Below are 72,089 nucleotides of genomic sequence, written 5' to 3' on the forward strand. Positions count from 1 at the left end.
GTCTTTATATCATGAAGTTACATGTCATTCCTACTGCCATTTTTTAAAAACTCTTTCATTTGTTTTCTTTATTATCAGTTTCCCTAAAAAAGCAAGTAAAGCAATCTAGCTGCCTCTCTAAACACAGAGATATAATAATGTTATAATAATGATATATTTGCTCTTTTTTTTTTTTTAAATAGGAAGAAACCAGAATCGACTGATCCAACAGTAGAGGCCTAAAGGATGAAGTTCAACAGAAGACGGTCTGAATTCATTGATGAATCTTCACACAAACCTCTGAGCTTGAGCCATGTCCACATGTTCACGGTATTTTTATAAACTTAATTGTCCCTGCCTTCATTAAAAAAAACTAAATCTCTGAGCACATTAAAACCTAAAAGGCACTGTGATGCATGTTAAGGAACCAACAGGTGGCGATAAAAGTGTTTAATGCTAGGTTTACACCAAACGCGGAATTAAATATTTGCAGAATTGCATTGCATACACTGTAAAAAATGCTGGGTTCTACACAATTCCTTCATGTTGTTCCAAATCAAATCGATTAAGTTAACTTAATCTTTTTTTTGCGCAAATTGGATCAGGGATGGGCCAAGCTGGAGTCTCTCTACGATCCCCTGGGCTCTTTGGATGTGGAAATTCCAAATTGAACCAAAACAAACCATTTCGATCGGAATTATACGTCTGCGCTGAGTGATCGCCGCACCTCAGGGCACATGCCTTGCACATAGCCTTGCTTTTATACTTCTGCGTTCTGTTTGTGTTGCTCTGCAGTAACACTCCCGAAACGCTAACTGGCACTGGGGTTTCTATGTTCCTCTGTGTCGAGTTTTTTTGTGGGTGTTTTGTTTATACCAGAGATACCTGTAATGCTAATTTACAGTACAAGTACACTCATTCAGAAGGCGGAACTGGCAGACATGCAACAACTTTAACCATATAATAACAAAATAAAAGTCTCCATCTGGAGCTCCTCCACGGGACTTGCTCTAATGGGCTTGCTGCTCTCCCGTGGCTCTCAGCCCCACCCACACTAATCAATGCTACCAAGTCACACAGAACGCGATGTGTAGTTACATTGAGAAGTGTGCATCAGGATCAGAGAAGATTCTGCAACTGTGCGAAGGCTGCACCGGGTGCACTAAACACAGAAGTATAAATCAGCAGTTAATTCACCTTTGTTCTCACACTTCCTTTGAAGCAATTTACGTGCGCAAATATTTAATAAAACACTTTTATTGCCACCTGTTCTGTGTTGTGAATAACGCAGAATGCGTGATGCATTCGCCATGAATGGACAGAATTCACCTCAATCCTGTCTTCCATGTTTGGCGCAAACCCAGTTGTGTTGGCCAATCAGAATGGTTGATGAATGTTGGAAATTTGAGAACCCAGGCCAGGACACTCAAGCTAAAATATTTATTGAGAACACGTGGGTTGTTCTGCAAGAAGTCCACATGAGTCTGGAAGAGTCTACAGGAGTCTCCTACAGTCGACAAGAGTCTAATTTGAGTAGTTGTCTTGTTCATTATATGTTTTAGGAGGGGGTAGTGTTAGGGTGGAGACAAAGAGCATATAAATGAGGAATAGGGAAAGAACCTGTCCAGCCACTTACCAGACAAGTTTCAACCCCCAAATCTAATTAGACTTTCTTCGGCCTGAATGGATCCACAAAGGCACAAAACTTATAATATAGAATAAGAATATAACTTTAAAGTTATATATATTACTGTTAATTTGAAACTAGATTATAAATGTATGTATGTATATATATATATATATATATATATATATATATATATATATATATATATATATATATATTTTTTTTTTTTTTTTTTTTTTTTTTTTTTCACAACATTATAAGGCAAAAACTCTGGAACTTTTGTAAAGTCTTCATCCTGGCCAGAGTTTTCATAAAGTTTCAGTTTTTGTGTGGACAAATGGCCTAACCACATAGTAAAAACTGATTTTTCAAAATACCCATGTTCGTGAGGACGAAAAGTGCGTCATTTTGATTTGGTGATTTAACAAAATTAAACGAAAATGAAATGCAAGTTATTTACAGCCCAAAAATGTTGTTTGAGCATCTCGGCTGGCCCGATATCGTAAAACTGGCTCAGCCAATGGAGGGAGTTTGGGGGCAGGGCAACCTGTTTGTCCAGCCAATGGCAGATGGGCGCATGTTTGAAATGAACCCCTTCAGCTGTAAGCGACGCAGTCTGCATACGAAACATCACTAAGACGACTGTTATTAGCAGGATTATGTTAACATAGATCAACGGTGCCCAAACTCGCTCCTGGAGGCCCAGTGTCCTGCATAGTTTTGCTCCAACTTCCTTCAGCAAACCTGTCTGGATGTTTCTAGTACAGCTAGAAAAAGCTTGATTAGCTGGTTCAGGTGTGTTTAATTGGGGTTGGAAATCAAATATGCAGGACACCGGCCCTCCAGAACCGAGTTTGGGCACCCCTGCCATAGATAGAATATGGGTGTTATTAAATTTCGATGTAGAAGAGCACTGGAGTGGAATCGAGTACTGTAAATACTGTACATGTCAAATGCTGAATGTGTGTTCAGTAGTGAGCAGATTGATGCAGCTAATGTTACATTTTAAAATAGAATTACTACTGTCATAATGGGAGTGTTATATTTATCCAGCACATCTTTAGTGTTAATTTATTGCACATTTAGCATATGCTTGTTGCATGTATAAAACAAAGAGCCGCTTGACTTCGTATTGATATTACTTTGCATTTTATTGAATAGTTTAACATCATATATTGTTACATAAATAACACACATGTATGAATTTCTTTAGTCAAGTGATGATGTGAAATGTGGTTGTAAATACAGATGCATGCATACATTTGTACATAGATGTATTCATTTTTTGGATCCTCCTTGTATATTGTATATATTATTTCTTCAGTGCTTTTTTACTCATTATAATGTGTGACTTCTTTAACTATGTAAATGTATTCACCATCAAATTGAGTCTTTTGAATAAAAGAGAAATATATATACTATACTGTTTTTGTTAATGCTCATCGTGTTTTATTATGGAGATTTATTCAGTCGTTGTTATAATAAGGCTGTAGATGACCGAGTCGCACTCTTGACTGTCGCAGCGTGGTCTAAAAAATAAAAGATTTGACATGACATAACAAGAAATAACAATAGACTTCTCAGTATTTGTTTACAAATAATCCAAATCCAAACTTGTTTTGTCAACCCAACTAATTCAAGGAGTTATACATTAATTCCACATACACTACCTGACAAAAGTCTTATCGCTTATCCAAGTTTTAGGAACAACAAATAATAACTTGACTTCTAGTTGATCATTTGGTATCAGAAGTGGCTTATGTGAAAGGCCTCTAGATTACTCTTATATTACCAAAATAAAATATGATCATGCCTTGATTTTTAATTATTTAATTAGGACAGGAAGGTCTGACTTTGCTTAGACAAAAGTCTTGTCACTTAACAGAAATAATGTACCTTATAGAATATAAAGTCATGGTGCAGTGGAAAAAGAATTAATATAGTGTATGACTCCCATGAGCTTAGAGGACTGCATCCATACATCTCTGCAATGACTCAAATCACTTATTAATAAAGTCATCTGGAATGGCAAAGAAAGCGTTCTTGCAGGACTCCCAGAGTTCATTGAGATTCTTTGGATTCATTTTTAATGCCTCCTCCTTCATATTACCCCAGACATGCTCAATAATGTTAATAACTGGTGACTGGGCTGGCCAATCCTTGAGCACCTTGACCTTCTTTGCTTTTAGGAACTTTGATGTGGAGGCTGAAGTATGAGAAGGTGCGCTATCTTGATGAAGATTTTGCCCTGTCCTGTGGTATATAATGTAATAGGCAGCACAAATGTCTTCTGATCTTCTGCAGATCTCCCCCATACTGAATGTAACCCCAAACCATGATTTTTCCTTCACCAAACTTGACTGATTTCTGTGAGAATCTTGGGCCCATGTGGGGTCCAGTAGGTCTTCTGCAGTATTTGTGATGATTGGGATGCAGTTCAACAGATGATTCATCAGAAAAATCGACCTTCTGCCACTTTTCCAAATGATCAACTAGAAGTCAAGTAATTATTTATTGCCTTTACAATTGGGATTAAAGACGAGACTTTTGTCAGGTAGTGTATTTGCTCACAAAATCAGTGTAGTGATGTGAGGTTTTCTTCATTACCTGTCTGAGTTTGATGGAGGAAGCTTCAGATCTGCATAAATCACAGCTGAAGAGTTTGTTTCAGATGATTTTCTCAGGTTTTCGTAAATCACGTCAGTGACTGCAGGCGTCTGATCAGAGGTATAAAATAAAACAGTGGTCAAACTTTACAATAACGTTGCATTACTTGATGTTAGTTACTAATGCTTTGTCTCAATCAGCTCTCTAGGTCATTCATAAGTAGGTTGTGTACACGAATTTAGGCCAATGATGAGCTTTACTCACTACACATTGGGATGAAGCTTTAAAACAAACGCAGATGTTATGTTAAGTAATAATCGGAGCATCCAAGGCATGTGCTGTAAAGGCTTCGCCCTCTTCTGGAAAGAGAGCAGCTCATTTGCATTTAAAGAGACAGATGTAAGCAGTGCAGTTTAGCTTTTGCTCAAAAGGGGGCATTGTAGCATGTTAAAATAAACAGTATTTAATGTGATTGAATACCTGTTCCGCAGTCTGCTTTTGTGATGTATGCTGTTTCTTCCTGTAAAAAAATTGAACGTTTATAATGCAACTTTTAATAAGAGGTTAAAGACAGCAGTGAATAAACTATATCTGAACCTAAAATGGAGGGTTTACCAGGTTGATAAATTGCAGTAAAACACAACCACAAAACTAAAACCTGAAATTAAATATATAATAAAATCTAAAAGAAAAATACAGTAAAACAAAAAGACTATATAGAGTATAAAATGACTATCCAGTACTATATAGACATAAATATTATAACTGTATAGACTATATAGGGTACAAAATGACTATATAGAGTATAAAATGACTATCCAGTACTATATAGACATAAACAATATAACTGTATAGACCATATAGGATATAAAATGACTATATAAAGTATAAAATGACTATCCAGTACTATATAGACATAAAATAACTATAAAGACTATGTAGGGTATAAAATGACCATCCAGTTCTAGACAAAAGCAAAATGACTATATAAAGTATAAAATGACTATATAGACAAACAAAATGATTGTATAGACTATATAGAGTATAAAATGACTATCTAGTATATATAGACATAAAATATAGACATAAAATACTATATAGATATAAAAATGACTATTTAGAGTATAAAATGACTATCCAGTACTATATAGAGATAAACAATATAACTAAAGACTATATAGGGTATAAAATGACTATATAAAATATAAAATGAATATCCAGTACTATATAGACATAAAATAACTATTTAGACTATATAGGGTATAAAATGACTATCCAGTACTAGAAAAAAGCAAAATGACTATATAGAGTATAAAATGACTATCTAGTATATATAGACATAAAATATAGACATAAAATACTATATAGATATAAAAATGACTATTTAGAGTATAAAATGACTATCCAGTACTATATAGAGATAAACAATATAACTGTAAAGACTATATAGGGTATAAAATGACTATAAAATATAAAATGAATATCCAGTACTATATAGACATAAAATAACTATTTAGACTATATAGGGTATAAAATGACTATCCAGTACTAGAAAAAAGCAAAATGACTATATAGAGTATAAAATGACTATCCAGTACTATATAGACAAACAAAATGACTGTATAGACTATATAGAGTATAAAATGACTATATAAAGTATAAAATTGCTATTCAGTACTATATAGACATAAAATGACTATATAGACTATAGAGATTTTAAAATATCCAGTACTATATAGACTTAAAAATTACTATATAGATTATATAGAGTATAAAATGACTATTCAGAACTATATAGACATAAACAAAATAACTATATAGAGTATAAAATGACTACCCCGTACTATATAGGCATAAAATGACTATATGAAGTATAAAATGACTATCCAGTACTATATAGACAAACAAAATGTCTATATAGGGTATAAAATGAATATATAGAACTGGGGTGCTCAACCCTATTCCTGGAGATCTACCTTTCTGCAGATTTCATTTGTAACCCATATCAAACACACCTGCCTGTAATTATCAACTGCTGTTCAGGTCCCATTTAATTGGTTCAGGTGTGTTTGATCAGGGTTGTAGCTGAACTTTGCAGGAAGGTAGAATTCCAGGAACAGGGTTGAGCAGCCCTGATATACAGTATAAAATGACTATCCAGTACTAGAAAAAAAAGCAAAATGACTATATAGAGTATAAAATGACTATCCAGTACTATATAGACATAAACAATATAACTGTATAGACCATATAGGGTATAAAATGACTATCCAGTACTATATAGACACAAAATTACTATATAGAGCATAAAATGACTACAGCATAACATGACTATCCAGTACTATATAAATACGAACAAAATGACTATAGAGTATAAAATGACTATCCAATACTATATAGACATAAAATGACTATATAGAGCATAACATGACTATCCAGTACTATATAGATGTAAACAAAATGACTACAGGGACTATATAGAGTATAAAATGACGATCCAGTGCTTTATAGACATGAACAAAATGGCTATCAAATATTACACAGACATAAACAAAATGACTATGTAGAGTATGAAATGACTATCCTGTACTATATAGACAAACAAAATGACCAAAACAACAGCAAAATTGCTAATAATGAACTAAAATTTAACATTTAAATAAATCCACCAATTAAAAAAATAATAATAAAACTATCTCGGTGACACTAAAGTAACACTGATGGTTTGAAGCACATTACAAACTCATTACAGAAGTAATTAACCATATACATCAACTGGTTCTCATAATTGATGACATATACTTTTCAAGTCTTTGCTTAAAAAATGTAAAAATTAAGATTCAGTTAACTATATATATTATAATGTGTTAATATCTAGTAAATTACAGTTGTAGTCATGAGATTAAGAAACACTAACAGGTAGAATTTGGTTAAAAAGGCCTGCTGGTGTAAGACGTTGCAAAAAAAAAGATTGCATGTTTGTTTGAAGAATAGATTAATGTAATCAGAGAAGCTGAAACCTGAACGCAGCGAGTGACAATGAAGAAATCGAAAGCTTGCGCAATGGAAGATTTGTCATTTTTATAAAGAACAAAATGCAATCAATGCATCACGTTCAGAACTGTATGTGTTTTATTGTGTGTTGTCCACCCACTCACCTTACAAAGAGCACAAACAGGACCAACAGCAAAGCCATTACAAACAAAAACACCGCTGATGCGCTCAGCAAGAAATGATCACTTGCCACTAAAAAAAAACAGAAAAATAGGAATTCAATTCAGTTCAATTCATGTTTATTTCTATAGTGCTTTAACAATGTAGATTGTGTCAGATCAGCTTAACATAGACACTCTAAATTGAAACTCTGTCAGTCTAGTTTTTAGAGTTAAAGTTCAGTTTAGTTCAGTTCAGTGTGGTTTAAATTTCACTGCTGAAAGTTCAAACATTGAAGAGCAAATCCATCGATGTGCAGCTATGAATTTGAGAGAACTGTGAGATAAAATTATTACTATATTTGTAGTAGCTTATATAAGCAGTTTTTAAAACAATACACAATAGGTAGTTACCAAACAATGTTTTTAAAATTATGAATAATATATATTTAATTTCTTTATTTTATCATTTCATTTTAAAATACCAAAAATCTTTTTATTTTCCACTTATTAATATTTTATTTATATATTATTAAATGAATTACTTCTAAATTGTGTGTTGTCTAATGTTCATGATTGTTGTGGTTATAAATTGTTGTAACATAAATGATGTAAAAAAGAGATTTTATTTCGGTAATTCATTTTTGTGTACAGTTTAATGAATGAACCAGGATACGATGTTTATTATTATGATTATTTAGTAAAAATCTGATTAAAATTACTATGTTGGTACTGTGCAAAATATTTTATTTTATTTTATTTCATTTCAGTCCAGTCGCACCAAAACTGCAGTTTAATATTAGGTTAATTTGTTAGGTTTTTATTAGGTTTAATATTAACTTTAATATTAGGTTTATTTAGATATTTTTAAATTGAAATTTCTATCTGTATAGTACAAATGTTTGTTTTATTTTATTTTACTTTCAGAAAATTCACAATTACCAAAACTGCAATTTAATATTAGGTTTATTTATATAAAAAATGTATTAAAATTACTTTCTGTATTTTACATTTTTTTATTTTTTATTTATGTATTTTATTTTATTTTATTTTATTTTATTTTATTTCCGGTCCAGTTCGCACCAAAACTGCAATTTAATATTAGGTTTATTTATATAAAAAATGTATTAAAATTACTGTCTGTATTTTACATTTTTTTATTTTTTATTTATGTATTTTATTTTATTTTATTTTATTTTATTTCCGGTCCAATTCGCACCAAAACTGCAATTTAATATTAGGTTTATTTATTTTTAAAAATGTATTAAAATTACTGTCTGTATTTAAAAAAAAAAAAAAAAAAAATTATTTTATTTTATTTTATTTCCGGTCCAGTTCGCACCAAAACTGCAGTGTTTAATATTAGGTTTGTTTAGATTTTGTAAAAATTAAAATTACTGACTGTATTGTACAGATATTTATTTAATTTTAGTTCCAGGCAATGCCGGACCAAAACTGCAGTGTTTAATATTAAGTTTATTATTATTTTTTTAATTATTAAAATGACTGTCTGTATATTACAATATTATATACATTATATTACATTATATATATATATATATATATATATATATATATATATATATATATATATATATATATATATTTCTTTTTTCTTTTTTTTATTCAGTCCAGTCTGCATCAAAACTGCAGTGTTTAATATTAGATTTTTTTTAGTAAAGATTGTATTCAAATTACTGTCTGTATTGTACAAATATTTATTTTATTTTCTTTTTCTTTTTTTATTTTCAGTCCAGTCTGAGCCAAAACTACAGTGTTTAATATTAAGTTTATTTAGTAAAAATTTTATTAAAATTACTGACTGTATTGTACAAAATATTTTTGTTTTATTTGTTTGTTTGTTTATTTTATTTTATTTTATTTTATTTTATTTTATTTTATTTTATTTTATTTTATTTTATTTTATTTTATTTTATGTCCAATCCTGACCAAAACTGTAGTATTTAATACTAAATTTATTTAGATTTTTTAATAATTAAAATTACTGTATTGTAAATATTTTTATTATTATTTATTTTTTAATTATTCTTTTAAGTTTTATGTCCAGTCCAGTCCAGCTAATTTTTGTGCCATTTTTTTACCCCAAAATTCATTTCTGTTTTTTTTATATTGTTTATTTTATTTTTATCAGTATCGAATTAATAAATTTAGCTGTTTTTAAAATAATATCTTAACTATACTCTGCACAGTAAGAAAAAGATCAATTTGCTATATAAATAAATGTAATATAGATAAACTAGCACATAAATTAAAAAATAATTTCCATTTCTAATCATTATTTAATATTCTTATTTCATTTCCTTTAAAGCAGTCCCTGTTACCTTTGACTTTGAGTGCTATGACAGTAGATTTCTGCGTGCCAATGGGATTGGTGGCGGTGCAGAAGTAAAGTCCAGCATCCTGCAGACTGGTAGATCTGAAGGTTAATTCACTGCCAGATCCTACAGAAGACACGTCTGCGTCTCTGATCCTGAACCAGCTGTAGTTTGTCACTGCAGGATTGGCTTTGCTCTTGCAGATCAGAGTCAGCGGGTTTCCTTCTCGTATTTCCTCAGATGATGAAACGCTGATTTCGACATCTTTTGGCCGATCTGTGTGGAGAAACCACAGGATCTACGTTTGCAAGAATACTGAAACATTTGCATGTAAGGCCGCAGTTGCGTTGAGACGTTGCATACAATTGTGGGATCGCAGTTATTGCGAAATCTGTACGGAAGAGGATTAGGGCCAAGAAATAACAATAATTTAAAAAACATCTCAAGGTTAAAGTCATTATAATGTGAGATTAAACTAATTTAAGACTAAAAATGTTGAGAATTAACTCATTAAATTTTGAGAATGAAGTCATCTAGAAAAATGTTTCTCTAGAAAAATGTGAGAATAAACTCATATGTTGAGTGTAAACTTATACAATTTCTAAGAATAAAGTCGTGTTTTGATTAAAAAAGGTTACATTTTAAAGCAATGTTTTTAGAGTAAAACGTTAAAGATGAACTTAAATTTCGAGAATGAAGTCATAGTGTTTTAAGAAAAAAACTAAATATATTTCTAGAAAAAGTTTAAATGTAATGATGAGAATGAACTCATATTTTGAGAATAAAATTGTTTTGTTTTTGAGAAAACACGTCCATTTTAAAGAAAAAAGGTGTAAATAAAATGTTGAGAGTAAACTCATTAGATTTTGAGAATAAAGTCGTGTTTAAAAAAAACATGTTACATTTTAAAGACATGTATTTAAAATAAAATATTGAGAATGAACTCATTCGAGAATAAAGTCATTATGTTTTGAGAAAAAAACAATATACTTCTAGAAAAAAAGTTAAAACAATGAGAATAAACTCGTATTTTGAGAATAAAATTGTTTTATTTTTGAGAAAACACGTTTATTTTAAAGAAAAAAATTTATAAAATGTTGAGAGTAAATTCATTAAATTTTAAGAATGACGTCTCTGTGTTTTGAGAAAAAACATATTTCAAATTTCAAATAAAATGTTGAGAAAAAACTCATATTTTGAGAATTAAGTTGTTTTGTTTTTGAGAACAGAACTTCTTAAATTTAAAGAATTTTTAAAAATATAATGTTGAGAGTAAACTCATTAAAGTTAGAGAATTATGTCGTTTTTTAGGAATTTAATGTTGACACAAAAAACATATTTAAAAAAACTATATGTATTCCTAGAAAAAAATAAAATAAAATGTTGAGAATAAACTCAAAGTTTGAGAGGAAATTTGTTTTGTTTTTGAGAAAAAAACATGCTGAATTTAAAAGAAAATTTTAAATAATAAATTTTTGAGAATAAAGTTTTGTTTTGAGAATTATATTTATTGAGATTGACCATAGACTTCACATAAATTAGCAAAATATGATACTGTTGTTGAGTATTGTGATAACATTGATTGGTACTATAGTTGATTGATTGATTGATTGATTGATTGATACTATAGTTGATTGATTGCTTGATTGATTGATTGATTTATACTATAGTTGATTGATTGATTGATTGATTGATACTATAGTTGATTGATTGATTGATTGATTGATTTATACTATAGTTGATTGATTGATTAACTGATGTATTGATACTATAGTTGATTGATTAATTGATTGATTGATTGATTGATTGATACTATAGTTGATGGATTGATTGATTGATTGTTTGAGTGATTGATACTATAGTTGATTGATTGATTGATTGATTGATTGATTGATTGATACTGTCGTTGATTGATTGATTGATTGATTTATACTATATTGATTGATTGATTGATTGATACTATAGTTGATTGATTGATTGATTGATTGATTGATTGATTTATACTATAGTTGATTGATTGATTGATTGATTGATTGATTGATTGATACTATAGTTGATTGATTGATTGATTGATTGATTGATTGATTGATTGATTGATACTATAGTTGATTAATTGATTGATTGATTGATACTATAGTTGATTGATTGATTGATACTATAGTTGGTTGATTGATTGATTGATTGATTGATTGATTGATTGATTGATTGATACTGTAGTTGATTGATTGATTGATTGATTGATTGATTGATTGATTGATTTATAAAAACAAATTTTGATTGTGCATAGAGTATACTTTTAGAAAACTACATACATCTGATGTCCAGCAGTGTTTGAGCAGATGAAGTTGTGTTGCTGTTCTTCAGGCCGCAGGAATAGTTTCCAGCATCGCTGTGCGAGACAGAAGAGATCCTAAGCTCACTCTCAGTGGCTTGCGGAAGCAGAAGGTGGTTTTTAAACCAGATAAACGGCTCTTCTGTTGGTGTGCAGTTTTCTGCGCTGCAGGTCAGTGTCACAGAGTCTCCTTCATCAATCTGTTCTCTTGCCTTCTGTGTTTTCACGGTTACTCTGAGAGGTAAAACTGTTAAAAAAGTTGGCGATTAATGGAGTTCAATCATACAAAAATATTCAACCCAGGCTTATTGGAATTATCCGCCCAGGGATACACTTTTGAGAACTAAGAAATATGTACTGGGGACTACATCTTCTTGCAGTTTTTGATTCACAAATGCACTAGAGGGCGCCGCATACATTTTTGACAATCTCAAAAACAATACTGGGGCACATTTTCTCATTCATAATGTGAGCCTGTGCCCTTTCTTGTAAGTTCACCAGAGGTCGCTGTGTATGTTTCTGCATATATTAACGTATCTTATCATGCATGCCCATGAGAAAAGTCAGGTGATTTGTCGTCATGTATAATATATCAACCTGATATCGACTGACGACATACCCCCTTGCTTAAATCCAACTGAAAGGGATTTTAAAAGCAAACTAGAAGAAAAAAAGGCAGCTGAATAGAGGTAAGTATCTCCACACAGCATTCATTTCACACACAAAATGCAACCATTTGTACCCACAAGCCACATATTTCTCGGTTCTCAAAAATGTATCCCTGCACTGTAAAAAAATCCTGGTTGCCTTAAATTTTTAAGTTGAATCAAATTAACCTTATGAGTCCATTGAACTTATACTATGTTAAACTGACTTAAAACAGCTTGCGTAACTTATTAAACTAAGTTAATCATGTTCTAACTTAATTTTCTAAGTTACAATGAATTAAAAACACATGTTGTCAGGACTAATTGATCATACAATTTTTACAGTGTGGGCACATCTTCCCATAGAGCCTGTGCTGAAAATATTATGCATGTTAAACATTGTTAGGGGAAAAAGTTTTATATTACAAATATAATACAAACAAATCACTTTTTAAAAAAAGAAACAGTAATTAAATGTGTTGTTTTTTAGCAAAGTAAAGCGAAAGTATGTTTTTTAAAAGAGAAAGATTACAATTACAAGGCTTAGAATTGTAATACTTTTTTTTTTTTACCACTATTGCTAAAAAACTAAAGGTTAAACAGCATCAAAATCAACAGAAGATGGACATTCAGTTTAGCAGATGAAAAGCATCCAAAACACAATGTTTACTTTAAAATCATAAGGTTTTAACATTCATGGAACCTTTCTTTTGCATTTGCACAATAAAAATGCCAATTGATATCCATATGGAAATGCGTGTGTGTGTATATATATATATATATATATAATGTTATTAAACCCCCTTTGAATCTTTTTAAAATATTTCCCAAATGATGTTTAACAGAGCAAGGAAATTGTCACAGTATGTCTGATATTTTATATATATATATGAGCCATTGTAAGGTCAAAATTATTTGCCCATTTAAGCAAATTTTTTTCGATTGTCCACAGAACAAACCATCGTTATCCAATAACTCGCCTAGTTACCCTAACCTGCCAAGTTAACCTAATTAACCTAGTTAAGCCTTTAAATGTCACTTTAAGCTGTATAGAAGTTTCTTGAAAAATATCTAGTCAAATATTATTTACTGTCATCATGACAAAGATAAAATAAATCAGTTATTAAAACTATTATGATTAGAAATGTGTTGAAATTAATTTTCTCTCTGTTAAACAGAAATTGTAGAAAAAAAATAAACAGGGGGGCTAATAATTCTGACTTTATATAAATATATATACATAATTATAGCTAATACATTTGAATTTAATGTTAAAGACAAAATTATGAGCACTTGTGAGAAATTTGACATTTTTTAAATACTCCTCAAGTGCTGTTTACCATAGACATTTTAAAAATACTTTTAATGACCACTAATTCTTATAACTAACTTCTTTAGTCTTTCCATGATGACAGTTATTATATTTTTCATTTATAGTATATAAAATATTTTTTAAATGTAAAACTAAAGCCAAACTAAAAGAAATAATAATTCCTCCATAAGGAAAAATCGTATATAGGAAATACTGCAAAAATGATCCTTGCTCTGTTAAACCATTTTACCACATTAAAAAATTTATTTGAGGGCTAATAATTTTGCCTTCCACTGTATAGGTCCATATTTGTAATTCCAATGGTTCGAGATATTTTATGGAATATTTTGAAATGTATGTTGGATATATGACGTGTTTTATATACATATATATATATATATATATATATATATATATATATATATATATATATATATATATATATATATATATATATATATATATATATATATATATATGTGAAATCTAAACATGGACTTTTCGGTCATATAATTTGAATATGTTGTCACATATCAGACTTCTGTATGTTGAAATAGCAAAATCTATGAATTTAAGTTAAATGAATTTTCTTGCGTGGGCTTAGTTACCAACACATTATATAGAGAGTCTTCAAAATATACATTAAAACAGGATTCAGAATAGCTAATGTTGACTGGACTAATAAACATAAATCTATCTATCTATCTATCTATCTATCTATCTATCTATCTATCTATCTATCTATCTATCTATCTATCTATCCATCCATCCATCCATCCATCCATCCATCCATCCATCCATCCATCCATCCATCCATCCATCCATCCATCCATCCATCCATCCATCCATCCATCCATCCATCCATCCATCCATCCATCCATCCATCCATCCATCCATCCATCCATCCATCCATCCATCCACCCACCCATCCATCCATCCATCCATCCATCCATCTATCAAATGTCTCTTTAAAGTTTGTCCTCCACTGAACTCTTTATGTTTTAGGATGAACTGCAAAGTTTGTATTCTGCTAATGCTTTATTCTTCATCAGACAAATGTGGTCTTATATTTACCTGCAACTTTAAGATGTATGCCACCAGATCCTGTAAATTTTTCGAAATAATAATTTGTTTCAATGCGAAAGAAATATCTTCCGATGTCACCTTTGGAGACATTTTGCAACTGCAATGAGCAGTTTTTGTTTTGGTTGGCGTATGCTGTTCTGTCTTTATACAGCCAGCTGATCAGTGCTCTGTTTGAGTGATAGACAGTTATTCCCTGCTGTGATCCATCCTGTTTCTGATTTTTGTCTGGTCTGAACCATTTTGTAAGTGTAACTCTGAGATAATCCGGATAATCAAATGAGCAGCTGAAATCCACAGAAGATCCTTCAAGTACACATATTCCAGTAGGATTGTATGAAACTGACCATGAAGCCACAGCAGCTGAAACACAATGTTCAAAGTCAGTGTTAAGTCACCACAGCGTTATAAATTAATCAGTCTCTAACACTTTTTGTTGTCAATGTGCAAATCTAGGTATATTCTCAATAATAATAAGAGTTCAGTAAATGGAAATGGCCCTTGGGATATACAGTGAGCCTCAGACACCATTGTTTTCTCATTCTCATGTAAATCCTGCAAATGTAAAATTCCAGTGGAAAAGCAGCCACATCAGAACACAAAGCAGACTGTTGCATGACTCACGAGCCATGACTTCAAGATTTGCATGCATTACGTTCTACATCATCAAATGATTTCACCAAGTAGGACATGTTTCTGGATTAACATCTATTTTGATCCTGGAACAACATTCCGAATGGCCAATCAGAATTAAGGGATATGTTTACAGTTTATGTTAAGTTTAGACTTACGGTTAGGTTTATGCACTCCTATAATATTGTTATCCTACAAACATTCTCCTCTGGTTTTAGGAAATAGGTATGGACTACATTTTCGAACAAAAATGATGTTCCAGGATCAACCTAGATTTTAGTCCAGGATTACATGCCCCAGGGTGTTTTGTGATAGCAACAATTAGAACTTTTCTCACTTATTTTTAAGTTTATCAGAATTTATAATATGTGGGACTCTTATTTTGAAAGCGGGAGATGCAGCAAAGTCAAAGCCAACTGCAGTGGTTTTATTTTCTGCGCATTACTAAGCAACAACTTCCACAGCCATAGCTTTAGAGCTCATCAGAACGCAAAATGCAGGATATACAGATTAAACATTTATTTAGCACCAACTCGGAGAGGCATAAGATATGTTTAATTGTATCATTTGTTAATTCATAGTGTTTGTGGTGAAATTGACTGTTTCAAATATGGTCAGTAACGACCTTCTGCTTCTAGGGGTATTTTATGGGGTAATAAATGAACATATAAATCCATTTCTGGATAATGTTTTAACTTAACTACGTCACATACCTACTATGTAGATATCAGAGAACAATGTAACTTACTGAATCAATGCAGTATATGACACCTTTAAAATTACGATTCTACTAGACTGTTGATAATCAGACTTGACCAAAAAGTTAATTATTTAGTCCAGTAGTTTTTACCAGTGAGAGGTAAATAACTCACAATTTGTTTTCTGTTACTGGTTACAAATGACATGATGAAGTATTTAGTCAGCAATGGATTCTAGATTACTTATTTTTAATGTAATGTATTATGACTACTTTGGGATTACTTTTGGATTACTTCTTGCTTTATGCTGTTATTTGTTTTCATTTGTCACGTAATTCAGAAGCAGGTGTTTAAAAATGAATTAAGATGACATTCACTTGGACATTTTATATAATGTAAATATTAATATATAACATTAAACCTAATTAAAAAAAAAAAAAAAAACCTTAAAACGAGAGAGGAATAGAAATAGGAATAATTCCACATAATTATTAATAATTTACTCCCATTGGGTTAATAATATGTACTTATGCAATCCAAAAAAGTAAATGTAATCTGATTATATACATTATATCAATTTTATTTATAAGCTTTATTTATAAGTTCTAAATTCTTGTAAATAAGCAGCACTATTTATAGGGGCCCTCAGCATACACAAACACACCAGTTTCTTTTCTGTGCGTTACTAAGTAATAACTGACAAAGCCATAGCTTTAGAGCAGGGGTGCCCAAACTTTTTCATATAAATGGCCAAAAACCAAATATCATTGAGAGCCATGGACTGAAGGTAAATATACTATATTACATGAAAGTTACCATGGGTAATTTCATAATTTATTGGAAAACATTACTTTAAATTGTATTATTAATACATTATAACATTTAAAATGATAACATATTGCAATAAAACCATAAACAATCAGATTTAACACAGTGGAGTTCACTAGTCAAACAGAATCTGCCTTGATTCATCCTCTATCTGACAGTGTACGTTTAAACTAAACCTGATTAATTTCAGTTAACTTCTAATAATTTAATTTCAGTTAACTTATAATAATAAAACAAACAGACAACAGGTCACATTAGGTTGGAAATGACAATCTCTAAACCCTCCCTATCATTCTTCCTTTCTTCTCAAATAGGATGGTGGGCCAAATCAAAGGTTACCATGGGCCAACTTTGGCCCACGAGCCCTAGTTTGGGCATCTCTGCTTTAGAGCTTGTCAGAACGCAAAATGCAGGATATACAGATTATGTACATTTAATTGTATAAAGTTTAATGATTAAAATCTATTGTTTATAAATATTTAACTCATTAACTTTACTATCTCAATATTAAATATGATTGTTTGATATTTTTAAAGAGAGGTAAACCTAATTTGAACCACTGAAACGTCCTAAGCTTATCAGTCAAAAAGGTTAAAAACCACTGTTGTCAGTCTATGTAGTTTATTTCCATAACATCAACGTCATAAAAAACAAACTAAATACAATGACATAATAAAAACAAAACTCACCTGACAAAAGACCCTGCAGGAATATGATCATGTAAGTCATGCTGTCCCTTCAGTAGAAAACACACTGGTCTCTTTTAGACTTATTAGTACAATTCAGTATTGCCCCACAAGAACATAAAGACGATACAGAAAATACTTATTGCATCAATAAACGGATATCCTTGTTCCATGCTGGGAAAACTTCCCTAAATCTGTGCTTGTTACTTAATTCCTTCACTTTATGGCACAACAATAATAGCCTATGTTGCATTCAAAGCATGGCAGACAGAAAGATATTGTTTCTTTAGTGAAATCACTTTCTGTTGATGATTTTCCCACTTAAACAGCAACTTGAGCAAGTAACTCAAACAGGAAATGACAGCTGATCTGAGATGACGCAGTAATGGTTAATGTTGGTCAATTACTGTATATTTATTCTTATTCAGTTTTGTCCAGCAGTTCCTTCTCTTTAAAAATGGAAATGGGGCATCATGCAAATAACTTTTCTGTAGAAGAACAACACTGATTTCCCACACACAGTGAATCTAAAAAGGCAAACAAACATGACATACTGCTGTTTTTATGAGACTTAACACACTTGAGGGAGTAAAATGAATGATCTGTTAAACTTTTGTGACTGCCATTCCTGTGGAGTGTAGATTGAAGTTGCAATGCTAGTCTATAGCGCCCTCTGCTGTCAGAAAAAAACGAGCTCAAGGGGTCATTTATTATTTTTACACTAGTTTACTTCCACAAATAATTTTTCGTGATAATTTACTCACCCACTTGTCGTCCAGGATTTTAATTAATTAATTAATCAATTTCATTATCTGAGTAATGAGGGTGTTATCTAGGTAAATGATCCAAAATTTATGAATTCATTCAATTTCTTTTTGGCTTTGTCCCTTTATTGATCAGGGGTCGCCACAGCGGAATGAACCGTTGTAAGAGGCTAAATTATCATATGCATTTTGACTCGTCTTTTTGACTCAAGAAGGTCCATACTGACTCTAAAGGCAGATACTGATAAGATCAGGGCCTGGTGTGTGGACTTTGGGGGTTTTACGGTGTGGTCACATGTTGATTGGTCAGTTTGAATGTCTCAGCATTTGGGCTTTAGTCACATGGTCAAGAGAGATACAAAATAGGTGGTAAAACGCTGCTCTGCCTCTTTTCCTGGCCTGTCTTTTCCTGGTCTGCGCTTTCCTGCTCTGCTCCTCACCTCCTCTGGAGTCTATCTTCTCTGACTCTACTACAATCAGGCTAACTTCTGGGGATGCTCTCATTGTCTCTCTCTCCCTCCCCCTGTGTCTCTCCTTCTACCTCTGGTAACTTTAATTTTACATTTAAGCTGGGTTCAATTTATATCAAATGTTTTATCATTTCACATTTGATCATTTTATACAGTTATTTTGTAATAAATTTAGTTGTAACCATAGAGAACACCCATACCCTCTTGCATTCACACTCATACACTATGGACAATTTAGCTTACCCAATTCACTTGTACCGCATGTCTTTGGACTTGTGGGGGAAACCGGAACACCCAGAAGAAACCTACGCGAACACGGGGAGAACATGCAAACTCCACAGAGAAATGCCAACTGACCCAGCCGAGGCTCGAACCAGCGACCTTCTTGCTGTGAGGCGATCGTGCTACCCACAGCGCCACCATGATGCTCTGATCCAAAATTTTATATTAAAAATAACAAAGTATACATATTAACAACAAAATATCAAAACACGTTTTTGTGGTTATAAATTATTTATATTTTTTATAATATTATTTTTCCATTATTATTTAGGTGCAGTGTGATTATAATTTAAGGTTTTGACTGACTTTATTACTCTTTTTTTATTATAATGAATACATAATTGTGATGAATTTATAATCCTAAACATATCATGCTGTTTTAAAATGACGGTTTTTAATGAAAGTTCATAGCCCTGTGTGAAAAATTGCTAGCTTCTTATCTTAAATCGAATAACTGGTTGGGCCACGTGACGCGGTGGAGCAGTGGGTGACACATTCGCCTCACAGCAAGAAGGTCGCGTGTTCGAGCCTCGGCTGGGTCAGTTGGCGTTTCTGTATGGAGTTTGTATGTTCTCCCTGTGTTCATGTGGGTTTCCTCTGGGTTCTCCGGTTTCCCACACAAGTCCAAAGACATGCGGTACAGGTGAATTGGGTATAGGCTAAATTGTTCATATGAGTGTGTATGGGTGTTTCCCAGTGATGGGTTGTGGCTGGAAGGGCATCCGCTGCGTAAAACCATAGACTGTAAAATATATGGACGGAGTATCCGTGACGTCACCCATAGGTTTCTGAAGAGCGCAAAAGAAGCCACAAGTAGGCGCGGCCAACCGTCGCCATTTTGTTCGCGCGTCATCGCACCCACGGCGGGATACCAAACAAGGGCAAAGAGGCGGAGAGTGGGCGGAGCTACAGACACCTGCTGGCACTTTGCTTAGACCTGGCAGACAGACTTTACTTTGGGAGAAACGCTTGATACTTCATTACCTGCGACTCGTTTGTGTTCTGACCACATGTGCTTGGCTGTACACTATATCAGTAAAGTGATTAGACTTTTAAAAACACTGTAGTAATACAGTGAGCCACTAAACATTGTTCTTATGATGTTTTTCTACAGGAGGAAAACGCGAATTACTTCCAAACACTTCAGATGTGTGTGTTAGTAAATGCAAGACTATTGATGAAATCCAGCACAACACTGTATGACAACGCTTCAGATGACTGTTCTAGAGACTACAACTAATCAATCTGACAGATTCTGGAGTGCTTTACGGGTCTAAAGAAATATATTAATGATAAATGATCTTAAATAAAACATACATTTATAGAGATGGTGTACAAGTATATAACTTTACTCACATGGGAAACGGAGGCCACGTGAACGGTTTGTGAGCACAATTAAATGCACACAGCATCCCATATCATCTGATAATTGTAAGAAATAAGTCCAAAAGGCAGCTGACTGTGTAAAGCCACATAAAACAACACAAAAATACGATGAATATGCCGAGATCAGTGGCTAATCTGCCAGATGCAGCTGAGGTGAAGTGACGGCGACCAGCGAGACCTAGCTGTCACTCAAGTGGCCACGCCCTTAATTATGCAAACTTAATATAACCTAAAATAAAGGAAATGGATGAGTTATAAAAAAATTCACCCCCCTCACAGTTGTCATGGAGGGTAATAATAGCTATATGAACCAAAGTCGTTCTTTGTACCAGGCTGTAAACACCTTTTTTTCTGCTGTAAAGTTGGCCATTCTAACAGAGGGCTCAATTGCACTTTGCTCTATTATGGAGCCAGGACTAGCGGAATTTTGATGAATTGCAGTTTCAGTTACTTCCGTATTGGCCTCCCGAGGGAGAGCGGGAGGTTGCCGCTTGCGTAAAACGTGCTGGATAAGTTGGCAGTTCATTCCGCTGTGGCGACCCCAGATCAATAAAGGGACTAAGCCGAAAAGAAAATGAATGAATGAATGGTTGGGCCACCCTTAGCAACTGCAATCAAGTATTTTCAACAGCTTGCAAAGAGTCTATTACATCACTGTGGAGGATTTTTTGCTTACTCGTCTTTGCTGAATTGCTGTAATTCTACAACATTAAAGGAGTTTTCATGCATGAACCACCTTTTTAAGGTCATGCCACAGTATCTCAATTGGATTCAATTCAGGACTTTGACTAGGCCACCCCAAAGTCTTCATTTTGTTTTTCTGCAGCCATTCAGAAGTGGACTTGCTGGTGAGCTTTGGATCAATGTATTGCCGCACATGGCTGGACCTTCTCCTTCAGGATATTTTGGTACACAGCAGAATTCATGGCTCCATTTATCACAGCAAGTCTTCCAGGTCCTGAAGCAGCAAAGCATCTCCAGTCACACTACTATCACCAGCACATTTTACTATTGGTATGATGTTCTTTCTCTGAAATGAGATGTCACTTTTATGCCTACATAATGGGACCCACACCTGCCAAAAAGTTCAACTTTTGCCTTGTCAGTCCACAGAGTATTTTTCCAAACACTTTTTCACACAGGGCTATGAAGTTTTGGATTTTGCTTTCCCTAATAATAAAAACTGTGTGGAAAAAAGTGACAAACATTCAAATAAATAAAATCAGTAAGGTGGCAAACACTTTTTCACACACCACTGTATACCAATAAAAGTATTATCACAAAATTCAGTGATATAAAATTGTAACATTATATTTTATACAGGTATTTATTCATTATATATATATAATAAATGATCAAATATTTAAACACTTATTTCTAAATGTTTTTAATATACGTTTTTTGTAAGTTACAGATATTTTATGTACTGCACTGCTTACACATTTCTACCTCTAAAGAAATCTGCTACACTTAATCAATTGTATTAACAACCACTGAATATAAGAATTTATTCATTTATTCAACTTCCAATATAAAAACTACAAGGAAATCAATCTAAGTAATGTTTTTTCACAGTCTTTTCCACAATATTTTACGCTTTTGTGTGTGTTTTTCTGTTTCATTGAATACAACAATAATAACATCACTGCATTGAAGAAAAAATACAATAACAAAAAATTAAGAAAGTAGAGAAAAAAAACAACACACACACAAAAAACCTTTACAAAGCCTCAGTCATTAAGAAAAAGATTATCATAAACTTTAAGAAACGTATTATTCTTATTATCATCAATAAGCTTAAGAGATTCAATATTGAACGAAATTTCAGCAAGAAAAGTATTAAATCTAGGTATTGCCTTTAGGAACTTATTTTTGTGTATAAAAAATGTACAGTGTAACAAAAAAATTTACAATAAGATCGAAAGCATGATCATTACCAGAGAAATCCAGAAATATATATTATATAGTTAAATTTAAATAATATTTAAATAAGGATGATAAATAAAAAATAATGTTATTCCAAAGAAGTTTAACGTGACTGCAACTATAGAATAAGTGAAATAAAGTCTCTTCATCTATATTGCAGAAAGTGCACAAATTAGATATATCAAAATAATTAGCAATTTGGGAATTTGTAGGATATACATTATGCAAAGTCTTAAAATGTATCTCTCTTATTTTGTTGGATATGCTGAACTTTTCAGGTAATATCCATGCTCTCTTCCATTGAATGCTGTCAGAAAAATGTGTCCAGAAAAATTCCCCTCATTAAAGAAAATAAACATTTTAAATAAATGCACATAACTTGGTAACAAACTCTTTATAACACAATTGAAGGATTTGACTGGCAGAGGGAAATTATACAATGTCATAAATTCTACACACACAATATTTTAAGCAAGTGCAAGGAAGTTTAGGGGCCTGATGTCATTTTTCTGCGCGACACGTTGAAGACGGATCAAATGACGCTTGTGACGTAATTGTGCTGCGTCCATGCGAGCGGTATCGTTGAAGAAAACAAATGATCCAGATTCGTTTATCTGCCATATTATTTTATTCCCACATATATTCTTGAATTTCTTCATCTGCACGGGTTTCACTCCGGGTATGTGTATAGTTATTAAGCACCGACTGTTTGAGGGGATTTAGAAAAGGTTTAATCAGTCCGTAGCGTAAAAACAGAATCGTGTAGCACGTTAACATTATATCTCAGTCTTTTACCAATATTTAATCGATTAAAATAGTATTTGTGTAATTACAGCTTCTGGAACTATGCTTTTGTTCATCTTTCATGCTACAGATACATTGGTTTTGTCTCAAAACGTAGTTAAGTGTCTACTTAGGGCACACTTACAAGGTGTGCAGCATGTTTTAGTGCTCGTGTTTGTACTCATATTTTTACATTAAATATCATAAGATTGTGCTATATTTTTGACCTGTTAGGGCATATCATGCCATAAAAGTAGTTATATTTGTCCAATACTCAACCGTTCGTTGATATATTTAACATAGCCATTTAAAACAACAATTCCTTGATTTGTTTACTGTTTCATGTATTTATCATTTTATTTCTGTTCAGAAAACACTCAGCATGACGTTAAAATCAGGAGAGGAGCGCCTGAAGGAGATGGAGGCAGAGATGGCACTGTAAGTTCTTCGCATTACATTCATGTGTAGTTCAAGCAGATATAATGTGGTGTAAATCAGTGGTTCCCAAAGTGGGGCTCTCTTGGCGCTTTCCAAAAATTAAATTAATTTGATTAAACTATTAGAATTACCATATTTTATTCTTAACCCTTTAACTGCCCCACCAAGCAAAAAAAAAATATTGCATTTCTTAACTCCTAATGTTGCTAGTTAACGCACTCAATGCATTTTTTTTCAACACATCCCATAATTTCAAAAATATTAACCTCTACCAAATGGTAGATATGTCAATTTATGGTAAAAGTACCGTAATTAAAACATGTACTATGGAAAATCAGAAAATATGAAGTGTAAGACCAATTTATTAAAAAATATATTTAAAGTAAAACTTTTTTGAATACTAAATCATCTTTATTTTTTGAAGTATGCCATACAATATTTCAGATTCTCATTTAATATGCTGTCTTGGTTTTTTTTTTTTTTTTGTTATTATTATTTTTTTTTTTACAATAAAGCAAAAAAATTAAGTGTAGTAGTGCAACAGGATTATGTTTGTTTGATTTTTTTATTTTTTTTATTTTATAAACTAACAGTTTACATACTTTAAAGCAGTCAAAAGATGGTCAATCATTTGGTAGAGCAGGCAGTTAAAGGGATAACCTACTGAAGAACAATATAGGACTTAATAGTGACATTGTTAACATATTAATGATAAACATTCAATTACAACATGCAAATAAAAAGCCATCAGTCTTCCGATTTAAATTTTTTTGTGCAACGCCTGGGGTGATTATGTTCTATTAAAGACACAGCAATAGCATCAGATGCTGCACATTAATTTTATGCCACCAGGTTAAACTTTCTGACACCTTTACAGCACTCGGGTACATTAAAAATAAATACAGGCCACAACTGAACATGGAGGATGGTCTCCGAGTGGGGTTCTCCAAAATTAAATGATGAATAGACTTGGGCCTATTGGTATGTATGCGCTGTTGTGTGCAAGGTTTTATATTTATAACCACCTCAAAGAACATTGGGAGTCGTGAGTCACTGGCATTGTTATTTTGGGTTTAGTTTACTTGCAGAATGAAAATTTTCATGATAATTTACTCACCCCCTTGTCATCCAAGATTTTAATGATTAATTTCTTTCATTATCTAAGTAATAAGGGTGTTACAAGTGATCCAAAATTCAATATTAAAAAAAGTATATTAAAAAAAAAATTATTTAGCATATCAAAACAAGTTTTTGTGGTCATAAATTATTTATATTTTTAATAATATTATTATTAAATTATTATTTAGGTGCAGTGTAATTATAATTTAAGGTTTTGACTGACTTTATTACTCTTTTTATTTTTTTTAATTTAATTTATAAATGTGATGAATTTATCATTATAAACACATCGTGCTTTTATTATTGAAGGAAATCAAAATACAAAACTACATATCCCTGTGTGAAAAAGTGTTTGCCTCCAAAAGCTTATAACTGGTTGGGCCACCCTTAGCAACCGCAATCAAGCATTTTTGATAACTTGCAACGAGTCTGTTAGATTGCTGTGGAAGATTTTTTTGCCCACTTATCTTTGCAGAATTGCTGTAATTCAGCCACATTAGAGGGTTTTCAAGTATGAAACACCTTTTTAAAGTCATGCCACAGCATCTTAATTGAATTCAGGTCAGGACTTTAACTAGGCCATTCCAAAGTCTTCATTTTAAAATAAATACCGGCCACAACTGAACATAGAGGATGGTCTCTGAGTGGCGTTCTCCAAAGAACATCAAAGAACATTAGGGCTCGTGACTCACTGGCATTGTTATTTTGGGGGTCTCAGGCTGAAAAGTTTGGGAACCCCTGGTGTAAATGATGCTTTCAGTCGGGATAGTTTTGGAGTGGAATATAAAATTTTCAGACTGTATTTTTCTACTTATGTTTTTTCTTTTGTAGCTTCGAGCAGGAGGTGTTGGGTGGACCTGTGGCACCTACTGTGGTTGAAGCAGTGCCGGTCGCTCTAGCAATGCCAGCTTTACCCATGATCAGGCCCATCATTGGCACAAACACCTATCGAGAGGTATTTATTACCGCTACCTTACAAAACTAATATTTATTGCTGTATGCTGTAGATTGATATGAGGAAAAATGCTTCTTTATTTTTTATTTATCAATTATTTGTGTTATTTTATGATTCCCAAATTGATTTATTTTCAAATGATCAAGTAAAGTTTCATTTATTTTAAGGAAGAAGTTTTTAAAAGATTTTTTTTTTATAATATGAAAATATATAGTTTTTCACCAAAAAAGGAAGTCTAGATTTTCTTGTCTATGTTTATTTTGGTGTCTTTACAAAAGGACATGCATGTTACATACAGACCATATTTATGCATTTTAACTTATGCTCCATTTTTATGTTAAAAGAATTCAATTCAATCTATTTCTCATATTAATAGTTAGTCATTGTTTTGTTGTTGTTTTTTTCCACAAGGTCCAGCAGAGTTTAGATGCAAGAGCTGCAACTTTAGTTGGACCACCACCCACTTTTGTTTGTCCTGGTAAAAAAATGTTCAATATTTACACTTTCAAACATTTACACATAGAAATCGACTAACAATGATTTGATATTTATCTACAGCTATACCAGCAGTACCGCCTCCTCCAGTTCTGCGGCCTGCATTTGTCCCGCATGTCTTACAGAGGCCAGGTAATCAGGAGTCATGTTAGACCTTTGTAATATGTGTTTCAATATTTTATTTCAAAATTTCAATGAACACAAGTTTACAAGTAAACCAAAATGTATAGAATATTTAGATCTTTTTACTTTAAACACTCAAACCACTTGGTTTTGTTTGTGTGTCAGCAAAAAGTTTTGAAATAATCAAAAATTTTAAGTGCAATAATTTTTTCTTTTATATGTTTCATAAAGATCAGAATAGGCATGTGTTGTTTTTTACACAAATATGTCTGTTACGCCTAATTAAGTTGAAACTTTATTTCAGCAGTATTTTGATATTTTGATCTCACAAAAGTTATTTTAAAACATGTAATGTTTAATGTTGACTTTATTTCATGTTAATAAAACCAAAGTTGACCACAGTGCTGTATGGAAACAATACAAAATAAAAACAAACCAATTTCCTGGCTAATAAAATAAATACTCAAAATAGTAAAATTCCTTGCCACTCAATAAGCTCGCAGAACACAGATTTCAGATTCAACAAGACAATTAATAACAATCGGTTTCATCATTGAAACGCTCAAGGTCAAATTCTGCTGTAAAATAGTATGATTGTTTTTTAACATCAGTATTTAATTACATTTTTGCTTTAATTTTAAATGCTGCTTGTGTTTATTAATTTTTGATGCAGACTCCAAATGTGACTTCTCTATGTCCTGTAATTTAAAAATATATTAAAGTGTAATTTATTTTATTAACAGAACATCGATTTCGCTTATCGAGTCACAATTTTGATTCCAATGTAAATTTTTTTAAAATAATTTAGGCTCTGTTCATGTTCACGTGGGTATTCAGATTCTTTTTCATCGATCGGATCACAAATTGACAAGGGAGACACATTACTGATGCAATTTTTATAATTTACGAGAAAAAAAAATCATAAGATCAATTAAACACGCTTTATAAACAGGCTACTTTATGCATTAAATAAAGAAATTGTAGATAAGTGATTTCTTTTATTTCCAGTCTATTACACCTATATACTTTATTCTGTTTTACAGTTTTAACATCTTTATGTTCTTTAGTTCTTTATGAAATTCGTTTAACAAATATCTTAGCACATTGAAACTTTGATAAAAAACATTATGCGAAGGATCAGGTATTGGTCATTAAAAAAAAACACACGAAAACAACGATCCAACACATGCAATGCCATAAGCATACTTCAAAGAGCCCCTATTATGCATTATAAAAGGTCATATTTTGGTTTTGGGGGTCTCCAACATCACACTGTAATGCATGCAAGGTCAAAAATCTGTTTCAATGTGTTATAATATGCATTTATTTTTACCTAATTATCCCAATGACTCCCATATGATTTATTCAGAGTTTCATTTGTTCCTAAACCCCTCCTTAGCCATGACAAACGGCAGAGGATCGCGAGCTCACAAAAGCGTTTAAATCTGTAAAGAAAGCGAAATGCGTTGCATTTTCAACGTGGTTTTAAACATGATATGTGGATATGAGTTAGCCAGATACAGTATAAGCTGCGTGGAGCGAGTAACAAAGCACAATTAATATATCATATTAAATATAACATGTCTTGCAAGCTAGAGAAGACAAGGAGGCAACCATTTTAATCACACTTACTTATACTTGTGAAATGGAGGAAGAAACTGATCCATGAACAGTGTACTGATAAAGTGTATGTCAAGCACTGACAAAGTCCCATACATCAATAATCTTTTCTGATCCTACCTTTAACAAACGGCTGACGAATCCCCCATTGCAGGGTAGATTATTGCATTAATCACCTATTCAATAACTTTACTTATTTATGTTCACTCATCTTCAGTCATGATCAGTCACACACTCACACGCACTTCGCTAGTGTTTGAAGGGAAAGGTGTGTTCACGTTTACAGTATCTGGCACCTGATATTCGGTATTGTTTCATGTCGACATTGATACGAACAGGCAAAAGATCCGGACGAATGATGAATCATTTAAAAGACTCTGAGTCGAATCTTTTATGAAAAATATATATATTTTTTTTTAACATGGTGCATTTTCGATTTTAACCCGCAGCTGGATGTTTAAATTTACTTAGAGCTGTGTTGCACACTGCATGGAAGGTCATTTTTAAAAACCCATATTAGGGGCTCTTTAAAAATCCATTTCTTAATTTTTTTACAGCTGGAGGTCACAGAATGCCGATGATGCGTGGTCCACCTCCTCACGGCATGATAGCGCCTCCTCTTCCCAGACCACCGCCTCCTCCACCTTCAATGATGGCTCCACCTGTGGTGGGACCCCCTCAGCCCCCTATGGCTCCAGTTGGACCCCCTATGGGACCGATGCCACCAGTGTGTATCTTATGAATTATAATCAGCGGTCTATTGCTTCTCTTTAAAGTCAGCGTTATAAATGTTCTTCATCATTGGCAGGTTGGAGGTATGAACCCTATGGCTTTGGGGCCACCGCGGTCCATGACTCAAGCCCCTGCGAAGATCACACCCAGTGTTATCCAGGCGGCCCCCACCGTTTACACAGCACCTCCTGTCTCAAAGAGAATCGACCTCAAGAGCCAGAAACAAGCGCGCATGGTAAAGTATCAGCACACTTCACTGTCCTGTTTCATTAAGTTTTAAAAGAATGAAACTGTAGCAGATGCTGTTTTATTATGCAATATCATCAAAAAAATCTCAAAGCTTTACTTTTCTTTGGCCAATAATAAATCACAACCATACACTGAATTATGCAATGACAAAACATTTACTGTGATAAAGCCTATTAGAATGCAGTTACAATTAATACAGTTAGGACACCCTGTGATCATCTGAATGTGCTCTTCTTCACAGGAGGAGTTATCAGCACTGGTGGCAGAGCAGCAGGCCGCAGTCATGGCCGCTGGGCTGCTGGACACCAAGAAGGAGATGGCCAGCGATGATAGTGTGATCGGGGCCGAGCATGCCGGAGCCTGAGCCTGTACATGTGGAGGTTTGATATTCATTCATTCATTCATTCATTCATTTCATATTGGCATGGTTCCTGATTTATCACAGCAGTATGAACCACCAATTACTCTGGCATATGTTTTATGTGGCAGATGCCCTTCCAGCCACAACCCAGCACTGGGATGCACCCATACACTCTCTCATTCACAGCACCATACACTCACACACTACAGCCACTTTAGCTTATGTTTTACTAATTATGTTGCTTACGCTTTTGATGCCTCATTCACACTAGCAGCAACTTTGTAGCTGCATGTTGCTGTAGGTTGCGACTTGCTGCAAACACATGTCTGTGTAGATCTACAGCACGGTGAATACAACCAGCCCCTGAGTGAGCTGAGAGAGGATCACGTGAGCTCTACTGGTGCTCCTATTGGCTGTTGCTCAAGAAAGTCGCTCTTCAATTGCATAAAGTTGAAGGATTCTCAAATTTGTCACATCGCTGTTCGCTAATGGTCGCTGTCGCTCACATAGACTGAAGTCGCCGAAAGTCGCTCACTCTCTGTTGAAATGAGCGGTTGCTTGTCGCTTTTGTGAATGAGGCCTAACATTCATTATAAGCTAACATAAAACAGCTGTTGGTTAAAAAGATAAAGACAATGTTATTTTAATGGATTTAATATTTTATTATAGTATTTTTTCATATTTTAAATTCAATTAGTAAAAAAAACACTATAGGAAATGTAATTTTATCGAGAGAACTCTTGATATGATTATTTTTCATTCACGTGAGCACAGCCTGTCGATACCAGCACAGAAGATAAGAAGAAAGGGAAACAGGAGAAAGTGAAGAAATGCATTCGTGTTGCAGCCGGCGTCTCATGGGAGGACACCAGCCTATTAGAGTGGGAAACAGGTATGACCATACGGTCTTGTGTTTTTTTTAATTTAATTCATGTCAATAATCTTTATTGTTAGAAAATTGTCTTTAGACATAGGGTCACACACAGCAAAACATAAATACACTTGCACAATTATGTAACTTAAAAACTTTTTTCTTACACTTAACCCTGGGTTATTGTCATACTGAACACCTTTTTTAACTGTGGATAAAGGAACATTTTAAAGATCTGCGTGGGACTGAATTTTTAGTTTCACTCCCGCCAGGTTTTATTCCGCACCTGACTTCTCCCGCTGTATATTCAGCCTTTGTTTACCCGCTGCCCGACCTGCCTCGTTTTCTATCCGACCCGATCGTTCCAACTAAATTTAGATCTGGTTTCCAAAATCTCTCATTAAAATTGGCCACTACCAAGAGAGAAAAAAGTGTAGGTTGTGCAAGGATCGTAGGCTTGGGAAATGGTTGGCATGTAGGTTTGGCATGGGAAATGTTACAAATGTATTGCCAAAGCATTTATAAAGTTTAAATAAAAAGTAACATCCATATATAATAAAAACACAGAGTAAACACAGTAAATAGTAGCATTATATATATATATATATATATATATATATATAAATAAATAATAAATAACTAAATAAAATATAAATAATATATCTTATTATTCAATGTATCACGTTAGTATTCAATATATCATATTATTCAGTATATCATATTATTCAATATATCACGCTAGTATTCAATATATCATATTATTATTCAGTATATCATATTATTCAATATATCATGTTAGTATTTAATATATCATATTATTATTCAGTATATCATATTATTCAGTATATCATATATTCTTCAATGTATCGTATTATTATTCAGTATACCATATTATTCAATATATCACGCTAGTATTCAATATATCATATTATTATTCAGTATATTATATTATTCAATATATCATGTTAGTATTCAATATATCATATTATTATTCAGTATATCATATTATTCAATATATCACGCTAGTATTCAATATATCATATTATTCAGTATATCATATATTATTCAATGTATCCTATTATTATTCAGTATATCATATTATTTAATATATCACGTTAGTATTCAATATATCATATTATTATTCAGTATATCATATTATTCAGTATATCATATATTATTCAATGTATCATATTATTATTCAGTATATCATATTATTTAATATATCACGCTAGTATTCAATATATCATATTATTATTCAGTATATCATATATTCTTCAATGTATCATATTATTATTCAGTATATCATATTATTTAATATATCACGTTAGTATTCAATATATCGTGTTATTATTCAGTATATCATATTATTCAATATATCACGTTATTATTCAGTATATCATATTATTCAATATATCACGTTATTATTCAGTATATCATATTATTCAGTATATCATATTATTATTCAGTATATCATATTATTCAGTATATCATATTATTCAGTATATCATATTATTCAGTATATCATATTATTCAGTATATCATATTATTATTCAGTATATCATATTATTCAGTATATCATATTATTCAGTATATCATATATTATTCAATGTATCGTATTATTATTCAGTATATCATATTATTTAATATATCACGCTAGTATTCAATATATCATATTATTATTCAGTATATCATATATTATTCAATGTATCATATTATTCATACAAATCAATACAAATATTTATAGATCAGAATACACTGTACATTTAACAATCAACATTTTAGGATAAAACAGTAATAAAAACAATAATAATCAGTATATTTACAATGATTCATTTATAATAATCTTTTTATTAATTATTGTTGGGCTAATAATTCTTTTTTTTTTAATTGTAATCTTCTGTAAAAGGTATACACAAATTGGGATCACAAATAAATGGAAGAATAAAAACAACAAGGAACAGATGAAAAACAAAACAATAAAACAACAAAATAGTGAGGGCTAATAATTCTGATTTCAGCTGTATGTGAACAGGTCACATGGTTTGTTTTCCATTCAGACACTCTAAATATGCAAATTTAGAAACTTTTGTCAACAAATGTTAACCTAGGGTTTGTTGTGAGCACTGCAAAAGCAAAAAAAAAACTATAATAAACCAACATAATCTTTGCTGTTCCTGTCATCTCAGATGATTTCCGGATATTCTGTGGAGATCTGGGAAATGAGGTGAATGATGACATTCTGGCAAGAGCGTTCAGCCGTTATCCGTCCTTCCTGAAGGCTAAGGTTGTTCGAGACAAACGTACTGGGAAAACAAAGGGTTACGGTTTCGTCAGTTTTAAAGATCCCAATGATTATGTGCGCGCCATGAGAGAAATGAACGGTGAGTTAATGAAGATTTTTACATTATCACAAACAATACGGTTTTATACTATAAATATTTAACTTTTTCTTCATTTTTTATTTGAAGTATTGCATTTATATTTTATCAAACATGCTAGTGAAAATATTTTATGATTTATGTGAAAATACTTTCTATCACTTTTAACAAATGTAAAAAATTAAGCTGCATAAATGTTTTCATGTTTTGATGAAGGATCATGTCGCTCAAGACTAGAGTAATGGCAGCTTTGATACCATAGGAATTTTTTTAAATGTATTGAAATATATTACAGATTTTAAAAGTGTGATAATATTTTACAATTACACTCAATATTTAATCATGCTTTTTATGAGGAAAACAGACAATTCACAGTATTCTCATTTCACAGAAATTATTTATTTTAGTTTAGCTGTAATAAGTGGTTTTTAAAATAATTTTTAAGGTCAACATTATTAGCTTACTAAGCCGAAAGTGAATGTGTATTATTAGTATTATTTGCAAAAAAATGCACTGGCATCATGGCAGAAACATACACTCACTGGCCACTTTGTTAGGAACAACAGTCCAAGTGACTTTTGAACATGGCATGGTTGTTGGTGCCAGACGGGCTGGTCTGAGTATTTCAGAAACTGCTGATCTACTGGGATTTTCACGCACAACCATCTCCAGGGTTTACAGAGAATGGTCTGAAAAAGAGAAAATATCCAGTGAGTGCAAATGCCTTGTTGATGCCAGAGGTCAGAGGAGAATGGCCAGACTGGTTCAATCTAATAGAAGATCTCGTTATAACTGAGGTATGGAGAAGAGCATCTGTGTATGCACAACACGTCTCACCTTGATGGGCTACAGCAGCAGAAGACAACACCAGGTGTCACTCCTGTCAGCTAAGAAGAGGAAACTGAAGCTACAGTTCGCACAGGCTCACCAAAATTGCACAATAGAAGATTAGAAAACATTGCCTAGTCTGATCAGTCTTGATTTCTGCTGCGACATTCGGATGGTAGGCTCAGGAGTTGGTGTCAACATTAGAAAGCATGGATCCATTCTGCCTTGTAACAACGGTTCAGGTTGGTGTAATGGTGTGGGGGATATATTTTTTGAACACTTTGGGCCCATCAGTACCAATTGAGCATCGTGTCAATGCCACAGCCTACCTTTGTTGCTGAACATGACAATGAGTTCACTGTACTCAAATGGCCTCCACATTCACCAGAGCTCAATCCAATAGAGCGCCTTAGGGATGTGGTGGAACAAGAGATTCCACCACAAATCTGCAGCAACTGCAAGATGCTATCAAGTCAATATGAACCAAAACCTCTGAGGAATATTTCGAGTACCTTGTTGAATCTATGCCACGAAGGCAGTTTTGAAGGTAAAAAGGGGACCAACCTTAGTAAGGTGTACCTAATAAAGTGGCTGGTGAGTGTAAGTATTTAGTTATTAGAAACTAGTTATTAAAATTATTATGTTTTAAAATGTGTTGAAGAAAAATCTTATATCGTTGTCAGATCACATCACTTGGGAAATAATTGAAAAATAATTAATTTCATCAGAGGGCAAATAATTATTTAACAATTATTTATTTATTTTTGACTATATAAAACTACTTCCCAAACACCTTGTTAGCTTTAATAAGCCCATTTTCAATTGTTTAAAGGATCATTTGTTTCTATTTTTATTGATTGTAAATAAGCCCCAGAATTAAACTCGAGTATAAGATGTCTTCAGACCATCTGAAAATGGATATTTATTTGTTTATATATATTTTTAAAGGTCATCATGCTCCATCTAAACACACACACTCTCTTGTTTTTGGCTTCAGGGAGGTATGTGGGCAGCAGACCCATCAAACTGAGAAAGAGTACATGGAAGGATCGCAATCTGGAGGTGGTGCGTAAGAAACAGAAGGAGAAGAAGAAGTTGGGACTGAGATAATCCATCTGTACTAAAACTGTGGACTCTAGTTGTGTGTGTGTGTGTATCACCCAGGACGAATATAATGGAGGAGTCGGTAAAACACTTGTATTAGTTGCATCGCCTTCCCATTTGGCCCTCGTTACTTATAAACCAACATTTGAGTTCTAGGTGTATTATCACACACTGAATTCTACCCCTCTGTAAAATCATGCAAATTCTGTCACTTGTCCAGAAAGCTTCAAGAGAGAATTTTAAACCAATGAAATATCGAATATGTTAGTTTTGTTTTTCTAAATTTAGTCGCTAAGGAAGGTGATTGTATTTGCTTCAATACAAGGTGGATGTTTCAAGTAATATCTGTAAAAATGCTAATATTTCCAATAAACTGAGGATGTTCTTTAGGTTTTCATTCGGAACATTGAATGCCTAAACATTGATTCTGATAACAACCACCAGGTGGCCTCCTAAAATGCTATAATTTTGAATTACAAATGTTGTTTTAACCCTCTTGTAAATTAAAGTTAATATTACTCCTAATTAGGCCCACAGCTAATCTGCGGAGATTTTTGGCCCATCATTCTATGGCACAGGGGTCAAATCCAGTTCCTGGTGGGCTGCAGCTCTGCACAGTTTAGTTCCAACTCTAATTAAACACGCTTACCTGTAGGTTTCAAGCAAGCATGAAGGACTCAATTAGTTTGATCAGATGTTTTTAATTAGGGTTAAAGCTAAACTGTGCAGAGCTGCGGCCCTCCAGGAACTGGATTTGACCCCTGTGTTCCATGGAGTCAATCTAGGGCCATATATACTTTACAAAATAAAAGAAAGTTTTGCAAACAAAAAATAAAGTATTGAGCAAAAATAAATAAATGCAAATCTCCAAAAATTGCAGAGCGAAAATTAAATTGAGAAATAACAAAACTAAATTTTTTTGCAATTTGCGGAGTCAAGGGAACTTGGGGGTTTACGGCAGGCCCCGACCCACTGGGCTGTCACAGATATTTACATTGGATGTGACCTATGCTATTGGTGTCTATTAGAAGGAATGCGTCAATAGAGCCGCCATTTTAGTACCGAGTAGTTCTCCTTTGAAATGAATGTGAGACCAAGGTGCAGTGGAGGACTGTGGCCATCCAAAGCCAGAGATATAGACACATATATACATATATCTATGATCAGGAGTTTTCTCGGTGGTCAGTATGCAAATATTTATTTAAATTACGGAAATTATAACTTTACATCAATTTTGTACGTCTATGGTTAAGTGATCGCATGAGCATCGGCGACAAAGAGCGTGTGTATGTGTGCATGGAAATGTAGTATTCCCCCCTCCCTGTTAAATTTGTTCTAATCCATGTACTGAAACACACTCCCTCTCCTGCTATTACTTCTCATTCTAACGGAGGAATCGACAATAATACAAGTTTCTGGCACTGCAGCGTCTTGTCGTCATATTTCATTCACATTGTTTGCTTATTTTATTTAACCAAACTAGCATAAGCCCAGAATTTAGTGCGAGTTGGTGCTACTTTACCTTATGATCAGTGCAGTAAGTGGCTGTATTATCATCATTACTTGTTTATCACAAAAGTTCATAACATACAAAATCGTAAAAAACAAAATCTTACCTATGAAGCGTTCTGTCTTTATGCTTTGTTTTTTTGTTTGCTCGTTACAACATCCGTACACAGCACTAAAGTCCAGCATCTTCACGTTGGCACACTGTCTTGACTAGTGCAGTTGAATGACTTTTGTCCTGGGAGCACTGTACAAATGTGCCGGCGCTATTGACGCATGCTCAGGGTCTGTATGCGATATCTACACTCAAAAACTGTTGGGTAATAATAACCCAACAGGTAACCCAATGATGGATCGTTTTGGCACCGACCTGCTGTTGGGTTATTTTAACCCAATCCATTGAGTTGTTAAGGTTAACTAAACAATTTGGGTTACAAAACTATTTTTTTTAGGTTATTTTGCCAAAAAGTGGCTTAACCCCTATATAATAATAAATTACTATTATTATTATTGAGTTGATGTCTCCGCTGGGTCGTAAAGGTGAGAATATGGCTGAATATCTCAAATATGTTCATCATTTCTTAAAAAAAATGCTAAAGCTAAAAAATATCTATATAGATCTGCTATGAAGTGCGTGTTTGTATCTTAAAATTAAGAGTGCTGGTGAAACGGATATAAGAAAAATGATATGATTAAAAAACAACAACATTATTGCATTAGAGCTTGAATAAATTCTATAATGTAAAAACAATATTGTGTACATATATTAATACAGCTGTTCTGTGTCAGTTAAATCAGTTGACTGTTGAAATTAAAAAAATGTTATCCAACTGGTTGAGTTATTAAAGAAATAACTCAATAAAGGTTAAAAGTAACCCATCAAAGAACCAAATATTTAACCAAACTGGTTGAATTATTAATAAATAACCCAATAAATGGTAAAAATAACCCAACAAAGTACCAAATATTATTAACTCAACCATTGGGTTAAATAAATAACCCAACGCTTTTTAGAGTGTAGTGTATATACCTATGCTGGGCTGTAAGACATCCTCTGTGATACTGTGTCTCCAGGGCCAGCCCTAAATGCCCAAATTCCCTTGACTTCACCCCCTTGTCAAATCATGGACACAAAGTGAAACACGCAGAAACGTGAAGTCCAAAGTGAAAACAGTATCGCAAACTCACGGTTGACTAAAAAGCAAATCAAAATAAGCACTGCAATTGACTGTACAGGTTTTGTAGAGGCAATGCTATAAAAATGTTTCGCAAATATTTATAGTTTTTTTAAATAGCAAATATTTTAGTTTTTTTCTGCACTGCTTTTTATTTGCAGTTCTTTTTTTTTGTCAGCAAAATACATTTATATTTCTCAAAAATTTATTTCCGCTTTGCGGTTTTTGGAGATTTTTTTTAATTTATTTTTTGCTCAATACTGCATTTTTTTGTTTGCTAAATTTTCTTTTATTTTGCGAGTATATATGGCCCTAGATTGACTCCATATCATTTAGTCTATTTATTTACCACAACTATCTATTTATCAAAATTTGTGTACATTTAAATTTATTCAGTTTTTAAATTAATTTATCGGTAATATTAATGACTAAGATGCAAATGTTCAAATGATTTATTTACAATAGTTTGTAAAGTAATATCTTCTGTCTTTTAATGTCTTTTTATATATATACATATATATATATATATATATATATATATATATATATATATATATATATATATATATATATATATATATACATATATATATATATATATACATATATATATATATATATACATATATATATATATATATATATATATATACATATATATATATATATATACATATATATATATATATACATATATATATATATATACATATATATATATATATATATATATATATATATATATATATATATAAATATATATATATATATATATGAGATTGGCATTGTAAACATTAAATAATAGTTAAAAAGTCATTATTTTTATTTAAGTTTTTAGTTATGATACTCAAAAAAATCATCCTGCATATATCTGGAGAATTTATTTTACAAATATCTCAGCAGAAATAGCAAAAAAAAAAAAAATGTCCTAATAATAATACTGCAAATAGTTAGCAGTTTATTAATTGTAATGTATAAGCTCTCATGTTTACTGATGGTTGCAAACCAAAAGGTTTTTTTTTCTCTAACCACACACGCCCACTTGCATGAGATTCTAAAAGACTCATTTCCTAAAGCTGCTGTGAAAAAAAGCAGAAATGGCTTGTGTATCAACATCAACCTGTCTGACAAACAACTGAGAGAATAAACACACAACAACACCAGGAGAAAATGCAGCGAAGAGCCACATGTGAGTTTTTAGCTCTTCATTGTAAGTTTAGTGATGTGTGGTTGTTTGTAGAAGCCATAGTCTTAAAAAAAATCATGTTTATAAGTTGTATCAGTGTTCATCTTAACATTTCATCTGTGGTTATAGTTTCTCTTTTCACTAATTCATGTTGAGTTGATTTCACAGATAACTATGCAAGCTTCACATTTGCTTGTTCTGATGATGGGATATATAGGCTATGTTCAACAATAACAGTGTGGTCTGGTTAAGGATTAAATGTTCTTATGCTTATATACGATGGTATTCATAAGGTATTATACAATATTTCATATATCACCATAGTACTGGTTTCATATTTAAGCTCAGGGTTTATAAAAAACTACCAGGTAGCTGCTTGAAATTATCTTAATAACATCATACCATAGCGCTGTGCTATCGTTTTGCATGTCCGTGACGTACTTTTTAAAAACTGATATCTCTTCTATATTTTGATTAAGTAGGTATAATAAATACTTATAATCGCAAATCTATATTTAAGTTAATTTCCTGGCTTCGTTATTTTGTTAATTCTACTGGATGACGACTGCGCGCCCCCGCCCATTGAACAGCGGCGCGCTCCAGTCTTCCTTTTGTCCAACGGGCCACCTCGGTGGAACACTCCATTCTGGAAAAGAGGGAGATCAGCTTGCTTATCTCTCCTAAAGTTAAACTTAGTTTATCGCAGTCAGCGCCGTTATCACATCAAGCGGAAGCAGATGTTTATATTCACTTCTAAACATTTCATAACTCCTTAATACACTTGTAAAAGTATCTTCCGATACGTTTAAGTAAAAGAAAGTCCACCCGCAAGATTGTTTTCGGAGCAGCGAAGAACCCCTCAGTTCTCCCAGCGAGCAGAGAGCTGAGATGGGCGGGAGAGCAGAACACGCGGAGATGATGCCGCTGTTCCGGGGATTTGCTTGATTTGAGTCTCCTGCCTGGGTGAATTGTTTTCGGATGTCATATTAGCGGCAATATGCCTCTGCGTGGTATTTCTGGAGTTGTTTGAGGGCGTGCTGGATCTACCTTCCTCCTCTTCTTCCTCTTTCGGCTGTTTATTGGGGTTCTCGGCTCTAACGGCGCTCAATCTTCGGCGTCTGTTTGAGTTAGATTATTAACCCGCTATTTGGGAAATAAAACCAGGATGTAAGGAAAAGCGTTGATGTGGGAAGCAACTTTGGGAACGCATCCTGGTCCAAACACGGAGCCCTGCTGGTCCCTCCCGCCTAAGCTGGAGATAGGGATGGTGGTAAGTTGCATTTCTGTGTTAAAACCTTCACAGTCAGCCTCAGTTGTTTATCGGTTTTCCACAGCACACCATTCCAGCCGCCTCCACTTTCCTCCTACTGATGGAGTTGGTTGTATTGATGCTGTTGTTGCCATTAGTTACAAGATCAGCATCAGCAACACACTGCATCTGACAAACTGCTATTGTCCCTCATCTGATGTGGCTAGAAAGGGGTTCACTGTTGTTTTGGGGTTCGAGCCCCTCCCTGTTAACCATTCCCACCCATCACTGTATCATTGGGAGTATAGCTCCTTTATTGGACATAATTTCATTGCGATCATGGACTCATGTTCAGTATGTTTTAGTTGACATGCATATGCATCATCTTTTGTTTTGCTTCCATCAAAGAGGCCATCAGCACTTCCTCTTTTGCTCTAACAAAGAGATGTCCAGAAACTCTGTTCCTCATTTAGTATTTTGGCTGTACTTGCATTTAGACACTCTACAGAGGCTCTTTTTCAGTCGTCTAGACTAATGTTGTAGATCTGATTATTGTTTGATCGGTGGTTTGTTTAAAAGCAGTTGTCCTGCCGGTTTTCCTGAAGTCTCACTAACTGACAAACATGCTCAGTTTGTTCAAGCGTGTGGCTTGACTACTTGGGAAACACTGGTCTGTGTTAATGCTTAGTCAACATTGACTAAAACCAGTCATCGGTTCAAATGCAGCGAAACTTCTTTATAACTCACCTCAAAGAGTTGCAGAAGTCAAAGAATTTCCCTTTCTGCATAATAAAGGAATGAGATTTTGTTCACTAAACCTACCCTGGTGGCTTTTAGCAGTAGATTTTCTGCCTGAATCAAATACTTTATTCATCTAGAAATTAAAATGCTGTCATTGTTTACTCTCTCTAAATGTTTCCAAACATTCCCCAAACCAGTATGACTGACTTGATGGTGTGGAACAACAAAGGAGAAGGTTATTTTAAAGTAAACAATGGAGGTGGATAGGGAGAAGTGACTGTAGATAAAGATATATAAAGTTATATGACAGGTTTGTGTATGGAATAGGCATGGTCTGGTATAAGATTCTGACGGTATGATAACCATGGATAAAAATATCATGGTGTCACAGTATCACGGTATTGTGATTACTGCTCCAAAATAAGTTATTTTCTTTTTGAATGTCTGGGTAAAAGACAACAACTTTTCCCCCATTAAATACAATATATATATTTTTGGAAGCATTTAAAATATTTTGAACCAGTAGCTTTTAATGTAGAGGTTCCTTTTCTGCTGAAGATACTGTTGATGTAAAAAGCTAAATAAATTAGTTGTGAAAAACGTAAAAAAGCAAACAACAACAAAAAAAATCTACATATACCTTAGGAACATTATAACAGAAAACTTTAGTGGTTTTAAAACTCTTGTAAACCTTGAAACGGGATATCGTCCCATGCTTATTATGGAATAGACTTAAATAAAATTGCTGACAAAAAAATTAATCCGAATTTACAGTTGTTTACTTTCCATTAACTTTCATCACTTGAAAAAGAAACGGCTTTCAACTTTTGTGAAAGCCAGCTTCGAATGACATGGGTGAGCAAAGGATGGAAAATATGTAATGTTTACCTTTTTAATTTTAATGTATATGGGCTTTATGTAAGATTCAGAAGGTGGTTTTAGATGTGCAAATAAAGCAGCGTTTCCATCCAATGAGTCAAAAAGATCAATCATCACTTCCTGATTAGCTGGCGCCAAATATCAACAGTAAAAATGAAATTTGCTGCTGTAGGAGAAGCTGCATGAATCTTTTCTCTATTTAATAAATGACTTGCATCCCAGCAGACAATGCCGACATGCAATGAACATGTGGTGGCGTTTGAAGGCGTGAGACTCGGAGCACAGACGCTCTTGATTCTGGAGGTCATTAATAATATAATAAGACTAATACTGACATGCTTAAGGTGTTTTATAATGACCAAAACAACGTTTCAGAGGTTTTACAATGTGCTCGGCCTGCTGGTTTGTCCACTCGCACACATTTTTGTCATCACTTGATCTCTTATAACAAAATCACATGACTTTTTTTTAACGCACATACTGGAATTTATTCGGTAAAAGTGTTTCCGTCATAGTTTATGTGCATCTTTTCTAATCGGATAAAAAGTTTGTCCTACACAGTTATGCTCATATGTTTTTTTAATGTGCATTTTCTAAATTTATGTCCATCTGGGCGCTTCCATCAACAGTTTTTTTTTATCCACATGTCCAAAATGCGTATAAAAATAGGTGAATCATGGCCAATGACAGTGGCTGTTAGTTGAACTGCAGCCAGTAAAATTATTGGTCATGCATGCACATGTAACATGCAAACAAGACTTAATGTGAATTGATGCCTTAACTTTCATGAAACAGCTTTTGATAAGATGTAAAAATTTATTAATTATGACCACAAGTTTTGTTAATACTAGGGATGCTCTGATCGATCGGCTGGGGCTCGGTATCGGCCGATAATCACATTTAATGACTTGATCGGTACTCACTGATTTGGGTGATCTCATGAACCGATCGCAGGTGTTTGTTAGTTGGAGGTGAGCAAAATATTTGGATGACCTTGCATGTATTTAGGCCTTTTAACATATAAAAACTGAAAGAACTTCTGTGTTTTTGACTATTGCAAGTTCACTAAAACCTGTCTGAAAATATTAGATAAATAAAAAAAGTAAAATGATATTTTTTTAACATATTTAATATTTAATAATATATATTTAATAATATAACCACTTGTAATTTACTTGTTGCAATAAACAGTAGTTTATATGCCTATTTCTGTTTATTAAAGAAGTAATGGATTTATAGGTGTGCATTTTAAACTTGTGCATCAAATATGCTCTCCAAACTTTTTCTTGAGACATGTTGAATTCTTCTTCCATCATTTGCAACGTTTCCCAATTGCATTGTTAGAATTTTTTCTTACCAATTAATTTTTTATCTGTGCTATCTGTTATTTTCTGTAAAGCTACTTCTGACCATGACATGTTCACACCTAAATAGTTTTAAGAGACGTGTTTAAGGGTTTATATTCAGCATCCTTCATTTATTCGCTTAGGTAAGGAGAGATTTCCACTGAAGTATTATACTTGGAGGCAAATCATAGACTGTAAAATATATGGACGGAGTATCCGTGACGTCACCCATAGGTTTCTGAAGAGCGCAAAAGAAGCCACAAGTAGGCGCGGCCAACCGTCGCCATTTTGTTCGCGCGTCATCGCACCCACGGCGGGATACCAAACAAGGGCAAAGAGGCGGAGAGTGGGCGGAGCTTGCTTAGACCTGGCAGACAGACTTTACTTTGGGAGAAACGCTATTACCTGCGACTCGTTTGTGTTCTGACCACATGTGCTTGGCTGTACACTATATCAGTAAAGTGATTAGACTTTCAAAAACACTGTAGTAATACATTGAGCCACTAAACATTGCTCTTATGACGTTTTTCTACAGGAGGTAAACGCGAAATACTTCCAAACACTTCAGATGTGTGTGTGTGTTAGTAAATGCAAGACTATTGATAAAATCCAGCACAACACTGTATGACAACGCTTCAGATGACTGTTCTAGAGCCTACAGCTAATCATTCTGTCACATTCTGGAGTGCTTTACGGGTCTAAAGAAAAATATTAATGATAAATGATCTTAAATCAAACAAATACATTTATAGAGATGGTATACAAGTATATAACTTTACTCACATGGGAAACGAGGCCACGTGAATGGTTTGTGAGCACAATTAAGTGCACACAGCATCCCATATCATCTGATAATTGTAAGAAATAAGTCCAAAAGGCAGCTGACTGTGTAAAGCCACATAAAACAACACAAAAATACGATGAATATGCCGAGATCAGTGGCTAATCTGCCGGATTCAGCTGAGGTGAAGTGACGGCGACCAGCGAGACCTAGCTGTCACTCAAGTGGCCACGCCCTTAATTATGCAAACTTAATATAACCTAATATAAAGGAAATGGATGAGTTATAAAAAAAATTCACCCCCCTCACAGTTGTCATGGAGGGTAATAATAGCTATATGAACCAAAATCGTTCTTTGTACCAGGCTGTAAACACCTTTTTTTTCTGCTGTAAAGTTGGCCATTCTAACAGTGGGCTCAATTGCCACTTGCTCTATTATGGAGCCAGGACTAGCGGAATTTTGATGAATTGCAGTTTCAGTTACTTCCGTATTGGCCTCCTGAGGGAGAGCGGGAGGTTGCCGCTTGAGGCAAATGCATTATATAGCTTGAAGCATCAGAATCGCTACTCTGTATCGGGAATCACCATGACAAGGAATCGGTACTCAGTATAGGCTGCAAAAATCCTGATCGGAGCATTCCTATTTAATACCTTTAAGTGATGCATTACAGTACAAAATGGCTCTTTCCGCACTAGCTAGGGATGAGAATCGACACAGTCTCTCTATGATATGATATTACAAGGATACTTATTGTCACAATATAATATTATTGCAATTTTAAATGTGTTGCGATTTTTATATTGCAAAATATTAGCTTTAACTGATGTCCCGAATGGAAAACTTTGGCAACATCCATATTACCTAAACAGAAACATTTCTCAGTTCATCATTAAAATGTCATTTCTACAGTTGAAAATGGTTTTGGCAAGCAAACAAACTGAGCAACAATGTAATGAAAGCTGTAATAATAAACGTTGTGTGCAACTTCATTACGCTAGCATCTTTAGTTTTACTAATGCATACTGAAAGTGACTTGGCTAAGAAATGTAAAGAAATCGATTTTGTTTAACCAAATGGTATAATAAAATATTGCTGATATATCAGTATGGCATGCATTTGTCAATATAGTGTTGTCACAACAAATATTATGATATCTATTCTGTATCGATATTTACCTCTATTATAACCAGTATTTTCAGATTTCATAGTCGAGCATAACAGAGCGCTGTAAATATCACCCCCTTTTGATTTTCACAGCAAAAATGTCTGAAGTTCTTCGCATAAATGAAATATAGCTTTTTAGATAACCTTGAAAGCTGGGGAACTTCCTTGTTTTTAAGTTCTGTTAAGCTCTTCTCACGGTGGCAATCAATAAAAAGTGATTAATGCATGAAAATACTTATACGTATCCCATTTCATATGCCATGATCATAGTTGTAAATCAGAAGAAGTTAATTTTCCTATGTTGTTTCGAGATCAGTGTTGCGTTAAGTCTTGGGTTCATGTGGTCATTGACAGATTTGGAACAGCGTATGGAGAAAACTCATGACCAGAGCGAGTGATTGGCTGGGTGTGATGAAGCAGTAGGTGATCTAGGTGTTTAATTACTGCCACAGCATCCTGGTCTGGTGGAGAGAGCGTGTGCAGGAACTTGGCAGTGTGTCCATGCAAACTCCTGTCTGGAAGATTTACGGTGGATATTTTGGAGTCAGAAGGCCATACTTTTTCATTCTTGTGACTGCGTTGATTGGATTTACTTGACACTGGCAATCATTTGGCAACAAGTGCAGTGGAAATCAATACAGTTTGACATTAATGAGGTCTAAAGTTCCTCTACAATGTTAAATGGCTAGGTAGAACTTGGCGCAGGCCACATGTGTATTATCTTGAAAAACCAGACACAATTTACTCATCAATAATGTATTCAAAGAGCATAGGCTGCATTCCAGAATACATTCACTTTATGTAATAGACTAAAGCGTGGATATTAAATTAAGGTTACCAGCTCAGACTTGAAATGAGCCAATGCTTCTCTCAAAATGACAGTTCTTGTGACACAGAGAAATGTATGCAGGTCATTGGATGCAATAACAAAAGGTTTTGGAGCATTTATTGTAAGTATAGAATATTAACATAATTTTTTAGACATATAAATGATTAATTCTGACAAATAACTGGCTTAATACAATTACTTTGTTGGTTAATATAATCAAAGTCCCTTTCAAGGAAGTCTGTTCACTCGGCAGCCATGTTTGCATTGCCCTCGGGCAGCACATCCAAGACCAACGCCCTGTCTAAATGAATTGGGGATCCTGAAATCGTGAAAACTGCACGCTGAACTCTCAATTAAATTGCATTTTTCAAATCAACAACAAAATCTGAACTGACCTGCCCCATTATTGTTGTTGCTTAAGTCCTAATTACTTTAAAAACACATTTTTTTAAGTTGCTCCAGCTACTGCTCATATCCCCAAACTTATTTATGGCTGTTTTAATGGAAACCAAAGGATATGGTTAGAAACACATTAAGGATAGAGACCAAACCTGAGCAAAGACTGGAAGATGACCCTGGAAGGACACAATATGTGATCGGATGTGCAGTGATGTCTTTTCTCCTGTCAAAATCAATGCAGGCATGAAGTAGTCGCCAAACCACAGGGCTTGCCGTTACAGACAAGCGATTCTGTACACACCCCTCCCCCACAGAACCACGTGGCTATAAAGACTGACAATTGGCTATTTCAACTAGAAGGTTGGACTTTTCTTTGATGTAGTGGCCATACTGAGCATTGCATATTTTCCCATTTTAAAGTAATACCAATGAACCATCTTTATATATCTACAGTCTTTGATATAATGCAAATATTTGGAATTAATTGCTGTAGTGAACAATAGATATTGAACACGTTTGTTTGAGCTGTGGTGAAAAATCTTTGGAGAAATCAGTTCACTCAGTTAAAATAAGACATCGCTATTCTCCCTGGGCTTTAGGGCTGTGTGATATGGGCAAAAGATCACGATTTTCTTAAGCAATATTGCAATTTCGATTTTAATCACTATTTTGACACACACAGATGTTTTACAGTGGAAATCTCTAACATATCTCCAAAGGCAAAATAATTAGATCTTTATCAAAGATCTGTAACATATCTCTAAAACAAACATGAGGCAAAAAAAAAAAAATCTCTATGTAAAGGTGTAACAAATTGTCTCTAGAACTAACCTATGGCAAAACAAATAAACAGTGAGTGCGCCATCAAACTTTAGTAAGGCACCGATGTTCTCTTTGACCCCATATCAGAAGTAGTTGCGTGTAGTTGAAGTCAGAATTATTAGCCCCCCTGTTTATTTTTTTCCCCCCAATTTCTGTTTAACGGAGAGATTTTTTCAACACATTTCTTAACATAATAGTTTTAATAACTCATTTCTAATAACTGATTTATTTTATCTTTGCCATGATGACAGTAAATAATATTTGACTAGATATTTTCAAGACACTTATATACAGCTTAAAGTGACCTTTAAAGGCTTAACTAGGTTAATTAGGTTAACTAGGCAGGTTAGGGTAATTAGGCAAGTTATTGTATAACAATGGTTTATTCTGTAGACCAGGGGTCACCAAACTTGTTCCTGGAGGGCTGGTGTCCTGCAGATTTTAGCTCCAACCCTAATCAAACTCACCTGAACAAGCTAATCAAGGTTACTTGAAACACCCAGGCAGGTGTGTTGAGGCAAGTTGGAGCTAAACCACGGAGGGACACTGGCCCTCCAGGACCAAGGTTGGTGACCCCTGCTGTAGACTATCGAAAAAAAAAATTACTTAAAGGGGCTAATAATATTGACCTTAAAATGGTTTTGGCGGTTTTAAAACCTCAACTTTTCCAAACCGCGGTATACCTTGAAAACGGTTATCGTTCCATGCCTAGACATCACCACATTGAAATGGTCTATATTTGGTATTTACCAACTGGTACAAATATAGGAATGATTGTGTTCCCTCATACTGTTATTTAATCTGATTTCAAAAGATGAGACTTATTACAAGTAACAAAAAAGCAGAGCATCTTGCGATTATTGGATGAAAGGTGTGCTATAAATAGTAATGTAAAATATTATTCATGTGCAAGCTCAAACAGCATAGCTCAATATACTCATTTTAGGATTTAAGAATCAATATTCATTAGAAATTTCTAATTACGCTCTGCACATGCAGTGGTTAAAACCAAACTATTGGTTTAATACCATGTGTGCTTAACTAAATGATCAGTACTGGCATTTTTTGTACAAAAATGCATGACATTACACCCCTAATCTTTTATGTAGTGATTCAGGTTTGAAACAAATGTAATTTCATCTCATTCATGGCTGTAATTAGAGTTTTAGCAATGTAATAAGGACGATAAAAAATGCATTGGTCTTTAAAAGCCAAGCAGGAACTATAAAGCAAGCAAGGAAATTAAAAGGAGCCTATCAACATGCAGATGCAGCCCCACACGGAGGCATGAAAAGAGAGCATCACATGCTCGTAACCTCAGAGAGCATGCTGTTTGCATCACAGACAGCTGTGTTACGCAACCTGCGCCTCCATCCTTCCCTGCCACTTGGGCTGCTGCAATTACATAAAGATCTTCTGGATGTTAAAGAGAGAGAGAGAGGGTAGGCCTGCATAGTGCCCACCAATCTTCATTTTCATTATCTCATCCGTTTCCTGTTTACTGCTTGAGTCGTGTGTCTATCTGACTCTTTCCCCTGACTGCTCTTTTTTTTTTACTCCTCGTATGATAAATTGGGCATCGATCTAGTGCATTCTGTTTCTGCAAATCACAGTTGCATCACTTGTGTGTATTTATATATGAGGTTTCATGTGGTGGTTCATGTGATTCACACACAATTGGCCACTGCATTGGTGGCAGATGATGCTCACAGGTGTAGAGCTGTGGATAAACACATGCTGCTGTGGGGTTTGATCCTCAATGGAAAGTAATGTTTGCACTTCAGTTCACATGCTTGGGGAATATTTAAGGGTTTAAATGTTCACAAGTCTTACATTTGCTCACCGTTCCAAACCAATATGATTTTCTTCAAAAACAGGCTCGGCAGTTCATTTATCAATGGTTTTCCATTGCAAAAAATATATATACAGTTAAAAAATTTTTTTTCTTTTTTAAATATTTCCAAAATTATGTTTAACAGAGCAAGGACATTTTCACAGTATGTCTGATAATATTTTTTCTTCTGGAGAAAGTCTTATTTGTTTTATTTCGGCTAGAATAAAAGGAGTTTTTAATTTTAGGGACAAAATTATTAGACCCTTTAAGCTATTTTTTTCCCCGATAGTCTACAGAACAAACCATTATACAATAACTTGCCTAATTACCCTAACCTACCTAGTTAACCTAATTAACCTAGTTAAGCCTTTAAATGCCACTTTAAGCTGTATAGAATTGTCTTGAAAAATATCTATTCAAATATTATTTACTGTCATCATGGCAAAGATAAAATAAGTTATTAGAAATGAGTTATTAAAACTATTATGTGTAGAAATGTGTTGAAGAAATCTTCACTCCTTTTAACAGAAATTGGGGAAAAAAATAAACAGGGGGGCTAATAATTCTGATTACTGTATATTAGTACAATTTCTGTTTTCTGTGATATTATCGACAAAATAAAATGTGTAAAAAGAAAAAATATATATATATTTATATTTGTAACAGTATTTTCTACACTGTAAAATGCTTGTAAATAAACAGTTTTCCATATTTGGAGATTAATGTTTTTTTCCACTTATTGGGATCTTGATCTTTCCTCCAAAAGCTTTTGATGTTAAATAGTTTGAAAAACGACTCTTGCTATCTCTTATTATTTTCCATACTGAACGATAACGATATACATTTCAAAATAAGTTGTTAATGCTTCCAGATTTAAAAGAGTATCCCAATAATGACTGAAGCCAAAAAAAATAAAGGGGCCATTAAATGGCATAACATTTTCAACCGATTATTTTATCGGTGGCTGAAAATTCGGTGCATCTCAAATTTAACCGCATATTTCTGCTGTGTGATTGGCTCTTAGATCAATATAGAGTAAAAAATTCCAGAGCTTATCTTTGTTATTGACATAAATATTATATATATATAAATAATGAATGATATAATATTGTTTATCGGCACATCCCTAGTTTTAAGTGATATATTGTCTCGATTTATATACAAAAACCTGGGAACAGTACTTTTCTCTGTTATTTTACAGACTTGATTCTCTCTGTGTTATTTCCTAATATCTGGTCTCAAGCTACTAAAAATGCCAATAAAAGTTACTTGCAGTGTTGAGTTTTCAACATCAAAAATGGACAGAGTATAGATGATAAGATGGGGTTGGGTCGTAGGTTGCTAGGCGACCATCAACCATTTTCTCAGAGGATGACAAGCTGACAAATCATTGTCACTGGGCATTTGTCCCTTTGCAATGAAACTTTCCAAAGATGTCTGTTTCTTACTCATTTAGCAGCTTGTGGGTTAAATTTGGGCAATGATGTAACCGAGAGAATATGGTCATTTTTCAAAATAAAAGATTTTGCAAAATAAAAGATCGTTCAGACTCAGATAATAAATAAAACGGAAATAATTAATGATTTCTTGTGCAACCCTTTACCAATTGATACACAAACTGGTACCGGTCCGCAGCTCAGTGGTTGAGTACCACTGCTAAATAGTACATTAAAAACAGTATGCAAGGTGAGTAGTATGAGTTACACAAATAGTACACAAAAAAATAGTTGACAAGAAGTACCTGGATGACTACTTCCGGCTAAATTCTAGGCATGGGATGATAACCGTTTTCAAGGTAAACCGCTGTTTGGAAAAGTCAAGGTTTTTAAACTGCCAACGTTTTCTGTTATACCATTCCTAAGGTATGTGAGAGATTTTTTTCCAAAGATGCCGTTTTAAATGGTAAAGAAATCAGTGTTTTTGAAACTAATGAAGACAGTAGAAGTCAATGATTCATTTGAATTATTTAGCCTGACATGATTACTGTCCCAAAATATTTTAAATGTTTCACAAAATAAAATATATTGTGTTCAAATAGGGAAAAAACGTTTTAGTTTACCCAGACATTTAAAAAGAATATGTTTTAGAGCAGTAATCATAATACCATGAAACCATGATATTTTTGCCCAAGGTTATCATACCATCAGAATCCTATACCGGCCCATGTCTACTAATTTCTAAAGTGCACATCCAATGGATGCTATTTAATGACAAATGATGGATGTAGTATGTTCGAATTCCATACTCTTCATACTATATAAAGCACACTTTTCTAATGGTCGTGTAGTAAATTCAAATGTATTACCTACTCGCGATTTCAGATGCAGCCTAAGATTCTTTTTTTATTATTCAAATGTTTAACTGTAATATTGAACCTGATGTTCCCAAGACTAAAAATAGCAACTGACCAAATGAAACATTCCTGAATTCAGATTTCACACTGGGTCATTTCCCTGCGTGGAGTCCAGACATGTTTAATGCATCCTTGAGCATTACAGAGAACATGTCTTTAATCCAACATTTATTATTAGCATTAATGCGTCAATCTTCTTAACTAAAAGTAATTCCAAAGCAACCTTTTTTTAGACATTTTAGATATACAGTAGATAATATTATATATATATATATATATATATTGGTCTAAAATTAAAAAAAAGGATGAAGATTGCATCAACATGTAATTTTATAAATCAACTTTATAAATTGTTCTATCAATAAACCGTACAGTATGAAGATCTTTTATTTTTTAAATAAAAAAATCTGTAAATGCAAACTTAGAAACAAGTAGTCAGACTAGAAAATATCATACATATGACTCAATATTACATGTCTTTTAAAGTCTCATACAATAGCTTTGTGTGTAAAAGGGACTGAAATTTGAATCTGAATTCACTGAAAATATCTTCCTTAAGTGTCTCTGGTCACTAGTATTGTATTAAAAATGAGCAGTGGGAACATTCTGCTAAACTTTATTTTGCGTTTCACAGAATTTAACAAACAGAACTGTAATCTTTGTGTCATGAACCATTCCTTTAAACTTCTAAGTATTTTAAATGGAGAGCTAATAATATTTCATTCACATTAATTATTAAGCCACTTCATCGCATGCAGGCTTACAGTTATTCCGTGTCATCAGAATAAGTGACTGGCAGTCATTGGAGTGGCATATTCATCTCAGCTTCTGTTCTCATCCAGAATCAAAATGTGCCTCTGATGTAGTTGATGTGTAGATTTGTATTTCTCTGGTCTTCTTTCTGTTTCAAGTTGCTCTCTCCTGCCTCAGGTCGGTGTCTGGGCTTCAAGCTCAAAGAAAACTTTAGATCTTAACAAGGAGACAAAGGAACAAAGTGAACTCCACATTTAAAAGGTGCTCTTCTGATCTTTTTTAGAAGTACCGGAGTTCTGTTGTCACAATCAGACTTTCTGTAATGTACTGAATCCTAGTGCAGTGTTAACCCTGCATAGGGCACTCAAACCCTGCATTGTTACTAGGGTTTTTATAAGACTCTGAACGTTTATAACGCTGTTATTACAATATAATGTTTTTTTTTTAAGTTACCAGACATGGCTCTTCACCCAATAAAATGCTAAGAGCAAACATTGCGATTGAATGACTAATTAGAAATATATTGTAAAGATGTGAAGTTACACATGCGTAAATAATGAAGTCTTTTAAACCCAAAAAAATAATAATCTTTTTTATTTTTCAGGGAATTGTAAAAATTTACAGGGCAGGAAGTAAAAAACTGAATGGGACACATAGAGGAAAGTCTATACCATATTTCAAGGGAGATATAAATAGAAAATAAGCACATATGTTGGGCATGATCCTTATTTCATGGTGAGGGCCGAGTTTTCTACTGAACTCAAATACACTGTAAAAAATGGCCGTGATTTCAACGGTAAAAACTGTAACCTGGTTAACGGTATGTTTCCTTAATATATACGGCGAATAACCGTAAATTGACTTTTCCAGAATTCTCTGTATGGCACATCACTTCTTTTGCTTTTTGTTGACATTACTATGGATCTTTTTAGTTGTTTCCCCTTCAGTTATGTACATTACAGATTTATGTTACATCTAATGTTGATAAACAATGTATTGATACACTTTTTTGCTTGTGGGAAAAGTTGTTTGTGATGAGCCCCTGCATATGGCTGTATTAACGTGTAACTGTGTAACAAAAGATGTGTAGATGTTGGTTATTCAAAATACAGACATTATACCTCTATAAATAAATGAAATATGGTAGTTTACTGCAAAAATGAGAAATTACTTTTACGGTTTGTACCGTTTTTTAACGGTAAAGTACTGGCAACCACAGCTGCCGTTTTTTTACTGTAAATTTTACGGATTTATTTTTTACAGTGTATATTTGCCTGTCATCAAGGAAGCATATACGTTACATGAAAAATAGTAAATGCAGTAGATATTACTTGACTTAAACTATTGTAGTAATTGTATTGTTGCTGCGGTACGACACAACTGTAGTAATAAATTATTCAATAGGCTTCAGTTTTCTACGCTATAATCCTACACCATCACAATGCATCACAGTTCACACTAACGTTACAGTATTTATTAGTTTATCAGTTTACTATGCTACAGTATTCTGCAGCATTTATTAACAAAGAGTTATACACATTATTACACTTTATTATGTGGTTCAAAAACATGTTTATTATAAATTACTATAGATTTTCCCCATGCAGATATCCTCCAGACATCACGCAATAACAGATGAAAGCATACAGAAGCATGGACGCATATCTACATTATTATTTATTTATGTTTGTAAGGGGGGAAAAGAGCTCCACATTGATAACCGTCTAGTTTTGTCGCAAGGGTTGCATTTCTTTTTTGTTCTGTCGATGAACCTAATATCAACGAACATTCACCACTGCTGCGCATATAGACATTAACGTTACGGATGTTTATTCCGCCAAAAACACTTGAATTATTGCAGAACAAGATGGATATTTCGCGATTGCAGCGATTACATGGCAGGGTATCTTATTTGTATTCTTCTGGATTTTGTGTGTGTTGATAGTTGTATCTGATTTTTATATAACACATTAACATATTTATACACATAGCTAGGCCTCTATATGATCTTTTTTGGTTCTGTCAAACAAATTTTTGCCTTCAAAAAAGTTTGTACACATGGATGTATTGAAAAAATGTTCATTACAAGCCGCCTTTTCTTCTGTTTTTCAGCCAACTTCTTAAACTTTCCCCGCTTTATGAACAACTTTTGATATCTATATAAGCTGTTTGACATTTCTCATTTTGGCTGACTGAAACAATTATAAACAACTTAAACATTTTGATGTTCTGATAGCGATTCCTATGTAGAAGAATCACTTCTTGCCCTCTATCTGAATCTCGCCATGAATTATGTCTTGTGAAAACAAACTATTCTTTAAACTTTACCAATAAGTAACTAGTGGTTATCTTGTAACTGTCACACACTTGCATTTGTCAGTGTGGTGCAGGCATCTGTTGTTTATGTGTTCTTAAGTAGTTTTAAAAATGTGGTGGTGTTTTTTCCTGTTTCCTGAATTTCATCTTGCACTGTGTCCTAACTACACGTGATGCAAAAAAAAAATTCATTGATAAGCAATTTGTCTGTCTGAACCAAATGCGATATTACAGAAACATTTAAATACCAGCCATTCATATTAATAACAGCCACTGCACTCCTGACGAAATAATAATCTGAAAGATAATCTGAAATCCCCTTTATAATAGCGTTTTAAATGTTATAGTGTCGATTGTTCTTGTAAAAGAACATTTAACTAGGTTTGTGGTAAATATTTCTGCCCTGTCGAGGCTGTGCAGCTGTGCCAGTGACCTCTTTCCCAGGCTTAGATATGAGCTCTAATGCCCCTTGGCACTGATGCCCTCGGGGCAAATGACAGAGTCACCATTCAACCTCTAGAGCTGTTCTGCCCCGTCAGCCCACATTTTCTCAAAGACTGTGTGCACGTCTAATTCTTGAACACATCTTTAGATTTTCTCACTGAGCCTCAGAGCTTATTCATGGGGATTTTATCAAGCAATTATATTATTGTTGTCCTCCAGAAGGATGTGTTAGTGAGAAGTTAGCTGGTGATTGTTGGGCCACCGCCAGTAATATGTTCCACTGCTATGTCATTTATTTCAATAATTTTATAGTCTGTTCGAATGAAGCAAATGAAGTTACAGAGTATAAATAGGCACAGAGTTAACATTATTTACTTTCCAAAGGAAAAGAAGTCTTTTATGCTGACCAAAGCTGGGTTTATTTGATTATCTCACTTATTTGATTTAAACATACTGTACAAAAGTTGTGCAACATCATAACAGCTCTTTTTGAAAATATCAAATCATTTCTGTGCTGCAAATGGTTTCAGCTAAAGGTACTTAAGCAAACATTAAGTGAAGTTTCATAAACCAAATTTCGAGAGGAGCACGTGATATGATTGAGCACGTCTGGCCACTCATCTGTAATCAGTAATAATCCAATCAGAGCGATCCTAGTTTACTATAAATGGATCATTTTCTCCCTAATGTTTTATCTTCATTTGGAAGAATCCCCCCTTCCACCCCTTCTCTCCTCCTTTCCTCCCTTTTCAAAAGGGGGAACTCTCGAGACCTACCTGATCTCGGATCCCCTGATATGCTTATCGACCGGGCGGGAGCCCTGGGCTCAAAGATCTCCGAGCTCAGGGTTCTCTCCCGGGACAGCATGCCAAACCAGCTTTATACGCCAAGCATATCTAAGTGGGAACTCTTGAAATTACAGTATCTTGGATTTAGAGAAACATTTATTGTCTATTGTTTGCAATTTTTGTTCAAAACACTTAGATCTTTTCATTAATATAGACATTGTGGCTAATGTAACAATAAAGATAAATCATTTAATTTAAATAAAATACTTCTGCTTGCTCAGATTGTGAATATGGATTAATAAATACAATTTATTCAATGGTTATATTTAAGGATGCACCAATAGGGATGTACCGATAACCCATACATCTTTAGATTTGGAGGCTGATAACCAAAATATAGGCCAATTAAATATAAATGTTTAAAAATGTTATAGTTTGTGCATTTTATTTTAAAAACTTCATAAAAATGTGAACTGATCTTAGAATAGCCTACTCAAAGCAATAATTTCAAAATTGCAAGGTGATTATATAGACCCATTCACGATTTCACATAAATCAGCATGCCAAAAATAAATGATTTGCTTTTCTTCGCCTGTTGACTGTTGCATAAAAATAATAGGTTAAATGACAAAACTGGATTTAATTAACAAACAAGTTAAATATATTTTAAATAAAATGAAATAGAAAGACCTGACACCAGCTCAAATGTTCTCGAATTAAAGTGTTACAGTAAGGTACAATTGTTGGTCACTTGACACTTTTATTACCGCACCCCTGCAAGATTCTCTCGTGCTTACAAGGCAGGCAGTTCTGTAATATTATGTAATTAAACGGCTTAAAGATATTGACCTAATTTTGATATGACCGATAACGATAACATTAAAAATAGCATTTTTCGGCGGATATCGATATGGCCATCAATATATTGTGCATCTCTAGTTATATTGAAATCCCTGGTTACATTTGAAGACCTGAAAAGTAGAAAACTTTTAATTAATTCTGGTGTTTTTACACTTTTTTTCTTAGGTAGTTTTAAAAATGTGGTGTTTTTTTTTTTTTTTCTTTCTTCCGTTTCCTGAATTTCATCTTACACCGTGTCCTAATTACACGTGATGCAACAAGATTCAGTGACAAGCGATTTGTATGTCTGCACTAAATGTGACATGACAGAAACACTTAAATACCAGCCATTCATTTAAATATCTTGATGTTGAAATATATTCTACACAGGCTTATTGGGAAAAATATGAATTTTTTAATATGAAAAATATGAATGGCACTATTTGATGTTTTTTTGGGGAGCCTAACAGTATTCATTTACAGAAATTGAATAATCACAATGCAGTAAATGCTTTTCTTACTCTGTTTTGTCTCGTTTCTAGTTCAATTATCTAAAAATTCTTAGATCAAGTAAAAATTTTGTGTTTTATCAATATTAGCCAATGAGCTTAGTAAAATAATCTTGTTTTCACTTTGAAATTTAGACAGTTGGACTATAAATGAGACAAATTCAAAAAAAAAAAAAAAAGATTTCTTGCATAAATCATATATATATATATATATATATATATATATATATATATATATATATATATATATATTCTGTATAAATACAGTAATTAAATACATTTCTGTGGCTTCTGTTCAACTATAATTAAGACTCAACATTGCATATCTTGCGATGTGACTATTGCGTAGGGCTGGGCAATTTGGCCTAAAATCTAAATCTCGATTAATTGAACATTTGAACTCAATTACGATTAATAAAAGATTATTTTATTTACTTTTCATTTTTTATTTTTGCCCTCATAGTTCACTGACAGGTTTTGTACAGTGATTATTTATTGAACATCAATGTTGAACTAATGAAATTAAAACACACAATGCCTAAAACCAACAGCCACTTTTTTTCTCATAAAGTGAATATAAATAACCTGCAATTTTGGAAACATAATAAATAATTTTTTAATGCTTTTCATATTAAAAGTACAAAATAAGCCTTATCTCTTCTAAATAAAATAACTCTTGTATATTTTGTAAATAACATTTTAAACGGTGCATTTCTTGCATCTTTTGTAAACAAATGGTTCAATTTAAAAAAAAATATTTTAATGTAATGGAAAGTATGCTGTTTTAAGGGATCTCTGGCGCAGCTTCATCAATTGTAGTGCAAAGTAACACAATAGTAATAAACAGAGCAGGATCACGAGACTCCACATGTGGTAAGTAATTGAAAAATTGACCTGGAAATTTTGATCGATTATTGGTTCTGAATGTCAACTTCAATTACTTACGGGTGCGTACATTGCAATATCGATGCTGAAACTATATATTGTGCCGGCCTATTACGTAATATTCACAGTAATATATACAGTGGTCTCTGGTGTATTTACGAGAAAAAGCACATATGAGAAAACGTGCCTCAGTAACATATTTAAGATATGAAAAAATGTACACGAAAACTGCAAGATGACATAGTCCAGGGTACATATTTGTCGGTTCTCCAAAATGTAGCCCTGTGAACATATTTCCAATGAGCCTGGGTTGAATTAATTTGATGCAGGGTTTTTTCTTTCTATTTTTGTAGAGCAAATTTTGACCTTTCAAAAATGTTGGCAGGACTATTATAAATCTGAGCTACTTTCACAGCCGAGAAAATCCTTATATTTTAGCCTATATATGGAAGTATATCTCATGTCTCTTGGCTCATGCATTGTAAACTTCTCTGTGGCCGTGTTGCATTTTCTTCGGTGGGTTTGTGCTGTGGTTTAACATGTCGTCACGCTTCTCATAGCTGAATTTATTCTTGAGGTCTCTGTGTTTTTGACATGAAGGAAATGGGGAGCTTTTTTTGTCTTTCTTTAGTGTCCTTGGACCCTTTTTTCAACACCATCTTAAGTTTCAGCCTCAAAGTTTCCCATCACGTCATAGCCGTGCATTCATTTCTGCATTCAGCATGGGGTGGTTTTGCATTCCTCGCTACACTTCATTTATCTGCGTTTTATTCTGAATGAATGAAGTAAAGGCTCAAAAGCAGTCGCAGGTCCTGTAAAAGCAGCTGCTTTGAACTCGTGCCCGGAGGAACTTGTGCCAACACAAATGGCCTTTGCCCATCCCCACCGCGACATACATGGCATACAGCAGTATGAAGCTCTCAGCGGATGCTAACGTGGTAACTTGCGAATGTAAAGATGTTTAGTGCCAATGCTGTCATTTCACACGGTTAATAATAGTTCAGCCAAAAATACAAATCATCTCACTCTCACGTCATGTGCACTGGGATTTCTTTTTGTTTCATTTAAAACACAAACAAAGTTAAGCAGGCGTCTAAGTTTACTGTTTCAATATTAAAAGTGGATGTTGATTTGTACACTATTGTACAGTGTCACGTTTTTAAACACTTTTTTGGGGGGGGGTAATATCTACTTTTTGATGTATTTTAGCTAAAAGCATTCTTTTTGTGCCTCAAAAGAGAATAAATGTGAGATCAAAAGTCTATTTGCATTTAATGTAATTAATGGTTGCATAGCTTTATTAGACAGTAGTAGAAAATAATTTAGCAAAATCTAATTTACTTGTCGGATGGATGGATGGATGGATATCTTAGATAAGGATAGATGGATAGATGGATATCTTAGATAAAGTTAGATAATTGCCCCTATTATGCATTATAAGGTCATATTTTGGTTATGGGGGTCTCCAACAACACTGATATGCATGCAAGGTCAAAAAACACTTTCATTGTCTTGTAATATGCATTTATTTTTTCTTAACTATCCCAACGACTCCCATATGAATTGTTCAGCGATTCCCAAACCCCTCCTTAGCGTGATGCTAATCTCAGTCTGTTGCGATTGGTCAACTGTAGGGATGCTCATAATAACAGATTAACCGTTAACCAAAAGGGTGCGTTTTTAACCGATTAGTGGTATCACTTAAACGATTAAGAAAAAAATATATTTAAAAAAAAAAAGTTTGGCTGCATAAATGTGCAACACGTATTTGTTAACTTGCGGGACGGTAACATGTGCAGCCACATGTGCTAACAACATATTTTGCTAAAGAAGCAAAATATAAGAAGGATATTGCTGGTCACAGTTTGACACAGACTGATGCTGATTACCTCTGTCCTGTATCCACATCATAAACCCATCTGTTTAAGTGTACAATTGGACAAAGAAGCCATAATTAATATGTCATAATTTTAAAGATTACATCATGAGCATCTGATTTTTCCTCGGTGCTGATGTGCTTTCATTTTTCTCTGTCTCACTTGCAGCAATTTCAGGTAGGGGAATATTTAAGCCATGCTGGCAGTGAAATATACATTTAGATTTCAAAGAAAATATTTGAATAATAAAAAGGAAACTTAAGTTTGATCCTATCATTGTCGTAACGAATGCCCTTAAATAATCTACCCTTTGACAGCAAGCATTAGTGTTGCTTGAGATTGAAATGAAAATAAGGGATGATGGGAAGGGGTGTATACTGTATGAGCGTACCTTTTAATAAAATCCTGCAGGTGCCCCTGAATCTAACCAGTTAACAGTTAATATTCACTTAACGAGGGGCAGTTGTCGGTTGGCAAAATTAACCGAAATGAGCATCCCCAGTCTCACTGCATTCAGTGAGAGATGGGGAAAATCGCCCACCACGGCTTATCAACATGGCTGAAGTAGCAATATGTTTGAGCTCAATGCAGGAGTGCATTAAAGCAGTGCAGTTAAACACAGCGTCTTGCTCTATTCTTAAGCATAATTAAAAACAACTACACTCATTCAGTATTAATCCACACAGTGGCAAAAGCTGAACTATTTTGAAACTTGACCACTGCACATGTGTAGAAACAACTGATGGTGGCCATAGCAATGACAAACAGCAGAGGATTGCGAGCTCACAAACGCTACTAAATCTGTAAAGAATGTAGCACATCCTGTGTTTTCAACGTGGATTTAGACGTGATATGTGAAAATAAAGAGCTAACCAGATACAGTACAAGTCGCGTGGAGTGATTACAAGTAACAAAACACAATTAAATGCATATTTTGCAAGCTAGAGACTTGCACTTACACTTTTGAAATTGAGGAAGAAACTGGTCTATGAATTGTGTACTTATAAAGTTCCTGTTAAGCTCCGACAAAGTCCTATACCTCAATAGTCTTTTCTGATCCTTCCTTTAACAAATGGCCGACAAATCCCCCATTACAGGGTACATTATTGCATTAATCACCAGAACGTTCTCTTATTTGTTCACTCATGATCAGTCCCACACACACCCACACTCCGCTAGTGTTTGAAGGGAAAGTCTCGTTCATGTTTTACCGGATCCAGCACTTTATATTTGGTATTGTATTGTCGACATCAATACGAACAGGCAAAAGATCTGGACGATCGACGAATCATTTAAACGACTCTGAATCAAATCTTTTATTAAAAAAATCTATATTAAACAAGGTGCACTTTCAGGTTTAAATCTCAGCTGGATGTTTTCATTCGTTTGTTGCACACTGCATGGAAGGTCATTTTTAAAAACCCATAATAGGGGCTCTTTAATGTGATTTACTCCACACAATCAAGGAATTAAATACTTTTGAAATGAAACCATTCTAATTTGAATTCAAATAATATTTTTATAGCAAAATAAGTAAAATAAATTGTTGTTGTCGTTGTTGTTAGCCATTCCTTAACTTTCTGTGGTAGTTTTACAAGGTTTTATTTTCTCACTGCCACTTAGTCACTCAACTATGCTCATGCAAACAGACAAACGCTTTGTCTGACCACCGAGACCTCTCTCCCAGCCCCTCTCCATCATTTCCTCATTTTTTTTCGGTCGTCTTTTCTTCCTCCGACTCTCACGTGTCCCCAGCTGGGATGCAGAGAGAGTGTTTAGTATGCCAGCAGCACTTCTGAGCCTTCCTGATTCTCCACAGAAAGCAGGACAGAACGTGAAGAGGGGGGCTTTACAGCACCACTGTGGACTGTGGGAGCAGAGTTACTAAGATCTGCTCCAGGAATGCCCATGATTCATTTGACCTTGCTTTTACCCAATCCCCAGTTGTCCCTTGTCATCCCGGACACATGAGTTCTGCCCCGTGTTACAGTCTGGGGAGGAGTGTAGATGGAGAATTTGGAGCAGTTGTTTTGTCCGGGTGAGCGTTTAGCACTTTCAGGGACAGACGTAGATGGTGGTGGATCTATGAATGAGGTCCTTTAGAGAACTGGGGGTTGGGTGGGATCTTTAAGAAGGGGCCGAGGAAGGCGTAGGGGGGGTCCAGGGGCCCTTAGAAGCCATGGGTGAATGGGAAGGCCAAGGCAGCTTTGTTCTGAGGTTGAAGGGCCGTGGGGGAGACTTGAACACAACTGAAATTTACAGGACCGCATGAGGTGAGGGATGGAGAGGAAGTTCCCTTAGCCATTGACAGCGTGGCAAAACTGAAAAACAAGGGTCATGACCCTAAAGGGAGTCGTAGATGTGTACTGATATACTGAGAAAGTATTTAATGCATATTTAGAAACTTTAGGAATGTTTGACTTTAAAAATCAAGTGGCAACTTAAGACATTAATAATATTCATGTGTTTTTTTTTAGAGTAAAATCTAGGTGTTGCAAAAACAATAGGAAACCACTGATCTAATGTTTGCTGTACTAATGACATGATTTTCATGTGATATTTTGATCGAAATTTCTGTAGTGTTGAGTTTTATACAGTATTAATTATTGATTAACAAACAAATTGTAACCTGGAGTATATATATTTTTAATGACTTGAGATTTGGAAAAAAAAACTAAAACAGTTGTATTTTTTTTTAAATAAAAAAAGCATTACAAATCAGATAAATGGTTGAATACAGTGTATAATTTGTGGAGACAAATTAAAGAGCCCCTATTATGCATCATAAAAGGTCATATTTTGGTTTGGGGGGGTCTCCAACAACAGGCTGATATGCATGCAAGGTCAAAAAACCCTTTCATTGTCTTCTAATATGCATTTATTTTTACCTAATTTTTTCTACAACTCCCATATGATTTGTTCAGCGACTCATTTGTTCCCAAACCCCTCCTTTGTGTGAGGCTAATCTGTGCTGATTGGTCCGTTGACCCAGTCTGCAGTGATTGGTTGACTACGTTCAGCATGATACGATAGACACGCCCACCTCGGTTATGAAGTAGCCAGAGTTCAGAGTATATGTGTGAGCCCAGTGCAGGAGTGCGTTAAAGCAATGCAGTTAAACACCAACATATAGACCATTTTGAGGGATGTAAACAAAAACAATGGTCCCAACGTATTTCCTGTTTTACATTTATAATTTCTATAGCTTCCGAGAATCCAGAAAGAGCCACATATTGATAAATAACATTATGATAGCCGTTTTAACATTAAGTTATGATTGAATTGCCTCTTGTTACAGTTATGAAATAGTTTGATGATAAGCAGGAAATGTTTATGGGCCAATGACATGACCACATTGAAATAGTCTATTGCTCTATTCTTAACCACAACCCCATAATAACAACGGCACACATTATCAGTATTAAGTTGAACTATTTTGAAAATTTACAGAGAATTAAAATATTCTCACATTTTCCCCTTCACTTATGTAAACATCACACAAATAAATAGGAAAAGATATTTACAGTATTTCACCTAGATGTTAGCTTCTCAATCTAATGTGTACTCCCTTTACAAGGGACTAAACTGACTTACTACAGGAGAGATTTTACCCCTATTTTTTGTTCATATTTGTACAGTACACAAATATTGAATAAAAATATTTACAGTAAATCACCCTACTGTAATTTTACGATTTTAAACCAATCACCTCCTAGCTCAGTTAAGTTGGTTTTAGGTTTGATATTGGCCGGACATTCGCGCACGCAGTTTTAAGGATCGTCTGCGAATTACATCGACAGAACCAAAACGCACAGTAATGCAAAGCAGAAAAAAAAAGTATTTCTAGAAGACAGTATATGGTTAAAGGCCAGACTGATTTACTACAGGTAACAAGGCTACTAAAGCTCTAACTATACGATACATGCAAAGCAGAAATAGGCCATATCTAGGCCCACACGGAATCTGCGCACAGAATTCCGCAGATTTTTAGCCCATCATTAATTTTGTTTATTTACTTGAGTAAATGTGTGTAAATCAAAATTTATTCAGTTTTTTTATTAATTACAGTAATATTATTGACTAATATGAAAATGTTCATCTGATTTATGTGCAGTTTGTACAGTAATATTTTCTGTCTTTTAGTAGAGATATTATATGAGAGACTTGCTTTGTTTACCAAATGAAGTGAATCTAATTGGATTTGCAATTTAAACATTAAATAAAAGTTCAAAAGGTATTACTATTTATTATACTCCCAAAAGAATTCAGCAGAAATCCACAGATTTTTACCAAAATTCTCAGCAGAAATAGCAAAAAACATCCGCAGATTCTGTCTGGCCCTGGCCATATCTCTTGTCATAAGCATACAGTATCAGCTAAAGCACCTAAATGTTATTTTTCTTACATTTTCTCTGTGAATGTATTACACCCTTTAAAATCGTAAAATTACAGTAGGGTGATTTACTGTAAATATTTTTCTTCAATTGTTAGCATACATGAATCCTGGTTGTGTTTCAATGATTTATTTTCAATGCCAGTAGCACCACCATATTTCCCATCAGTCCATTACATCTTACTGGATTATGCTCGCTTTGGCTTTTTCTGAAATGCATCCTCAAACTGTGCTCATAATCTGCCCTTTTATTGGTCTGGGCTCTTAAAAAGCTGCTTAGTCTTGGAGATTTGGAGGTGGGGTTTCGGGTGGCGACTCTTCAAGATAATCGACAATAGATTGTGGAGCCTCTTCTGCTTGAGTGCTTAATGGCTACTGTCCTATTGTGTTGTTTTGAGGTCAAATCCAGGACACCTGCTGAGAGCAACAGCCACTGAAAAACAATGAACGTAATGGCCAGTTCCAGTTTAATGTTATCTGAGGGACATGTTTTCTAGTCATCGTTAGTACTGTCAGCATTATTAACCACTTTAAATCTCATGGTGTTTAGTTCACCTGCTGCCTGTTCTTAATCAGAGCATGCAGAAGAGGATTAATAGAGCTTTAAAGTTGTAAAAATGCAACAATTCAATGCTTTTATTATGAAAATTATAAATTGAGTAACTACTGTGTGTATTTTTTATATTATAGGATATGCATTAGAGACATTTTATTTATGATATTTGTTCCCAAAGATGTATATGTAAATAAACAAATATTCAAAATGTGAAAGATAGCATGGTATAAATAACATCTTATTACATTTTTGAATGATAATGGATTATATAAAACACAGATATGTGGAAATGGAATTACACTTATTTATTAGCCATTGGTAGTACAATGTAAATAATTAAATGTTAATGATTTGGCTAAATGACTGTTATGTTTATTAAGTTTATGTCATTATTACTATTTTTATAAAGAGCAGAAATCTTTGTAAGTATTTCTTAACAGATTGTTTATTTTATTTTTTCTGAAGACAAACAAACTCAAGCAAAGTATCTTTAGTTTGTTTGTCTTCAGAAAAAAAAATTACAAAAAAATATATTTTTTTATTTCATTTTATTATTTTTTTTTTCTAAAAAAAAAAAACTCAAGCAAAGTATCTTTGGTTAAAATATTTTATTTTATTCCATTTCATTTTATTAAATGTTTTTCTGAAGAAAAAAAACTCAACGAAAGCTCTCTGGATCAATATTTTATTTTATTTTATTTTCTTTGAAGACAAACAAACTCAAGCTAAATCTTTGGATAAAATAAAAAATAATAATAAATATAAAATAATAAAAATAAAATATCCAGAGAGATTTTGCTTTAGTTTTTTTGTCTTTAGAAAAAAAAATATTTATATATATATTTTATTTCATTTTATTATTTTTTTCTCTGAAAAAAAAATCAATAAAATTCTTGGGATCTTTGTTTTATTGTATTTTTTTCTGAAGACAAACAAACAAAAAGTTTCTTTTATTAACTGCACATCTACTTCTTAGAATTGCAACACTAATGATATATGTTCGATCCGCCATTACGAGAAGTGCCACCTCATGCATATAACTATTTTGTCCTGCCCTTATTATTGAATAATGTAAATGTAAACACTGTACATTCTTCATTGCTGATCAACTATAATAATCCCAACTCCACATTGCAGATGCTGAGATGTGACTATTGCAAATGCAAACATTACAATATCGATGCAGAAACGATATATTGTGCAGCCCTAGTACAAAATATTTTATTTTATAATAGTTTTCGCTGTGTCATTTTAAGTAGGGCTGGGCGATATGGGAAAAATGCAATCTAGATAATTATTTTCTATAGTGAACGATAACGATATATATTTTGATACAAGTTGCATGCTTCCAGATTTAAAAGAGTACCCCAACAATGACTGTAGCTATAAAAAATAGAGGGTCCATTAGAGGGTGGTTGAAAATTTGATACATCTCTAATGTCAACACCCTTTTAGATTCTACTGTGTGATTGGCTCTTGGATCAATATAGAGTAAAAAAGTCCAGAGCTTATCATTATTATTGACATAAATTGTATTGCAGTTCGATCATAAAATTGTTTATCGGCCCAGCCCTAATTTTAAGCAACTTTGTAGAATAAAATTACATTTCCAAAAAAATGTAACAAATTTGAAAAAGCATGAAAAAACGTGAATCTATTTTCTACTTTTTGCATGATCGCAATCATAAATCAGACCAAAAAAACAACCCCCAACCAAACTGAAAATCCCATTAAACAAAGAATCATGTCGAATCATTGTCAGAGCAAATATTTACCCTCTTGCTCGACAGGTCAAATGGTACAGTAGTGTTGTGTTTATGTCTACGTGTGTGTGTGTACACGTGCCTCTCTCTCTGTATGCATACAGCAGAAACACTCACCATCTGACAGCACAGAGGGAGGAACTGACATTATTAGTGTGTGTTTGTGTGTGTATGTGGTTGACCCATTTTATCCAGCACACCTACATGCCACATATACTGGACACACAGCTCACAATTCAAGTGAAGTGCTTTGAAATGTACATTTTTATTCAATATTTGACCATCTCAACCGAAAAAAACAGCCAAGTGTTTCGTTTTTATCACAGCTCTGTGAGTGAGAATCAAGTTCAAGTGCATCAAATCAAAAGCAAATGAGAAGTGGGCGGGGCCTGTCAGATACTAGAGAACATTTGATTGGACACGATTTAAGGAACTGAAATATGAGGTGAGGTGAATAAAACCACTGATCCATTTACACTGTAAAATGCATTAAATTGACCTTAGATTAAACCGATTGCCTTAAAATTGCTAAGTAGTGTATTCATTTTAAGTGAGCATATATCTTAAAACAGTTTGTATTTATTAAACTAAATGAAATACAACTTCTTAATAAAGTAAACTTCAGTACTCTTGACTAAAAATAATTGTGTTAACTTCTTATTAGTGTTCACATTAGTAAAATATTACGAAACTGATTACCTTAAAATTATCAGGTAAGCTGAACTGAAACATTTAAGACAAAAAACAGTACCTTACTTTTACTCCCAGGGACGTTTATATCGAAGTTGATATTTAGCCGCGCCATGTTTCGTAATAACTAATTTTTATGAGGTGAGTCGTTAGCCCAACGTTTAACCCGCAACCTGGAGGACCAGGACATACACCAGGGACACGCATACACTAGGGACAATTTAGCTTAGCCAATTCACCTATACCACATGCCTTTAGACTGTGGGGGTTGCTGGAGCACCCGGAGGAAACCCACACCAACACGGGGAGAACATGCAAACTCCACACAGAAATGCCAACTGACCCAGCCGAGGCTCGAACCAGCAACCTTCTTGCTGTGAGGCGACAGCACTTACTGTGCCACTGTGCCCCCCTATAAATCAATACCTACACTTCTAAAGCATTTTATTGTATTATATAGCATCCGCATACTGCAAAAAAGTAATTTTCAACCAAGGTTTAATGTAGTAGTAGAAGTAGTAATAATAATAAGAATAATAAATAATATGTATATAATAGGGCTGGACGATAAAATCAGTATCAGCATTTATTGACCGAACACCATTGTCAATATCGATAAAAAAAAAAAAATCGGAATGAAGTTTCGGTATAAAGCACCATAGCTTTATTAAATGTGGCCGCTGAGAGCGCACCTTAGAAGCAATTCCAGTAAGCTTAGGGTGTAAGTTCGTCATTTACAATGGATACGCGCAACTTGCATGACATGCATATGGGAGCGCACATGTTGTGCAAGCGGCGCACACGTGAACCGAGTGCATTTTCCAGGCACACCTAGCTGAAAACATCGGAACTTTTCCAAATGCCGCGAGCAGTAGAACTAACCAAACTGCTTAGCATCTTGTATGGAATATACACATTTTAGTAAAAAAGGCAGACCAATTACCTCTGCGTATCCAAACACTGCAGTGCTTTTACTTTTCTCCATAAACTTGTATCGAAACCGCAGCAATGGTTTGTTGACTTGTCATCCTCTGAGAAAACGCTTAATGGTCACATAGTTACAAGAGAAGCCAGGGCTGCGCGAGCACTAAGTCCATTCTAAATAGTCAAGAAATCCACGCGCATGCTTGTCACTTCAGATCAGAATAACAACACACACGAAAATGAGTGCCGTGGCTAGCAGCAGTGAAGCGATTGTAAATAAAAAAGGATGTAAGGATGTTGCCAGAGTGGCTTTTTGGTTTCCTTTCTTGTACATCCCAGCCACTAGCACCCCATCTGAAAGATTTTTAGCATAGGGGGTAACATAGTCATTTAACTTCACAACTTGTAATGTTCAGTATGTATTTGAATTATGGCTTATAATGATGGCTGGTTCCTTTACTTGAAAGCTCAGATTTGATTATCATGTGTTGGTGACCCAGTTTGAGGTTTACTGTATCACTATTCTTCACACCTTAAAGTTTGCTTTGATTGTTCAGTATTTACACTTTACCATTGCACATACTTTTGTAATATTTTATATATCATTAAGTTCAAGAGTCTCTTTAACATTTGTTTATTTTATTTTAGTTTTTGACTATTAAAACTATTTGCCTTAGTAATGTTGGTAAATTAAAATAAAGTGGTTTAAAAAAACAAATATTCCTAAATCTATTGAAAAAATATTCAGTAATTATCAATATTACATCATATGAAACATGATATTGTGATATTTTTTTTCATTATATCGCCCAACCCTTCAAATAATATAATATTATTTATATAATAATAATAATAATAAGATTAATAATAATAATAAAAATAATATTCATCATTATTTTTATATAAATATTTGTATAATATAATTTGTTATATTCTTATATGAATATTATTACATTTATTAATATTTATTAATATTTTAATATATTTATACATTTTGAACACCAGAACTGAAAAAGCTCAGATTTATTATGCTTGATTTATAATGTCTGATTATGCTTAAGTTTTAATTCTTCCACCTGTTTCCTTAGTTCCCTCATCACCGTTCACTATCATTAACATGCTTGTGACAAATGACCACTCAAAAATTGTAAATACATATTATTGTAAGTTATCTGTATTATTATTATTATTATTATTATTATTATTATTATTATTATTATTATAAATCTAAGAGCTTTTTCAGTTCTGGTGTTCAAAATGTATAAATATATTAATAAATATTAATCAATGTAATAATATTCATATAAGAATATAACAAATTATACAAATATTTATATAAAATAATGATAAATATTATTATTATTATTATTATTATTATTATTATCTGTTATTATATATTATCTGTTATTATATATAATCTGTTATTATCTAATTAGTTTAACATCTTAATGTGCTTAAAAGTTGGAATTTCTTGTTTAAATATTGTAAGGTGAATAAACTTATTCATAATGAGTTAACTGCACTTTATTAGTGAGAACAGCTATTGCTTTTTACAGTGTATGTGGAAGTGGCAAACTGCAAGCTTTACATGTGTATATATCGGTTTTATATTCTGCTAACTGCTTATTTTGTGACTGTTTTGGTGCGCACTAGCTTATGGATATCCTGACTAACAATACTGATACTAACATCTTTCTTTTAATTTCATGGAACCTTTAAACACAACAAACATACTTTGTGTGACTCTTACACAAACCCACTGGTCATTTGAATATTTCTCTCCTGCTTTCTTTATTTAACAGCCATGTGGTTTCACCCTTCTCTCACACACACACACACATTGGGCCTTTCTTCATGGTCAAAGCGAGCGCTGTTACTATAGAGACGCTGCCCACATGATGATGGTAGTGACTTTGACAGCGGCTCTCCACTATAATAAGCCTCTCTCAGTCTTCGCTCTTGTCTAAATCAGCACAATTGAGCCGCGTTCACTCAACAGCTGACAGTTCTTACTATGCTGACCTACAACCAGCATGCCTGTGTGTGGTACAAATAAACTGCTGCTGTTACACATAAATATTTGGGCTTGAATAGCATGAGGTAATGCCTGCTTTTGGATTCATAAATACTTTGTTAATAATGGGTTTGCTTATTCAGTTCAAGTGTGGAGCCAGAATTATTTCTAAGATTTTCTGTGAATGACTTTGGTTGAGAAAGGATCTGCAGGAGATTTGAGAAAAAAACTGTATTTTTTTGTATTTAATTTGAATGTTTGTTATATTACATTTTTATTATATGCATGACTTTTTAATTTGTTTTTCTATTTGTTTTGTGTTTTGAAGTGCGTTTTTATTATTATTATTATTATTATTATTATTATTATTATTATTATTATTATTTGTATTTTGTTTTGTTTAAACTCAAAGTCTGAGTGTTTCTTCCCGTGATGATTATTTTTTGGTTTATATTTTTATTGAACTACTTTTTAAATTCACATATATATAGATTTGACTCATATTTTATTTTATTTGACTAATTTAAATTTTGTTATTTGCTTTAATTTGTTTTGTAATGAGTTTTTTAAGTTTTCTTTTTAGTTTATATATATTTTTTATTTTAGTTTTTATTATATATATTTTTTATTTAACATTTTTATTGTTTCATTTTACTTATGCTCTTATTTTTATTGTACTTCTATCTATCTATCTATCTATCTATCTATCTATCTATCTATCTATCTATCTATCTATCTATCTATCTATCTATCTATCTATCTATCTATCTATCTATCTATCTATCTATCTATCTATCTATCTATCTATCTATCTATCTATCTTTGATTTTATTTGACGTTTTTATTGTATTTCATTGTACTTTTTTGTTTTGCTTATTTTTATTTTACTTATATTTCATTTATTTTACTTATTTTAATTTTTTTTTACTTTTTATTTTGCTTATTCTGTGCGTGTGCGTGCATGCAATATTTTCGATTTGCTAAGATAACCATTTTATCTCTATACTTTTGGGAGTACGATTTGAATGTGCTTTTATCAAATACATATGCATGTGTAAAGTAGTACAAATTAACATTGCAGAAAGAACCATAAACTAATTCTTCCTGTGGTCAGTTTTCTTTTTCAAGTCAACAAACATCATGACAAAGAACCAGTTTAAAGATAGCCTCGCTGATCAAATTACAAATTTGACTATTTCCAGAGTAAGGCATGTTCAAAATACAGCACAGCGTGCTGTAAACACCAAGCATTCATGCATGTGTGAGCCAGAGTTAAAGCTGGTTTCTAGTCTAAAAGTCTTTGTTAGCTGGCTGATCTTAGCACAACTTCACATAGGCCAAAAAATGCTCCCTACAAAAACACACGCCATTCCTACATCACTCGTTGCCATGGTTGCAGAAATACTCCCCATTCCAGAGAATTTCTGCCCGGAGCTCTCATGGATCCTCTGCGTTTGTTTACTGCCGTCTGCATGAGACTGACCCCATAAAGCCTTTCATCGTTACAGGACTGCCTTTTGTCATATATTTATACGGTCATTTAAGATGCACTCTTAAAATCTTTCATGCACTTCTAAAGCCTTTGACCAGACCAATATAAATGTCAGGATAATTAGATCACTATGCTGCTAAACTCTAGTTTGAAACTATAAAAGATGAAAAGAGAGGTGAATAAAAGCAGGAATAACTCTTTGTGTCTACTAGTTAAATTTCAGCACTGTTTCTTCTAAGAACGGGCCTAAAAAATGATATTGGTAATTATTAATGCAGTATAAATTTACTGATATAACACTTGTTTGATATACACTCACTGGCCACTTTATTAGGTACACCTTACTAGTACCTGATTGGACCTTCAGAACTGCCTTAATCCTTCGGTGCATAGATTCAACAAGCTACTGGAAATATTCCTCAGAGATTTTGGTCCATATTGGCCTGATAGCATCACACAGTTGCTGCAATTTGTCGGCTGCACATCCATGATGTGAATCTCCCATTCCACCACATCCCAAAGCTGCTCAATTGGATTGAGATCGGTTGTCTGTGGAGGCCATATGAGTACATTGAACTCATTGTCATGTTCAAGGAACAGTACATTGTTGACCAACAGCAGCAATATTTGTCAAACTGTAGAGTGTCCTCTGCTTGTTGCTGTATGTGGGCGGAGTAATACACAAGGGTGAAGGATTAGGAGTCTGGACCTGTTATTTTGCAGAATATCGCAAATCAACCAATCAGATTCAAGAATCAGACAGAACTGTTGTATAA

General features: G+C 33.6%; 4 protein-coding genes across 10 annotated transcripts in view; 3 read left to right on the plus strand and 1 right to left on the minus strand.

Annotated features, from left to right (window-relative positions):
- The window catches only part of ncam3 (neural cell adhesion molecule 3), a 24,336-nt gene extending 23,838 nt beyond the window's left edge, over positions 1-498 (plus strand). Inside the window, exon 16 of the mRNA XM_056475260.1 lies at positions 183-498. Within this exon, the coding sequence (XP_056331235.1) occupies positions 183-222 (40 nt within the window). The 3' untranslated portion in view covers positions 223-498. The remainder of the gene's footprint in view (positions 1-182) is intronic.
- Positions 499-2,757: 2,259 nt separating this feature from the next.
- cd22 (cd22 molecule) lies at positions 2,758-18,048 on the minus strand. Its single transcript, XM_056475265.1, has 8 exons — positions 17,924-18,048; positions 15,067-15,438; positions 12,014-12,280; positions 9,708-9,977; positions 7,372-7,459; positions 4,694-4,733; positions 4,214-4,323; positions 2,758-3,135 (listed from the first exon to the last, which is right to left on the minus strand). Exons 1-8 carry the CDS (start codon positions 17,961-17,963, stop codon positions 3,069-3,071), a joined length of 1,254 nt encoding a protein of 417 aa, XP_056331240.1. The 5' UTR covers positions 17,964-18,048; the 3' UTR covers positions 2,758-3,068.
- A 5,250-nt stretch (positions 18,049-23,298) lies between these two features.
- rbm42 (RNA binding motif protein 42) lies at positions 23,299-35,193 on the plus strand. The gene is given in 12 exon segments (XM_056475283.1): positions 23,299-23,427; positions 23,902-23,969; positions 25,920-26,043; positions 26,455-26,521; positions 26,602-26,670; positions 28,839-29,008; positions 29,090-29,248; positions 29,504-29,602; positions 29,604-29,642; positions 30,398-30,515; positions 32,681-32,875; positions 34,698-35,193. Coding segments are annotated over 11 exon segments (1,209 nt in total). The 5' UTR covers positions 23,299-23,427; positions 23,902-23,913; the 3' UTR covers positions 34,811-35,193.
- A 3,320-nt stretch (positions 35,194-38,513) lies between these two features.
- arhgap33 (Rho GTPase activating protein 33) overlaps positions 38,514-72,089 on the plus strand; it is a 98,074-nt gene continuing 64,498 nt past the window's right edge. For 2 of the 7 annotated variants that reach the window (XM_056475691.1, XM_056475697.1), the window contains exon 1: positions 38,515-38,674. In XM_056475691.1, the coding sequence (XP_056331666.1) occupies positions 38,656-38,674 (19 nt within the window). In that variant the 5' untranslated portion in view covers positions 38,515-38,655. Of the gene's footprint in view, positions 38,675-39,377; positions 39,942-72,089 lie in introns of those variants that run through there. The other 5 variants (XM_056475694.1, XM_056475695.1, XM_056475692.1 and 2 more) reach the window with 4 other exon arrangements.

The sequence above is a fragment of the Danio aesculapii genome, chromosome 16 (assembly GCF_903798145.1).
Source record: "Danio aesculapii chromosome 16, fDanAes4.1, whole genome shotgun sequence".
NCBI lineage: Eukaryota > Metazoa > Chordata > Actinopteri > Cypriniformes > Danionidae > Danio > Danio aesculapii.

Coding starts and splice junctions, on each gene's coding strand:
- cd22 (XM_056475265.1), bottom strand. CDS start 17,963: ATGACTTACATGATCATATTCCTGCAGGGTCTTTTGTCAG. Junction 4,324..4,693: donor AAAAGCAGACTGCGGAACAG/GTATTCAATCAC, acceptor ACCTCTGATCAG/ACGCCTGCAGTCACTGACGT. Junction 3,136..4,213: donor CCTCCATCAAACTCAGACAG/GTAATGAAGAAA, acceptor TTTATTTTTTAG/ACCACGCTGCGACAGTCAAG.